This window comes from Nesoenas mayeri (genome assembly GCF_963082525.1).
Source record: "Nesoenas mayeri genome assembly, chromosome: 17".
Lineage (NCBI taxonomy): Eukaryota > Metazoa > Chordata > Aves > Columbiformes > Columbidae > Nesoenas > Nesoenas mayeri.
The window spans coordinates 154457-224417 of record NC_137565.1 but is presented as its reverse complement, the minus strand read 5'-3'; the positions used below and the strand labels follow the sequence as shown (position 1 = coordinate 224417).

Sequence of the window (69961 nt, the reverse complement as noted above, 5' to 3'; positions counted from 1 at the left end):
TCAAATTTTCTTTCATTTGATCTAACTCCTATTTTTATATTGCCGTAGTATTCAGTGAAGGATTCCAGAGAGAGCTCTGCTTTGCCAGAAAACGTGTTTCAAACATCCACGCTACCTCGCAGCATTCCAGAGCTTCTCAGCTCTGAGTGGTAGCGATCACCTTCCCGGGTGAAAAGAGCAATTCAGCGTCCCGTACCTCATGCAGACTTTGTCCTTGCCAAGGGAGTTTCTGTTAGGTTTTTATATTGTTAAAGTCTAAGCCAGAAGACAATTCATTTATGGTAAATCTTTGAGTACCTTTTTTCAACTCCAAAACTGATCTACACTTGAACCGCCAACTTAGAGTGGGATGTGTATTTTTTTACTAGCATAGCAACACTGTCAGAATGTAGCCAAAAAGATAATGAGGCCTATGCAGCATAGTGCAGTCCTCGATGAGCGAAGAGCAAGAGCAACTTAAAAGAATCGCAAAACGAGGGAGCAAGAGATCTACACACAGATCTTCACACACAGAAACTTTACTGTCACATTTAGGATGATAAGCAACAGAAAATGACTAAGTTTCATTCTGCAAAAGAGAGAAGTCTGCGAAATTATGCAGGAAACTGCTGCTGCTTCATTAAGGAGGCAGTTTATTTTCTATAGTGTTGTTGGTCACTACTTAGCTCATTCGGATACTGCCTGATGGGAAATCAAATTGTGCTGATTTCAGAGTTAGAGAACCACAGAAGCTGGCTAGGAAACAGGGGAAAAAAAAATCAAGCAAAAATAATACAGCTTGCTGATGCATTCTGTGTCCCACCATCGCCACTCACACTCAAAGGCACTATGCACAGCTGGTACTTGGTCCACCTCATGACTGCCCAGGCAAAGTCAGAACAAAACTAGTGTGGAAAGGAGGTAATAACTCAGAGCAGCAAGCAACTTGTGTAGTTTGATAAGAGAAGTATGCTGCTGGATGAGGGAGTCATTCAGCTCTAGTGACAAACCCCACACAAAAGGGTAAGCTTGCAGCGCCAATCTGAGTTAAAAGAGAAACAAAAGACAAAACCCCACAATTCAATAGATTTAAGTGTGCATCTTTTAAAAGTTAATACTTAGTACTTCAATGCCACAAATGTGGCTTAATTAAGAAGTTTCCACTGTAGCTATCCTCACTAGAATACCAGAGTGAGATAAAACATCTTTGTTTCAACCACAAAGTCATTGCTGTGTTCGTATGTGCTGTGGCAGGGAGACGGTGTATCAGGCAGAATTACAATGCTGTTTTCCACCTGGGAAAGCAGTCCTCCACCTTTTAATATATATATGTATATATATATATATATATATACATGACAAAAGACATAAATGCATGGAATATTATTTTCTTGTAGTGTAGTGGCTCATATTTTATAGATCTGAGAATCTCTACCTGAAGTGTCAAATCTTGCTTCTGTCAGGCTCCATAGGAAAAGTCACACTCAATTCATCAGGACTAGGACTGCTCACCCTTCCAAAAGCACAAAGTGACTGTTTGTTCAGCAGCTGCTCCTAGTTGTGGGGTACTCTTTGCTTCCTTGTCGGCCTTTCTATCCCTGCAGAGCTCACCCAGCGGTTCCCAGGCTATGCCAAGGTCCCTGCCCTGAGAGGTGTAGCTGTCACTTGCACTATTTACCTCCTTTCGGGACTACAGAGGCAGTCCACAAGACCAAGAGCATGGGGACAGTAATACAGCACAAAGTGGTTTGTTTGGGTTCCTTATGCCAGGCTGCCCCTTGTTAGGGATGCCTTTGGGCAAGTGCTCAGGTTTTTGCTGGAAATGCTGTTGTATTGGTTTCCACGGGCCTTGCACCTGATTTTGGGTCTGGCTGTATCGAAGCAGAGAGGGTGATCCAGAGACAGACTACCACATCATGGTGTCTCCCGGTGCCTTTCGGACTCCCAGGCGAGTCACCAGCCAGCCCCTAAAGAGAAGCCCTCTAACCCCGCCGCCGGGCGGGCAGGGGCCGAGGCGTGCCCGCGTTCCCGGGCAAAGGGGCAGCGAAGCCGTCCCCGCTCCGGCTGCACCGCTGCATCCCTTCTCCCGGGAGCCGCGGCGCATCCTCTGTCCCGGGAGCATCACCGCATCCCTCTTCCCGGGACTCCCGGCAGCTCCACTGCATCCCACGTCCCGGGACTCCCGGTACTTCCTCTCGTCCCGGCGGATCTCCCTCCCCGGTGCACGCCGAGCCTCGGGGCACCCCGTCCCCGTGGGGCTGGCCGCTGCCCGCGCCGCGCCGCCCGTCGCCGGGCGTCCGGTGCCGCCCGTTACCTTGCCTCCCGCCCCGCCGAGGCAGAGAGCCGCAGCTGCCGCCAGGACGAGCCCCACGCCGGGGAAGCTGCGGACCATGGCGCGGTGCGCTGCGCCGTGCCGAGCCGTGCTGCGCCGAGCGGAGCCTCGAGCTGTCGAGCTGAGCCGTGCCGAGCCGTGCCCCAGCGGGCGCCGCTGACAGCGACCCCCCGAGCCCGGCCTCCCCGCCTCTCGCCCCCTCCCCCGGCCGCTCCCGGCCCCTGCCCTCCCCCGGGGGTCACCTGCGGCGCGGAGCTCGGCGGGGAGCGGAAGGGGTCGGGCGAACGCGGGGCGGCCCGGGCTGCAGGGGAGCGGAGGTGCCTGGTCCGAGTTCCCCGCCGTGCGCAAGGTCAGAGCGGGGTGCCCCGGGCTCTCTACGCTGCGGGCTTGGGAACCGCCGGGGCTGGAGGCAGCCAGCGGCTCCGACCAGCCTGCTTGAGCGGGCTTCTGCGGGAAGAATTTCCCCTGCTGTCTGGGGGGGAGATGGAGGGGCTGGTGTCCTGGCACTAGCGTACCCGGCCGGTGCTCCGGTCTCCTGCCAGACCCCGGAGTCCAGTCAGGGGGGTGAATTATCAGTGGGAAACAGGAAAAGAGCTCAGGTCTTCCCAAGGAGGGGAAATCACCCCGGCTTCGTCTGAGCACGGAGCAAAGGACAGGGAAGGAATATTTCCAGTCATCCCGAGGAGCCCGAGGAGAAACAGCTGCCACGTGCTGCAATGAGTGCTGGGCGGCCCCACAGTCCCCAGCGACCAAATTATTCTGTCCTTGCAGGTGGCAGCACGTATACGTTGCTGGCCTCAATTGATTTTTCTCTTCTGTAGGACGAGTTGCAATAATCTATTTTAAAAGTATTTGACAAAATACTGTGGGTTTACCTGCTCTTTTGTAGCCCGATTACCCCTCACAGTAAGCAGCAGCAGGAGCCCTCTAACTTACTGAGAGGGGAACCTGGCAAGCAGCAGATTCTTACAGACTTTCTTACACCTTTCTCCAAAACTGTTGTGCCCGCCACTACTAGAAAAGGGACAATGGACTAGCCAGGCTGTTGGGCTGTTCCTGAATTCCCTTTTCCCGAAGAGATTAGCTTTGTTTTCAGAGGATAATGTAATCAATAGAAAACAATTGGATAATACCTTCAGGTGTTGTCCAAGTGGGTGCATATAATAAGCCTGAGGCTGGAGAACCGGTGTCAAAGCCTTTTCTTTTTTTTTTTCTTTTTTTTTTTTTTTTTTAAATATTCCTGAATGCATGAACCTACTTTGCATTTTACTTTATCTTTATTGTCATGTCATTGTGTAAATTGGAAGGAATGTCTTGAATCTATACTTTGTAATGAAAGCAGAAGAGGCTGGGCACAGGCACCGAGGCAGCAGTCTCACCTTGAATACACACTGACACTGAGCTCACGTGTAGCCCGGGGCTGTTCACCTACTCTGTGGGTTTGATGTCCTGTATATAGAAAAAAATGCTTGACTCCCAAAGAAGTGAAACAGATATCCACGTAATCCTCGCACTGCTTGTGAGAGGAATCTGCCTTTTATCCTTTATTGTACATACTGGGGACACCTAGAAAAAGTAAAGACATTATTAGCCTGAGATTGAGAGGGAATGAGGGGGAGGACTCTGCTTGCTGCCCTCTTGGACCACCTTGCCTCCCTGGGAAATTTGCATTTGCAAATATAGAAATAGCCCTTTGATGGAGGGGCACATAAGGAACATCTTGATAGCTTAATTGGCTTGTTTATCCTTCTTGCACTAAAGGCAGAAGATGCAAATAGTTATTTTTGTGGCCAATTCTTGTTTCACCCTTTTCAAGGCAAATTCTCTGTAAATGGTGTTTCAGTTATTTACTGTGATTGCTCATGTTCAAATTTACATTTTGCTCCTCCTGGGTAATATTTCTTTGTTACCTGTCAACCGGAAAAGCATATCTATTCTGAATAGGCACGTAACCCAGGACACTTGGCATCTCTGGCAGGAGGGGCTTTCGAGCAGGAAGGGATTTTTCCAAGCACAACACTGCTGCCTGAAGGGCAGTCTGGCGTCTGTAGCGCAGCGCTGTGGAGCACTGCTTTTCTTAACACTCATAGCTAAATCTTAGGGCGATGTCACCATAAATGCATGTTAAGCTTTGAAAAATCCCTGAAACAAGAAATCTACTTCTTTTCCACATGTGACAGAAGTAAATACAGAGATTCCATCTGCTGTTTCCTTATGTTAATGCACAGTTGTTCAGGACGCAAGTCAAGGACTAGCAGGCAGAAAGGAGCATTCAAAAAGTGATTTTTATTCACTTGTACAAGGCTGGAATAATAATATAAAAATATCTAAATAAAAAGAGAGGGAACATACCCAAGTCTAGCAATGCAGCTCTCTTTTTATGGATCTTACATCCCTGTTATTTGGATTCCTTTCCAGGGGTCATCTGAGTGCAGGCGTCCATAATCCTGTTGAGGCAGAGAGGCTGCTGTGTGGGCTACACTTCTGTTCCAAGCTGTAGACCTTGAGCATGTAGCACAGACACAAATGTATGCTGATTTCTCATGTTTGTGTTTACTCTGTTCTTGGCCCAGCAAATTCTGCCAATATGTCTTTGTCCCCTTTCCTCAGCAACCCTCTGCTAGCAGGACCTGTCCACACAACACTTCATCGCTGTGGCTTAGCAATGACTTAGCATCTAGAATTAAGGATAAAACTTACAGCAGTCTGCTCATAAGTATTTTCAGCTCAGACTGGTGACCCTTTCAAGCTGTAGTTTTTATGAAGATTATGTTTTATATTTATGAGCTCCCTTTGTGAGCAGGCAGTGGGACTTTGTATGGGCACGGACAACTTCCCACGCCGGAGGCATGGAAGACCAGGTCCAAAAGCTAACTGTCCACTGAACAAGCTTGCAGGTGGTGCACCAAGCCTGCAAGCATGGCTTCTAGTGTCCCTTCCAGGGAACATCTAGCTGGTAAGCTGGCTTCCCAGCCACACAAGGCAGCTGGAGATTGACCAGGGATAGATGTAATGGAAGGATTAAGAAAGGACAGAAGGGCAAAAGGAACTTTGCTTCCTGCCTACTCTTTATTCCCTATATTACAATCTCCACAGCTCCACTTCTCACAGTTGCCGCACAGCCCAGATCAGAGTTGTACCCCATTGCAACTGCACGTCAGGAAGGGGAGATGCAGGTGCAAGTGTGCACATCCCCGAACGGACACGCCAAACCTCTTCCACAGCCACTGAGACACCGTTAGGAAATAAATATTCTGTTCTTTGTGTTGGGCTCGCTGTTGAAAAATTCCAGGTTTCCAAGATCTTTTAGCAAGTCCTTCCAGGGACTGGCTGATGTTACCTACTGTCCTGTACCATTTTGAGGGCTCTTGAAATGCTGAAGAAAGCACCACGTTTCAGTGGAACAGTGACATTTATGAAGTTAGTGGATAGGATTTGTGTGTATAATGGCAGCACTTCCTTAAGCTGTAGCCCCAGGCTGGGAAAGTCATTTATAGGGGCGGGGGGGTGTGGGGGGTGTGTGTGTGGAAGTAGAAACTTGCTGTTTCCAGGCTGGCAGCAAAAATCTTTTATTGTGGGAAATGTAAGCTTAAAACCACTAAAACCCAGTAATTTCCATCCACTCTCACACACTTATGCATGGAAAGATAATTTACTGAATTAATGTCCTTAAATATGTAAGGCATCCTGATACCAAAAGTAACCCTTCCCGCCCAGGGAGACTATAGTGGAATGTCCCACAGAAATGAATGTAGTTCTTAGCAGTTTCTGTTTTCCAAAACAGCTGGTGTGACCAAACTGAATCCAGCTTTAAACAGGAGGAGGGCATTGGCGAGATACTCTCAGTAACAAGGCCTTCAATCTTAGTTTATTCTCTGTACGCAAGAGTTTTCATCTGCCAACCTTGTGGTTACAAAACGTGGCTTTTCATGCTTTCTCAGCCTTCTCTTCTGTGGAGTAGAAGTTGATTAAAACCATTCTGAGCTGTGTTGCTATATCAGACACGCCACAGTTACATTTGAGTGTCTCCCCTGTTTATAGAAATGAGTCAGGAAAGTAGCATTTTAAATAGTTACCCATGCTAGAACAGACACGCTAAAAATTGCTTAGGTAGAATGCTGTATAAATGTTTCACATATCTAAATAAAATGTGTAAGTAATATATATAAATAAAATATTAAGGCAGTCTTCAATTTCTGTCATATTTCTGTCATATTTCTGAAGACCTGAACTCTATATCCATAGCCTGTATTTAATACAATTCTTCTTTCTTCAGTGACTTTGAGAGGAGAGCCGGGTGCCTGGGACAGATTGCCATGTGCCAATAACAGAGCTATTTATATGTGGTTAGCACAAATTTATTTCTTAATGAAGTTTCTGCAGTCTGAGTGACACCAAATAATAGAAATATGTGAGCAGAAATAGATGCAATAAACACAGGGAATGGGAACATAGCGTTGTTGGTGGCTCGGGAAGATCTCTACTAAGGGAATATTTAGAAAAACATGTTTGTACTATGATAGCTATAACTGAAAGCACCATGCATGGGCTTTGTACTGTGCAGAGAGTGCCACCCTCTGCTTCTGCAGAGTATGAAGCCTTTCTCTCTCGCCTAGCTCTTCCTCTGACGCTAGGACAATTCTCTCACACACAGAGGGACTTACAAAAATACCCTGCTTGGTAGGTAAGTCTGCAAATTGTCTGTCATTCTCTGTTAATTTTAATTCCTAGCTCAGGTCTTTAATTTGGCATTATATGCCTCTTTATTTTGGTTAGAGCAATGATGAATAAATTTGCCTTCCTCTTTCAGGGGCAAGGCCCCGTGAGTTCCTGAAAAATACTGTTCCTACCAAGGTCTGAGAAACCTCAGTGGAGAGAAGGCGGCCAGCAGCTCCTGCACCAGCCTGGGGGCGCGGCGGCGGCGGGCCCTGGTTGAAGGACTCATTGCTGAACGTTCTGATGTTTGTATCTGAAGAATAAGAGAGTGCTCTGTGAGAGAGAGGAACCTGGATAGAGTTTAGAATAATCCGTGGGCACTCTCTCTGCTGGAGACAGAGACTGCAGCTTACAGAAACAAGTCTCCTGCGAATGTGCATGTATCCCTGCATTTAAAAGCCTTGTTTGTTAGTGTTAGACAATTTTTCTGGCTTTTTAAACAACCACCACAATATCCCCCTGTTGTGCTAAAACTTACATTACTGATGATATATATCTTTCAGTAAGAAGGATTCTCTTTTCTGTTGAGGCAGCCTGCTCAAGCCTGCTGCAGCTTTGTTCCACGCTGGGGTGGCAGTCTGTAAACAAGTGGTTATTGCTGCAGCTGGGGGGCTTGGTGCTGTGGCAGACTTGAAGGTGAAAAAGAGATACTTTGGAGCTTTACCCAAGTAATAAATTGTCCTAGAGAGTTGGGATCCAAGTCAAGATTTTTGACCATTGGTCTTGAGTTCACTGTGGGAGGCAAAACTCTTAGCTTTTTACATTCTTACATGAAAAGCAAAGCAACAGATTGAACGAAGATTAGGCATTCAAGTCTTCCTCACGGTATTGTCCTTGACAACTTCTGTGAAGAGTATCCAGTGAAAGTCACTACTAAAGAATTTGAAATGCACATTTGTATACGCAAGTTCTCAAGGATTCCTCTCCAATCTCAGAAGAGACTCATTCTGTTAACATCCCTTTTGGCTCAGCTCTCCTTCACCCATACAAACCCCACATATAGTTTACAAGCTCAATGCTGAACATGTGCATCCAGCCAGGAAGGTCAAACTTCAGGTAACTCTGGTATTGAGCCACAGCCTGGGATTGCCCACTAGTGCAGACATCTGGCTCAGGCAGCATAATAGCAGGAGGCTGCTGTTCTCTAAATCCAAATATACTTTTGCCAGGTATTTGTGCAGATCACCCACTGAGACTGTGAATTTGTGAACAGTAAAAGGTGTTTCATTCAGTAGAGTCTCTAAGAAGATTGCACTGAGTCCTTGATCACGCTCATCTAGTCCCTATTTTAGGTCATCTGGCTTGCCAGCCTCTCTCAGCCCCGTGCCTCCCTGCATTTCCACTTGCAAAGAGTCTGCTTCCCGAGTTAGTTTGTGAAGTAATGTTTTCTTCCAAATCACGCCTAGAGCACTACCTCTGCATAATCTGCGCACGAAGACACCCACATACTGTCATTAGCAAGCTGTCAGGAGCTTGATTAACAGGTTTGCAATTTAACCAAGTCAGACTCAGGTTTGGGTTTAACTAGATTCCTGACTTGCTAAACAGCCTCACATCTTCCTAGAGAAACAGCTCGGTGGGTTCATGTTCATATCAGGGATAATTTGGACACGTTGAGAAAAGCAAAGAGGAATAGCTGGAAAAGCTGACTATGTATGTTTACCTGGCAATTATAATTTGGGTGACAAGATGATGTTAGAAGGCATCTTCATTATGAAAATAAAAATGATCAGAGATAAGGGGTGGTGATATGACCTTTCACAGAGACATCTGGTTTTCCAAATCCATTTACTAAGCATTATAGTCCATACAGTTACTCTAGCAAGGTTAGGAGTAAAGTCTACCCAATCAATAAACTCTCCAGCAAGCCCAAAATAATCCCAGTCTAACGAGATGAGCCACTATACTAATGGAAAAAAAAATCTAGAAAAGCAAAACCCACCAGTGTAAGTTTAGGAGGTAACAGTTGTGTGAAATGCGACTTGACAGTTCCCGGTATCCCAGAGGACTTGTGGGGTGCCCAGTGCTGGAAAGATGCTGGAAACTTTTAAGGACTGATTGATGAGGAAATGGCCATCAGGAATGCTGGGAACAAGCCACGTCATTGAACTCCCTGTCATCTGATCCAGTAAATGCTTATGCTAATGTAGGAATGTCAGTGATCTAGATAATGAAGGCTGCGAGGGGCACACCGCATTACACACAGACTTAATTTTTAATTTATGCGCAGGCTTAATTTTAATTTATGCAAGTCCGCTGCTGGCCTTGGGGTCTGGCACGGAGCCCGAGGGGAGCCGGCGCACCCCGCCCGGCCGGCCCGGCCCGCCTCGCCGCGGGCTGCCCGGAAACACGACCCCGCCGCTGCTGCCGGGCCCGGCCCGGGGGGGGGCCCGGCCCGGGTGCCGCCTATAAAAGGCGTTTCCCCTTCCTTCCCCTCCCTCCCGCCGCTCCCGGAAGAGTCCGTCCGGAAAAGCCGCCGCCTCTCCCGCGGGTCTGGCGGCACTGGCCGCCGCCCCGTTGCGCCAGCCCGCCGCAGCTCCCCGCCGAGGGGCGCGGGCCCGGCTGTGCGGGGGCGGCGCGGGAAGCGGAGCGGGCCGTGCCGTGCCGCCCCGCCCCGTGCCGCGCCGCCCCGTGCCGCGCCGCCCCCGGGCCTCAGCGGCGGCGCCCGGCCGGCGGGGGAGGGAGAACTGCGTTGCACCGCCGCGCCCTCCCCTTCCCGGTGGAGGCAGCGCCACGTCTCGGGCAGGAGCCGGGCGCCAGGCGGGCGGCCCCAGGTCTGCAGAGTCTCGCCGGGTAGGGGGGCGGCGGGGCTCGGGGGCGGCTGAGGCGGGGCGGCCGGGCTCTGCTTCAGGCCGGGGAAGCGCGTTCGGGGTTGCCCTCCCTGCCCGCGGCCTGCGCGGAGCCGTCCGGCCCGGCTACGTGGGCTGCGGCCCCCGGGCTCCGGCCGCCTCTTGCCGGCGTCCCGGAGCGCTGTCCCGGCTCCCGCCCAGGGACCCCGCGGGCGCGTCTCGTCGGGCGGCGCCCCCAGTTTGGGACAGGACTCCGTTGCCCTCCTGGTTATTGGTGTTTTAAACAAGATAGGTTGTTTTCGTACAGCTCATTTCTCTGTGAGGCTGCTGCTGGGTTCCCCTGTGTGTGTGTGTGCGCGCGCCTGCCTGTGCTCAGCACGGAGATACAAAAGGGCTTTGAAGCCAAAACACTCTTAACCTTTAACGTTTGCGAGTGGGTTGCACAGGAGAAAGCTGTTCTTCAGGATCCTGATTATTCAAAGATGTTTTATGACAAGAATAACAAACCATCTCATGTTCCCTGGATTTTGCCACAGTGTAAGCAGTATAAATTGTGCTTGCCTTTTGCCTGCAGTTCCTCTTTGAGACCTGTCGTGTAGTATCTTTTTGCCATACAACGACTGTTCTTCCAGAAGTTTATTGTAAGCTTTATTATACAGAAGGGCTTTAAAAATCAATAACAAATCACAGTGAAGGTATTAACCTTTCTGTTTGGTCGAGGTTTCTCTCTTAGAAATATATTCCAGCTTTCTGGCTCCTTCACGGTTCACCCCCATGATGGTCACCTATCTGATAATCTAGTCCTGTGTATCCTGAGTTAATAGGAGCTTCGGTAACGTTTTGGAGATGTCTGGTCGTGTTGCTGGGTGACCAGGGCAGTTTGGTACAGTAGAAGTTAACACAAGTGCTGTCTGGAGATATGGAAGGAGTGTTGCTCAAAATGTTTACGTTCATGTAAAAATGAAATTTCAATATCCCTGACCTGATATTCTCTCCTCATCCCCTCCCTCCTTTTGTTTTTTAACTGGTGATTTCTTAAGTTTCTTTTGCAAAGAGGAACCGTAACACTTTTGTAGTCTAAATTCAGCTGTCAGTAACTATTTTAACAAATTTGAAATACTTGAAATGACTATTTCCAACAGCTTCTATCATATTGTATTAGTTGGCTGGGTCTGTACCCCAAAGTAAGATCTGAATGCCTGGAGAATAATTTGTAAGTTCTATAGACCGTATTTGACAATGCTCCTCTTGACTTGCCATAGAGAAAGGCAGCATTGAACTGCAGCCCAGGCCATGTTCTGACTGCCAGCACAGCCTGTGATTAGTAGTTCAGGCTCAGTACGGTGATACATACCGGTTGCTCTGCAGACAAGTAAACAGTAATGATGTCATTTAATTTAAAAAAAATAAATCTGAATTCCATACTGCATTCTAACTGAAGTTATTGAAACTTAAGTGGCAGGATGTCCTTGAAAGGGAATATATGTTATGAAAATCCAAACTGTAGTTTACAGGTCAAAATGCTGCTTTGAATACTGGCTCACTTACTAAAGTAGAGGCCAAAGAGACATTTCCATTAAAAAGCACAGTGATCTTAAATCAGTTGTCTGGCTGACTATTATCTTGTTGCGTCATTATGCTGGTGTATCAATGCTACTAAGAAAAAAAAGTTCTGAAGCTGTTAAATGGATCACTACTTATTCACAAAAGCTGGATACTTGTTGTATTTCATTGTCTCTGTTATTACCCCATGTCCTGTTTCTGTTTGTTGTAGCTGGGCTGGTGGGTAATCTGTGTGTACTGTTTGTTTTTTAACTCATATTTTCAAAGCTCTAAGAAATGTTTGTAAATTCACTGCATTTGGCTTCTAGAGAATGCAGCTCCTTCGTGATGACAGTTTTGCCTGCGAGCTGTTTCTGTGATCTCCTGGAACTATCGGCTGCCCGCTGCGCGCCAACAGCTGTAAAGCTCACAGCTGTGCTCCTGCGTAACATCTTGATGCCGTTGTTGCTGATGGAGCGAAACAGGACTTGGTAGTTCACTTGGTGGAAAATTATTTGGAAGAAAAACTTTCCAGGGATCTGGATTATTTCTACCATGGACTCCTCATCTGTCCAGCAGGACATTCACTTGGAGAACAGAAGCAGTAATGTGGCCCTTAGGAGCTCTGAAGAACTTCTGGATCATAATGCCAAGTCAGATTTGCCAGTTACAACAGATGAAATTAACAGTAAGTTGCTTCATATACACCGAATTGTTTCCTACTCTTATCCAGGCTTCTCTACAACTACCTATTTTGTTGTTCAGGTGATGCTGAAGGACTTTTTTCCTTGAGGTCAAGAATTTCTTGTACGACAGTTTTAAGCAAGCTTGAATACTATGGCTCTGTCTATGGGAAAATTATCTTTTGTTTTAAAAGTTGTTCTTTCAAAACAAAACCAAACTCTTAAGTACTACTGGCTATCAGTTGAGTACATGCTGCTCAGGGTGTTCATCTGTCTTCTGATAGTGTTTCCAAGAGTACATACCTGAAATTACTAGAACTAATAATTCTGCAGTTATTATTGTGGAGTAAGATCATGACTGGAGTATTTATTCTGGCAAAATAGATTTTCCTAATAAATTGATTAGGTAAAAATCCAAATGTACTCAAAGTTTCTCTAAACTTCCATTTATGGATGTGAAATGCTGGCATGTACTGTCCAAGTTATCTCAAAATAACTTTTATCAGCAATCTCTAAAATAAATTAATTGTGCAGCTGTTCACAAGAAACTTAAGAGAGCGCTGGTCTGAGTAGGTCACGGAATCAGACTTTGGTTGGAAGGGACCTCAGTGGGTCACCTGGTCCAACCTCATGCACAGAGCAGACCTGGTTTTGAAGCTGGATCAGGTTGTTCAGAGCCTTGCCCTGTTGAATTCTGAAAATCTCCAGACAGTGGTTCAACAGCCTCTCTACACATTCCAGTATTTAACTGCTTTCCTTGGGAAAATCCTCTCCTTGTGTTGAATTGAAATCTGTGTTTCCACTACAAGTAACCGAGGATATGTTGGTATATAAGGGTATAGTGGGAAATGGGTGGAGGGGGTGTATATGTAGCAGGTGCGTAGATACACAAAAGTACACGGGTTCCTTACGTAAAAGCAGGTGATTACGTGATGGAGTTATTGGCCTTCCACCCTCCTCTCCTAGCACACATTTGTCCTCTTTCACGTAGACTTTATTTGCAGTTCTTACACCGTGTGTTATCAAACTGGCAGAGTGTAGTTATGTGATGATTCATTCATTTTTGATGAAGTTGGAGGTCACATGTTCCTGTGTTCTTCTGTGTTGGGCCTCATCCAAACAATAGAATTGTGGCTTACAAACAGGTAGTGAGTCTTTTTACTGTTTTCAGTTTAATTGCATCTCCTCCCCCACTGTTCCAAAAAGACCGCAGTTGTAGTGATGCTACTGCAATTAAATTACTTTAGTTCAAGGCAGCGTTTAGATTCTGAGTGTCTTATGGCCTCAGGAAGTTGCCAGGAAACCGTTCCTCCAGAATTTTGCTCCAGCATCTCTTGTCTATATATACCACTCAGAGTTATGAAGATACAAATATAAATAAAGTATAAACCTGATACAGGTTTCCGAAAGACAGGCAGAAGCAATGTTTCTGAATACGTGAGGTGTCTTCTTGGCTTCTAGTGACTGTTCATAGCACTAACCTTTATTTTAAGTTTGGTTTTGACAATGTTTTAAAATGCCTTAAACTCTGATTTTGAGCAGTCATTAAAAAAGAAGTCATGTCCTCTGTCCTTCTTGGCATCCCTGTTGTACCCATCCCTTCCATTGCGCCTCCAAGTGTTTTTGTGACCATATGGTGAACTATATCAGAGAACTGATTTAGGCTGAAACGCCCTGAAAATGTTCTGTGTGTGACAAATAAGATACTCAAAAGTGTTTTAATTAAAATTTTAGAGATATGATGGGTTTTGGCCACCTAAGGCTGAACACTTTTTACCCACATTCAGTTTCCTTATTCAGTTTCCTCTGAGATGGTTTGCTGTACTGACATCTGTGACAGCTTAAGGGAGAATGCACCACAGAAGTGCGAACAAATGGTTAGGGGTGGAAATCTGTATTTTCCTCTTTAAATTACTCTGAAGTGATATTTGACTGCACTTGAAATGTTTTGCTTTCTTTGATAACAAAAGGGAAAACAAGAAGTCCTTTCTTCCTACCTGTAACTTGGTTTATTTAAGTTCAGGATGCACAACAAACTGCTTGTTCAGGTCTGTAGTTCTGAGAGGAGGGGTAAATAGAAAGAGGAAACTTGATTTTTCCCACTTGCAAATACTTTGTGGTCATAAATGTTAAACATTTTCAAACATATTTTTGAAGATTTCTTTTTTCTTTTTTTTTTCCACATTATTCCAGTGTGTTCCAGTTATTCCAATGGTACGTGATTTGGGAATGAACAGAAGGACAGTGGCCCTGCTCATTTGAGATCTATAATCATTTTAAGTTAGAAGCATGGTTTTGTTCCAACAGCAGCTTCATAAATGTAATGCGCCCCCAACTGAGTGAAGTGGAACTGTATGACAAATGCAAAGCATAAACCTATGAAGTGTTGAATTAAGTTCTGAAGATGCGTTTTTCCTGACGGAAAAGAAAAATCAAATCACAGAATCATAGAATGTCCTAATAAGTGGGGATAAAATTTGTGTTAAAGGGGTTCTTGAATTGCCTTTGACTTGGTAGATTTATTATTTTGATACGTGAGCTTTGCTACTGTATTCTTGATGAAGATGTTCTATTTGAAAAATTTAAACTCAGTTTAAAATTGAGAAACTCTGCTTGGCCCAGGCTGGAAGTCAGGATGGTGTCTGTGTTCTCTGGGTGCCCAGCAGCACAGCAAACAGCTGAATTCGGCACAGGCCCACAGTCCCTGAGTCTTATTTGTAGTAGGTTGCCACTCAGTGTGACGCAGATCAGTTGCTTGTACTCAGTGCTTCATGCTTCTAAACCTAACACAATTTAAAAACCCATGTGAGGTTTTGAAGATGTTTTATGATCGCTTTTGAGGTCTTGCTTGAAGGCAATGCAGTAGAACAGATGAAAGGTACTTGTTCTGGTCTTTTTAAATGGAGAATCAACAGTTCTTTATAAATTTCCTCCTGCCAGTTGCTGTCACTTGCAATTTCTATATTCTTACAGTCTGAAGGCAATAGTGGTAGCATTGTATTTGGCTGGAGGTGTGAAGATAAATGTGTTGGCTTAGAGCGTAAGCCAGGGAAACTTTCTTTTCCAGCTACCAGTATTGATGTCAACGAAATGCCAAATGAAGAGGGAAGTCTGGAGATGAACAGCAAAGTGGATGCCTACCAGAATGGCCCAGAGTCGCTCTTCCCCAACTCTCCTGTATCTTTTGACCCCACCAGCAATGTGCAGGGTCAGGAGTCGTCCCCAGGTGTGACTGGTTTCCATGACAGCCTAAGGAAGTCTCAGGGAACTAGTGCTGAGGGCATAGTTCTTAGAAAAGAAGCTTTGCAGTCCCTCAAACTAAGTCTTCCCATGCAAGAAACTGAATTGTGTAAGCATCTGTTTACGGTGGTGCCTCCGCTTTCTCCTGCTGCATAGAGCTTTTCACTCTGAGCCTGGCTCTAGAATTCTATATCATCATTTAAGCTTGGACTAAACTTCATTTTTGCAGTAAGCTTTTACTTTGAACGACAATTCATTTTCTTTCAGTAAACCACCATCTGCTGCAGCTAAGGCACGTGCCTTACCATTTAAAAATTGTTCTTAAGCTGGAGGGCAATTTGTGCTTTCTGGGGCTGAAGCTATTCTAATCTTGATTATTAGGAGTAACAGGTGACATTGAAAAAAGATAGAACAGCAGAACCAGGTGATTTTAAGCTAAGTAGTAAAGGGGAGAAGGGAAGAGCAATAATGGTGAGAGAAGGGAGAAGCCTTTGTATTAAGGTGTCTACTACTGCAGGAGTTCTCTGAACTAATGTTTTCAAAAAGCCTACTACTATGGGAAGGATTTAATGTGAGTTAACGAAAAGAAAGAAAATCTGTCTAGGGAACATCTTTTTCTGACCTCTAGGGAATGAGTGGACTGCGTAAGTCTTGCTTGGTTTTATAATTTCAGTACTGTCAGAAGTGCAGGACAGGTGAGATTAAATGACAGCAGTAGCTTTGTTCTTGCTGTGTAATCTCTTGTCATATACACATGGAGGGACTACAGCATTTGCAAGTGGAGCAATGGAAATGCACAGGCATTTTCAATTCTTAGAGAGGAATATATTAGAGGAGGGTATTCTGAGGTGCATGCTGATGGGCTTTCCTTGCGTTCCTTGCTTAAGCATGAAGCATGTTGCTGATGGTAGATGGGGCTCTTTCCTTTTGCATCGGATTTGCCTGTGCGGGAATTTTCTGTTTGACTGCAAAGTTGCGTTTCACTTACAGGCTCAGTAGAGTCTTCACTCCCATTGGAGAAAGAAGAACAAATAAGACTTCAAGCCAGAAGACGGCTAGAAGAACAGCTCAAACAATACAGAGTGAAGAGACATCAAGAACGAGTGAGTACTGTACTGTGTTGTTGAGAAGCTTAAAAACTTTATCCTTTCTGTGCTCTAAATTACTGTTTTCTCTGGTTTAAACATTCAGTAGCTTTCTCATATGTGAGAAAGTGTTGTTTTTTTTTTCTTCTGGACATGCAAAATTTGGTTCTGTTACCTCATGGGTAATGTACCATTTGGTGCTACTTACAACAGGGCAAGGAAAAAAAAAAACCACAAACAAACCTTAAGTAGCCTGAATGATCAATTTTTCCTATATTTTTCACTTAGCTTTTGAAGTCTACCTTGATCATTTTTGACATGCCTATACTGAGCCTTGATAGGGTTGATTGCTGATGGAATTTACCTCGTTTATGAAATGATGCATATATTTAAATATTAATATAAAACTGTAGAGCGTTACCTATGAAGTTCTACAGCAAAATGAGTCTTTGCTAGTTCAGTCATAGCATTCTGGAATTTATTGTTGACTCTTTACTTCTTTTTGTCTATTCAGTCTACATCCAAAACCCGTCCCTCCAGCACCCTAGATCCTGAGCTGATGTTAAATCCAGAAATCTTGCCAAGAGCTAGCACTGTAGCAATGACGAAAGAATACTCCTTTTTGCGGACCAGCGTCCCTAGGGGCCCGAAACTGGGTAGCTTGGGACTTCCAGTATCCTCAAAAGAGAGAAGAAGTGCAAGATCTAAGCCTGGTAGGATCCGATCTTTGGCTGACTACAGAACTGAAGAATCGGGCTCCGGAGATGCTACTGGAAATTTTGTAGCTACTGATTTATCTGGTGGGACTCTGAAGCAAAGCAGAAGTGGTCCAGCATCAGTTGTTTCTGAGATTAGTCTGCCCGCTGACACAGATGATCGAATAGAGAATTCCTCCCTGGCAGGAGAAGTCATTTCAGAGCTAGATGGGAGTGAAGCAGGAATGAGGCTGGATGGAAACGAGAGTGACAGCTCTACCTACAGCAGCGTATCGGGAAGAGGGCTGTATAACAGCTCACAGAATGCAGAAGGCAGGCAGGGTATTCCATATACAATAAATGGTCAGAAGATACATCCTGATGCAATGGGGCAATTTCCTTCCATCGGTGAGGTGCTACGGGCTGCGGCAGTGGAGCATCAAGCCCAAGACCAAGAAGTTAATGGGGAAGTACAGAGCAGGAGAGACAGTATTTCTAGCAGGTAAGAGAGATCACTGTACAGTGAGGCCATTATTAAGCATTATACTTTATTAGAATAGGCAGCTTATGACTCTTACCTTCTTCTAACTTTTTAAACTTACATTCCTTGTGATCAAATCTGTTGTTAACATACAGATTCTGGAAGAAACCGAAAGGTCATGTCACCTGAGTACCTATTTATGAAGTATATCTTGAGAGAGATGTCTTTAGCACTAATAGTTTGTTTTAAATGTTTGGCTAGCACCTGCTTCTGTCTGCATTTGCTTGGGAAAATCACTGAATCAGTGATGTGGCATTGGTCTTTAAAGTCTGAAAGTGTAGACCTGACTGACTCAGTGATATTTGTTATAGTCCTTTTCCTGATCTGCTCATGTACCTTTCAGACCTCAAATAGTTATGAAAGGCCAAGAGTCTTGTCCTACGTACTCTTATCCTCTTCAGCCCTTTAGAATGAGATTTTTGGTAGGTATTAAACTGTGATCCAGGAAGTGAGTGGATAACTGGTGAAGCCCTAAAAGTGCCGTTGTGTTTCAGTTGTCTGGAGATATGTGTTTTATCTAGCACACATGCTAACTTTGAAATGTCCTTTTTTTTCCCCTTCTTTGGAATGAACCGTAATTCCCCCAGATGGTAAAATAAGTTGTTGACAATTATTCCAGCTTAGACTTAATTCTTACAGGAATGAGAGGGAGGAGAAGATCTTGCCCCTTTTTCTCTAGACTCCTGGCTGTACATCAGGGAAGGAGCATAAGGAATCCCTTATACCAAATACCTGTTCTTCTTTTGCCGCAGCTGTTGGTATTTCTCAGGCAGACAATTAAAACAGACAATTGCAGACAGTAGTTGTGGAAGTTTTGTGCTCTCATTATGTCCATTTGTCTGCCTATAAAGGGATATGCAGATACAGAATACAGTGAAGTCAACCATTGCACTTGTGTAAAATAACAAACATATGACTGCCACACTAGATTATAGTTGCTGCAAGTATAGGAAACTGATGTATAAAACCTTAGCAGGAATAAAATTTCTTTATCTCTTTGGGTAATAACTATGTTCTGGAGCCATTGTCAGGCCAGAAAAAAAAAAGTCCAAATTCTAGGTCACATGTGGAGCCTGAGTATCTCTTAATTTCAGCTTCACTTTTCTTCTGATGAGGTGACTGTTGTATTCTAACCCTTGGACTGTATATGTGCTGTCTCTGTCTCCAGTGTTTCTATGGAAAGCTCTGTCGCAGGAACTCACGATGAAATGTTGCAGGTCCTGAAGGAGAAGATCAGACTTGAAGGGCAACTAGAAGCACTCTCACTAGAAGCTAATGAGGTTAGAAAATGAATTTCAATTTCTGTATTTAACAAATTATAATAGTATGTTAATTTTCAAGAGCCTCCTGCTCATTACGTGGGAATTGTGTTTTATCAAAATATTGCTGGATAAGGTTATATGTTAGGAAGATAATGTATAAAACTTGACAAGTACAAGGATGCTTAAGAGGATAAATATAAAGTTAGTCAAATCTTCAAAGGCTTAATTTTTTTTTTTTAAATAGTCGAATTTAAAGAGTTGATGAATCCAGAGTAATGCTAGCTATGTCTATATAGCTGCACTGTCTCTTTGTGTTGATTGGTGGTGTAACACATATACTAGAAAGTGTTCTTTAGTCAGCCATTAATGTATTATCTCTTAAGACTTCTGTATTTTGATTTTTCTTTTGGGACACGTTCAGGCTCTCAAAGAGAAGACTGAGCTACAAGCCCAGCTCGCAGCTTTGAACATGAAACTCCAGGCTCAGGTGGAGCACAGCCAGAGCAGCCAGCAGAAGCAGGAATCTCTGAGCGCAGAAGTGGCCACGTTAAAGCAGTCTTGCTGGGATCTGGAACGAGCAATGGCTGACCTGCAAAATGCCTTGGAAGCAAAGAATGCTAGTTTGGCTTCTTCAAATAATGATTTGCAGTTAGCAGAGGAGCAGTACCAAAGGCTCCTGCTGAAGGTTGAAGATATGCAAAAAAATGTTCTCACCAGAGACAGCACAGGTGGGATGATACAAATTACAACCTTTAAAATTTTTTATTCCATAAATCATTTTATTTCAACATAATTCTGAAGTCCTGGAAGAAAAATTAATTTTAATTTGTGTTTCACTGATGACATACTAATGAACTGGTCTGAATTTTAAGATGATACTTTTAAATTTTGTGTCACGTAAGTGCTACAGGTGGCAAGCTGCCACTGCCAGCCTGGAGGGGGAGTCATAAATATCTAGTCCGGTAACTGTTTGACAGTGGACTAATGGTTTTTAGAAAATTTTACAGATATTGGTTTTTAATGATGCCTTTACATGGCAGGATACCTGCATCCGGCAGGGGATTGGACTAGATGATCTTTTGAGGTCCCTTCCAATCCCTGACATTCTGCGATTCTGTGAAGTTCTTTATTTTTCTTTTTCTAGTGCATGATCTGCGACAGCAGTTGGCTTCCTTGCAGAACCAGCTTCAGAAGGTTCAGTTGGAACGGACCACGCTGACCAATAAGCTAAAGGCATCTGAAACAGAAATCACGGCGCTCCAGAATGTGCGACAGTGGTACCAGCAGCAGCTTGTACTGGCACAGGAGGCCCGTGTCAGGCTGCAGAGTGAGATGGCCAATATACAGGTATTATGCTTTACTTGCATGTGGGAGGACTGATAATCTGTTCTTTTTACATGTTTGTTTTACTCAGAGGACACTGTTTATGAGCTTGGACAAGGGAGCCAGTCTCACTTATGCATTCTTCAGGTGGAGAGCAGGCAGGGATGGTGTTTTGTTTTTCATCATGAGATTAGTTTACATTAAGGCTGAGGCATAAATTTAACCAAAACACTTTCTGAGGATGAAGGTCTGTAGTGCTGTGACAGTAGTAAATGACATAAGGCACAGATAGGTTAAATGTGATTATATTTTTCTAAAATTCTTAAATTTGTTGGCCAAATTTGACTGTTAGTATTAATAGTTTGGTGGTTTTTTTTTACTTCCTTTAGGCTGGGCAAATGACCCAAGCAGGTATGTTGGAACATCTCAAACTAGAGAATGTGACACTGTCTCAGCAGCTAACTGAAACTCAGCACAGATCCATTAAAGAGAAGGAACGTATTGCAGCACAGCTGCAAAATATTGAGGTATGGTTGCAGGTGGTCTTCATGAATTACATTCTGCTTAGGTTCTGTATTTAGGTTTTGCTGAAGGATATTCTGGCAAAGTAACATAAATTCTTATGAATTGATTCGGCTGCTGCCTTATAAAAACTTATTTCACAGCAAGTAAATATGCATGACATTACAAACAGTAAGAGGGAGCAAGGCCATGTATTTCCCATTGCAAGATGATACTTGCATTTTCAGCTCTGGTATTTGTTTCTATTTGAATTTTAAAAGTGGATGTAAATGTTCTCCTTTGCCCAACTTTTTCGAGAGAAAACTTAATTGGAAGTTAATTTAAGTCAGTAGAGTGCCGCTTAAATGTGTGAAATTGCTCAGTACTCAGGTTTGTCCTTCCTGCCCTCCAGTTAGAGAGGGTGAGTAAAACCTGAAGTGCAGAAACCTTTTGAAGTACAGAACCTTAAATCCCATTGAATTTCGGCGACATTCCTGCTTCTAAGTCTCAAAGGGCAGTAAAGTGGCAGGTTAGTGGAAGCACCCCATCTCCTGCATTACAAATAGTGGTTGTGTAAATGACAGGAATGGCTATTTCACGGAGTAGCTACAGCATCCCAGGAATCTCTTTTGTTTCAGAATTCTTTCCAAACAGCTTAATATTAATAAAGATTCTTTTTCTTTACATCTTGTTTCATCAATTTAAAAAGGACATGGTGTCATTAAAGACTAATTCAGATTGGCACAAGTATACAAGACATTCACTTTTATTTTGTGGTATCTTAAGTATATGAATGTGTGTGACTTCAGTGAACACATAAAATTGTGTAAGACGGACATCAGAATTATTTGTGCTTGTCTTTTCTGTAGAAAATTTATTGATGATTTTCTTTATTTGCCTCTTTTTTTTTTTTTCCTTGACTCTCCCTCTCCATGGAAATTTTCAGAGTTGATTCCTTGCTCTTTCTGTGCAGGCTGACATGTTGGATCAAGAAGCTGCCTTCATGCAGATCCAGGAGGCTAAAACCATGGTGGAAGAGGACTTGCAGAGAAAACTAGAGGAGTTTGAGGATGAGAAAGAACAGCTTCAGAAAATGGCTGATTCTGCAGCAATATTGGGGCAAGAATTGGAACAGGTAGAGTGTTGTTAAGCAGTTTCCCAAGGGTTTCAGGAGAAATGCTTACATGGGTGAAAAAGCAATAGTAAATAGATCCTGAGCTCTAAATATGTCTTAAAACCGGAAAGATTGCTGCAAAAATGAAGTCCGTATCAGTCATTCTGTCCCAGGTGAAAAGGCTCCCTTTTTCCCAGCCATCTCTTTAACAGTAATGTTTTGAAATTTCAGAGCTACTGTCTTGTAGATGTTGATTTGTTTGTTTGTTTTTAGTGAATTCCGTATGTGATTATTCTGTGTGTAGACAAGAAGCATAGATCCGTGTTCCAAGTTGTTAGGCAGTCAGGATATCATTGTACCTTGTAACATTACAAAGGCAGCATGTCACGGGCTGGAAGGAGACAAAGTATGTAATAGCTCAGTGTTATATTCCGTGTAACTATATGGCATTATCATTAGCAATGCTGAATTTACCCCGTATAACTACCGTGTACACATTTTTCAAATAAAAATTTAGAATATTGTGAATCTTACTTAAGAATGTTTTACATTTGTCATTCTGGTCATTGCTTAGCCTGTAAGATTACAGATGCTGAAGGAGGCAATTAATGCAATTAATAGAGTAAATAGAAGTGGCCTAAGAAAGTTAAAAATATTTTCAACTGCTATTTTCTCCTAGAAGCTAAAACAGTGGTTAAAATATTTTATTTTTATTAGAGAGCATTTGCAAAGAAAACATTCATCTTGTATTAATGTAAGCTTAAAATACTTCTCAGGTCAAGTTGACTGTGCATCAGCGAGATCTGCAGCTTGAATCTTTACAGCAAGAACACTTGGACCTAATGAAGCAATTCACTCTGATCCAAGAGACATTGCACACCAAAGAGCAGTCCCTGGATGACCTGCAAACACAGTATGATGAACTGAAGGCCAGATTAGAAGAGTTTCAAAGTGACGCTACTTCTAAAGATGACGTGATCCAGTATTTGCAGAATGAGAAGATTGTCTTGGAAGTAGCTCTGCAGGCAGCAAAAACAAGCAAAGAGCAACTGGACAAAGGAGCAGTGCACCTTGGAGAAGATAGAGAAGTAGCATCCGAAATCTTGGAACAGCTGAGGCAAGAAATGGCAATCACATCAAGCCAGGTAATGAATCCCTAAAAGCGACTTATTAAAATACCTGTTGCAGGGAAGTATTGCCACAGGCATGTAATAGGGTCAGTTACACGAGAGGAGATGGTACATGTGAGTTTCTTCACATCTGTAGTTGTGAGATTCAGATAGTGGGAATATTTTAATCAGTTCTCTCATCTTTTACTGTTGGTAAACTATCTGGCAATTTACGTCCTGTTACATCCTTGATGAGCTTACAGTTTAATATCCCTTAATATCTACATACGTTTATGCGCTTGTGTGGTATGGGGTGGGAAGCTGAGGTTGATCTTATTCTCTTTCCAAGAGCCACCATCTTTCTGAAGTCTACTGGTTTTTAAAAGTTACAATTTTGAGTACAGATCACATTTTTGGAAGTGGATTTTCTGGGTGCTCCTTTTCAGTGGCACTGTGAACCAAACATCTTTCCTTATGCAGTACTTTGGTGCTGTTTAATTGTGCCTTTTCTCTTGAAACAGTATACCAGGGTTTGCTTTTGCATATTGCTGTATAGCAGCTGAGGCTTGTTTCTACTCACTGAACTATTTTACAAGATCAAGCCTCATGCATATCCTTATTTTTTTGTCTGCTTTAAATTCTGGTGACTCTTCCTTTCACACCTTGGTTTTATAGTCATGTATGCTCTGTATCTTTTAGAGCATCCAAGCTGCATAACAAAAGCTTTCTTTTTGAATCCTGGTAATGGCGACTGCCAGGTAATCTTCAGAGGTTTCTTCTGAAGGTAGTAATAGGACTTGATAGTATTATCAATAAAGTACTGAAAAACTATGGAAATATGCTTAACATAAAGATTGTGGTGTTTTTTTTCCTTCAAAGAACCAGCTGGTTTCTTCATTTGATCATCGTGTATATGTGAATGGGTACCCTCTGGATACAAGATATGTGCGCTAGTGTTGCGTACTAAAACTTTAATGGCAGGATGTTAAGGGGACTTCATGCAGTCCTGAGGGTTGACAAGGCTCACTCTGTGGCGACCTGAGTGGATGTATTTCTGTATGAAACCTTGTAGCGTTATCTGCCAGTACCATTGAGATGCTTAGTCAGAAACGGGATCCTCATTAGATTAGGGAATTGGTACAGGAGTAACAAAAGATACTGCCACTGCTTGAAATAACATAGAATATGATGTTTGGCATATAAAACAAAGTGTTTGTATGTTGTTTGTTTTTTTTTCTTCTGGCAGGTGGAAAATCTGCAACAAGAAAATTCCAGCCTTAAAAAACAGGTTCAAAAAGTGAAGGAACAGTTCCTGCAGCAGAAGGTGAGCAAAAGCATACTATGGCAAAGAAATAAACCCAAGGAGTATACTTGTTTTTTCACAGTGAAGGCATGTTCTTCTGAGGGCTTTGTGGAAACTTGCATCAATTATCTGTGCCAAAGAACTTTGTGACATAATTATACAGTTTCTGCATTTTACACAGTTGAATTTTTACCTGTAACTAACACAAAAGCAGATCCACCAACCAGTTCATGCTTTCATTGGACTTTCAGGTTTCCTTTTGCAAAAAGCACTCAAAAATCTTCAAGTGTTGTCATTTTCCTTCAGCTTTGAAAAACGGTAGTTGCTTCAGTAATTTGAAATTAAGGGCTTTATTGCAAATTTTATTCTGAATTTACACACTTTTGAAACAGTAATGTAAAATTGATCTCTCATTAGTGTTGCCATGTGTCTTATGTAGAGGGTGGCACCATTAATTTACTGCTTGATTGCTGATTAACCCAATGCCAGATGTTGTTTTAGCTCATCAAGTTTAGGTTTGGGAAGGCTGTTTAAATTGTCAGTCACAGGTAAGCCCTCTTGTCACAGCAGAAGTTATTAATTGTGTGCATGGGAGGGTTAATTTTTTGCAATTAGTTTAGTTTAAAAAAATGGAATGTGATTAGTGCACTTCAATAGGAATGTGAAGAATATCCCATACTGTTATAAACGTTTTTACTCTGAGGTTGAGAACTGCTGATACATAGCGGTGTTTTATATATGAGCTTACCTAAAAATCTTTGAAACGGAGTAAATATGTTACAGAAGGTGATGCTGGTTTGTATTCTTTGACACCCTCAACTAAAAGAATATCAGTAAACACTTTATAGTAAGTTATTTTTAAACTTGTAAAGCTTTAAGAGAGGTGATACTGTCCTCCTGAAACTCTTCTCTCTAAGGTAATGGTGGAAGCGTATCGAAGAGATGCAAGTTCTAAGGACCAGCTGATTAGCGAACTGAAAGCTACAAAGAAACGGCTGGACTCAGAAGTGAAAGAATTAAGACAAGAGCTACTGAAAATTCAAATAGAAAAACAGTCACTAGAATCTGAACATTCAAAACTACAGAAGGAAGCATCTCAGGTTCACCAGCAGATGGTGGAAATAGAAAATAATCTTCAGTCAGTGCAGAAGGAACGAGACGATATGGAAACATGTCTACAGGTATGGAAGGTGTTAAGCTTTGGACTTTGAGAGTGTTACAGCCAGGATACGTTGCTACATCTGTTAACTTTGGAAATAAACAGATGGACAACTTGCAAGTTAAGGTTCGTGGTTACATATTTAATATTGTCTAGACATTTGAGTATATGCCTACCAAAATTCTGTAAATATGTGGTTGCTTATTAACATGTCATGTAAGTAAGTGGGGAGAAGCATGCTACAGGAATGGTAGAGGTGTGATGTGGAAGCACTTTCCTTGGGCTCAAAGTGAACTCCATCTGAGAACAAAGGCCATACGTGTTCATACGTGTTGTCATAGAATCATAGAATGTCCCGACTTGGAAGGGACCCACAAGGAACACTGAGTCCAAGTGTTACTCCACCGTGTTATGGTGGTGGCCACAAAGGGAAGAATTAAAGAAGAAAAAGAAGGGAAAGGGAAAGGAGAGCAAGAGCGCCTTGGAGCAGTTTACATTTAGAGGTGTCAGTATTTTTGAAACTTTATGCTTATTCTTTTATAAGAAAACATAGAGCAAACATGCTTTTGTTCTTACTCTCATGGCTACTTTTTTCCTTCTTATTAAGTCTTTGCAGTTTGATAAGGAACAAATGGCATCTCTTGCTGAGGCAAATCAGGCATTAAAACAACAAGTAGAACAAATGCAAGAAGAAGCAAAAAAGTAAGTCTGTTCCTTTAGCACAGACAAAAGATCTACAACATCTGTTTTACGTATTTACCATTTTAGTAGTCACTCTATTCCTATTCCCCAGTCTTGTCTTTGGGAAATTGAGTCGGAGAGTCATAGTGTCATATCCATGGCGAAGTGTTGATTGTGTGCTACACATGTTGCAGCTTCGCCTCTGATTCACTTATGCTTTTAAACAACAGTATATGTCATACAACATACATATTGGAGCTAATCCTGATTGCCATTCAGTAGCTTGAATATTGGCATTAATGAGAACCATTTTTATCTTCCACTGGTGATCACAGGGTTTTTGTGATACTTGACATATCCACCAAGGGTCTCGGATCAGATTAGATTATTACTTTAATTGTGTGTTGTTTTTAGAGAGGGTAGTATATATTCCTTCATAATGGAGTTTTTGTAATTCTGGTAAAGACCCCTTAATTACTGTAAATATTTTCTTAGAATGTTACCAAGAGTCTTCAAGGTACTGTCTTGCAAACAGCCAAATTGTACTGTACCAGCCAAAGGCTTTCTCCAATGAGATGGGTGACTCTGGGACAACGTGAGAGAACTGGATGTCAGGTTCTGTTGGACCACGTTAAAAATTAGTCTTATAGTAGTTTTCAGGCAGTTTTTGTTTTTACCTGATGTTTTGTTTTTCCTTTCGCTCCAGGGCCATTACGGAGCAGAAACAGAAAATGAAGCGTCTAGGGTCAGATCTGACCAGTGCTCAGAAAGAGATGAAAGCAAAACATAAAGCCTATGAGAATGCAGTTGGCATTCTTAGTCGTCGGCTACAGGAATCTCTCGCTGCAAAGGAATCTGCTGAAGCAGAGCTGAGCAAACTAAAAGCACAAATCACTGACAATGGAAACAACCGTATTTCTCAAGTATGCAGATATCTTTTAACATTGTTAGTACAAAGACAGAGCTATCTTGTTGTTAAATATAAGTCTTGAAATATTACTTTACACTGAAGTGATGGAAATATTTGGAATATAAAGCTAGATAAGAACATGTTGTCAGTGTTCTAAGCACTGAGAATTTTCTTAACCACATTTGAAAGAGGTGATTTGGCAAGCTTTGCTGTGCTTGTTTTTCTTTTAATTTTACTTGTATCTTTCAGTTTACTGATTGTAATCCAAGATCACGAGGATGATCAGCCTTAATGCTAAATTTCCTGGTTGATTTTTATTGTTGGTTTGGTTTTTGGTTGTGTGGGTTTTTTTTTTTTTTCTTTTTAAAAGGCTCAGCATCTTAAGATTTTTTCAATATTCTAGATCTTACTGCTTTTTTTTTCCTCATTGAGAGTTAAAAGTTCTTCAGCCTGGTCATAATTTACTCATATATGTTATGCCTGTGATAAGAAAATCAGTTTATTGGGGGAAGCTCCAATTCCTTGGATCAATGGAGCAAGATATCAAATACACTAATAGCAGTAGTGAGGGTGGAAAGCTCTGAGCAAGACCTTTGCATTAAGCACTAGCACCTCACTTCATATTTGCTAGAGAAGTGGATGTTTTAACAGCAAAAAAATTGCTCCTGTAGATGGGTGATATATTAATTGTACTTGTGGTCTGTTTGTCTTTAGGAAAGGATTCAAGCTCTGGAGACAGAATTGCAAGCTGTTCGCAGCAGTAAGTTGATGCTGGAAAAAGAGCTGCAAGAAGTGATTTCACTTACCAGCCAGGAGCTTGAAGAATACAGAGAGAAAGTGCTGGAACTTGAGGATGAGGTGATTGCTTGAATTTGCACAGTCGATGGGAATATGACAGTCAATAGTGCCTGAGAGGCAGGGAGAAATTTTAGTACCATAATTTCATTACAGCAGTGCAGGAAATTAGAATCTTACATAGGAAGTGGCAGTGCCATGATGTTTCCTAATTTTAGTGCCCTGTGGTTTCATGAATCGTTGTCATATAGAGGAAAAGAAGACGTGAGAGAAAAGTAGTTCCTGTATTAGATCCCAGCAGTGTCTGGTCATGAGACAGTGGGCCTGCACGAATCACTGTCTTTTGAAACTATTTGGAGTCACGGATGCTCAGTGACTTCGAGCACAGGGTGGTGGTGTTCAGCTGCAGAGTTTCAGAAAAAATATAAATATATATCAGCTGCTCTTGACCTGCACCTGAACAGTACTCGTGGATTCTGCTTTCTGGGAATCATTTTAGTCTTCCAAAATGAAAAAAACCCACGCCTAACTGAACTTATTTTGAAGTGTTCATTTTGGGAAAAAAAAAAAAAATTCTACTCTAGGAAAGCAAGATACTTAATGAGTTTAGCTTCCAATTTTCTGTGGTAGTAATCTGGAATGGCTTGGTTCTGTTTGTTTTTGTTTTTTTCTTTGGCTATAGCTTCAGGAATCTAGAGGCTTCAGGAAGAAGATAAAACGCTTAGAAGAAATTAATAAGAAGTTGGCCCTTGAACTAGAGCACGAACGTGGAAAACTTATGGGTCTTAGTCAGTCCAACGCTGCTTTGAGGGAGCACAACAATATCCTAGAAACAGCGTTAGCAAAAAGAGAGGCAGACTTGGTACAGCTGAATCTACAGGTATCTGACCTTTTGATATAATACCTTAAGAAAGGGATTAGCTCATATTTATGATAGCAGGACATAGACATCTTCAGTTGTGTGATACAAAGTTGGTGCACTTTCTCCAGATCTGGGTCTCCCGTGTGTTGCATAACGGCAGTATTAAAGGGGGCCAAACGTGAGATCAGAAATGAGACTTTTCACCAAACAGTGCTATTTCTTTGGAGGGAAAAAAATCACAGTAAAATATTTGCAACAGTGAAAGTGTGACTCTGTTAAGTTAGCTGGAACATACAAACCGTGCTACATACGCATTCATTGAGATGAGGCACGTAAAAGGCGTAGATGAGGTTCTTAGGGACGTGGTTTAGTGCCAGTGCTAGGTTAACGGTTCGACTCTGATCTTGAGAGTCTCTTCCAACCCAAATGATTCTATGATGCTATCAATGATTTTTATGCCAGTAGTAGTAAGGCATTGCCATTTGCTTGTACCTCACGAATCTAAGCAATGAGCTCCCCTTTAACCATAACTACTTCTAAGGTTGAAAGGGTGCTATGAGGAAAGCGGTATCAGTGAACAGCAGAGAGAATTATTGCAATCCCTGCATTGGCTTGTGTTTATTTTTCCTTTATTGGCATTTCTGGTCTTCCAGTGAGCCCACGCAAAACGTGTGTTTGTTTTTGCGATGTGATGCAGGTTCAGGCAGTCCTAAAGCGGAAAGAGGAAGAGGACCAGCAAACGCAACAACTTATTCAAGCTTTACAGGCTTCCTTAGAGAAAGAAAAGGCCAAAGTTAGAGACCTTAAGAAACAGGTAATCGTTCATCTTTTGTTTTATTTACTTAAAAGGTGATTTAAATGTAAAATATTTTAAAAGTAGCTTGAAACAAAATCTATGCTTCATAATAGACTGCTCTGTCGTGATGGCCAGCAGCTGAAAGAGGAGTTGATGTCTTTTCTGTTGTGTCCTGTGTTAAACATACTGATTGACTACCAGGAAAGTTCCATTCTGACTTGTAATGCATGGGACATAGCCCGAAGTGATGCTGCTTTATCCAGAAATTCATGATGAAAAAGCAATATAGCAAACATGCTTCTTCCATTATAGTTATCAACTGCCATTAGCATGAATAGGGGTAACAACACTAATAATATGTTTTTTTGGCAAGAAGAGAAGTGTCGACAGCTGCACAACTTTTCTTGATTTGTTTCATACCCCTTTAGTCAAGCTCCCTTTGATGTACCTACAGTGAGTGATAAAACAAAGAAAAATTGCTGCTTTTTTTTTCTGGTAGGAAGCAGCTGCCAAAGCAGATGCCGCACATAACCGCCGTCATCACAGAGCTGCCATGCTTGAGCTCAGTGAAATCAAGAAGGAGCTACATGCCAAAGAAACGCTTGTTCAGGCCCTTCAGGCTGAAGTGGACAAACTGCGGTAAGTGTATGTCCAAGTTCGTAGAGAACAGTAAATAAAACAAATCCTCTGAAAAAGACACACGTTAGTGAATTTTTGGTTTTGCTACTCTGTGGCGGATTATGTTGAAATGTATCCCAGCTGACCCTGACCATAAGATGTATGTTGGGACTCTAGAATACTTGCAATTTTCTGTTCCTTCGTAATTAAGGTAGACCTGAAGTGTACACTGTATTTAGGGTTCAGCATCTGCTTTTTTTACTGTTTCAACACAGATTTTTACTATTTCACGTTACCAGTATGAATTAACACTTCATATATATTCTATTATTCTTCTCTCTACCACATCTCTGAGGAACTACACAGAGGATGAATTTTATTTTTTTAATATATTCCACAATATATTAAAATTTAATTTTTTCCTTGTATAGAAGGTGTGTTCTTGAATTATAAGAAATTGTCAGACCTCCATGAGAATGGATATAGTGTTAACCGTATTCCTCTTAAAACAAAAGCAAAATTGTTGACAGATTTTTGGTTTGATTTTTGCTTTGTAATCTTTTGTTTGTAACTGGACTATTACTACTGCTCAAGGAATTTTCTTCGATATGTAATGATCTATTCATGCGTCTGTCTCACATAAAAGCTTTTTGTGACTTGACTCTTGCTGTGAATGTGTTGGTAAAGCTATAACTAACCAGGTCCCATGCACTGTCACATCACTTACGGCTACACAGCTAACCCAGCGTAGTATTTGTGTTAAAGGACAGATTGAATAACTGCTGTATCTGTTAATTCTGCTGTGCAGGGTGGAGGACGAAAAACATTCCCAGGAGGTATCACAGTTTCAGCAGGAGCTTGCAGAAGCCAGGTCTCAGCTCCAGTTTTTGCACAAGACACTGGATGACAAGCTTAGTGAACAGCCTGTAGTGAGCCAAGAGGTAAAAATTGCACTCTTACTGTGTTTATCCTTATTTATGGTGTACTATATTACTTAATTTGTCTATAATTCAATATTTTTAATGAAGTTTTGCTAGAACCAGGAAGGGTTCATGTGACATTTTCTAGTTGACTGCACCTATAGATAATTCTAAATATACTTTCTCCCCCCACCACGGCAGGTGGAAGACCTCAAGTGGGAAGTAGAACGGAAAGAAAGAGAAATTGAAACACTTAAGCAGCAGCTGGATATGAGTGAACAGCGCAGCCACAAGGAATTAGAAGGGATACAGGTTGTCTTGCAGGTATTTAATCTAGCTGGTGGAGATCTAATGAATAACTGGTACCACTGGGGAGGTTGGAGGGGAGGGGCAATTAAAACAGTATTCTTTTGTTTAAAAGCACATTTACTGATTTTTCTGATGCACTTTTAATATAAATTTTTATTCAGAAAAGCTTAGTCACTGTGTGTTTGCAGTGTCTTCACTTAGTTTCAATTTGTGCTGATAGCTTCTTATTTCTTTGACCTTACGCTTTTAAAAGAGACTACTGACCTTTTTATCTATTTCTGGTTACTGAAAAAAATGACCAAAAACATTAGTTGGGTGGAATTTTTATACTGTTTCTCTGAATCACCTTGATTATTTTCTTTTCCCATTTAGAATATTAAGACTGAGTTGGAAATGGTGAGGGAAGACTTGTCAGTGACTCAGAAGGATAAGTTTATGCTGCAGGCTAAAGTGAGTGAGCTGAAGAACAGCATGAAGTCGCTGCTGCAGCAGAACCAGCAACTGAAGTTGGACCTGAAGCATGACAAGATGAAGAAGGTATTTAAATAGGAAGAATACACATAGTGCGATACCAGAAAATACTCTGCTGCAGGAAACCTGGTGAAAACTCTGAACTGAAATGCCTGCCTGTGATGCAGACTTACTGATGTTCTGGTATTTAAATGATAAATGTAGGAAGATGTGCAGGCAAAAGTAATTGTACTGATCTTGACTTCCCACCTGTGTCTTTTTGTTTAGCTTATGATCTTACATTTACGTTTTGACTTAAAATAATACAGTTTAAAAAGTAGCACTTAAATAACGCATCATGGGCAAACATGGAATTAATACCTTCTTGTAGTTAATACCTTCTTAATGTTCATGTGTCTGTCCTCTCCTTCTGAAGGTAACTTAGTGCTTTCCTTGAGTTTTCTGATTTGCTACTAGTACACAGAAAATGCAGTAATACTACACCTCTTGCTATTTCCCTCTCTGAAGTAATTATCTCACTTAGTGAGATGGAATTTGTATGGAAGCTTCCATTTCATTGTTTTAGACGTCGGTACTGATGCCCCATTCTGCAGGCTCCAGAATTTCCAAAAGGATTTATTTGCTTGTACTTAACTGATTTTTTTTTTTTTTCTGAATTGTTCTCTTAACTATACTTAGAGTGTTATTAAAATTTGTTTTGAAGATCCAAGTAATTTGCTTTAAATTCATCCTGTCTTATTTCTTTTATAGTGTGAGTTCTTGAGTAGGTCCTTCTAGATGCTGTTTGTTTACTTCTGAGCATGGCTAGCAGATGACATTAGGTTAGGAACTTTTGCTTGTGACACATGAGACTTAACATGAATGTACTTCTGATTCTTGCTCTGTAATGCAGCTGTGCACCAGTAGTGTGATGTGAGACTTTCTACGTGGTAAAAATGGTATTGATTAAATAACTTAATTGTATTTCTGTCTCTTTTAACCAGAGGAAGGAACTGAAAGGAGAGAACAACTCTTCAAATCCTGTGACTCCAGTCAAGATTCCTGATTGTCCAGTGCCTGCTGCCTTGCTGGAAGAACTCTTGAAACCACCGATGGCTGTGAGCAAGGAGCCTTTAAAAAATCTGAACAGCTGTCTCCAGCAGTTGAAGTATGACCTGTTATTTTCAACCATATTAAATAATCTTAAACATGTTTCCAAGAAACCAGCTGCCAGCCTAGGGAAAAAAGGATTTGTGAAGTCTTTTCTTCTTACTGGGACTACATTTAGGATAGTAGGATGTTCTGTCATTGTAAGTCCTTGCTTATGTAATAGGGGAAGAAGCCTTTACAATGAACTGGACGAAATGTCCATCCTAAATTGTAAACAGTAGAACAAACCAGAAACAGCTATTTCTAGTTGTTCTTGCTGGTGGAAACACTGGTGTTTCTCTCTCTTCACAGTATCAAAAAGGCTGCTCTTGATAGGAGCCCAGGCAGTGTGTTAATAAGAAATCTCAGCAGAGGAAGTTAATTCTGCCAGAAATAAGTTTTCAGATCTTCTCTGACGAGGTTGCTCGGCCTCCTTAGAATTAAACCTGGCAAGAGGGGTCAAGGACAACTGGAAGAGCTGAAGGGAGTGGAGCATCTCCTGTGTGAGGAAAGGCTGAGGAGCTGGGGCTCTGGAGCTGGAGGAGATGGAGGGGTGACTCATTAATGTTTACAGATACATGAAGGGTGAGTGTCAGGAGGATGGAGCCAGGCTCTTCTCGGTGACAACCAGTGACAGGACAAGGGGTAATGGGTTCAAACTGGAACACAGGAGGTTCCACTTAAATTTGAGAAGAAAATTCTTCATGGTGAGGGTGCAGAGCCTGGCCCAGGCTGCCCAGGGGGGTTGTGGAGTCTCCTTCTCTGCAGCCATTCCAACCCACCTGGACACCTTCCTGTGTAACCTCATCCGGGTGTTCCTGCTCCATGGGGGGATTGCACTGGATGAGCTTTTGAGGTCCCTTCCAATCCCAAATGTTCTGGGATTCTGTGAGATTCTGAGCAGGAAAGTTACAACTTCAGGAAGACATGGAGTTCAAGTTATTAGAACTGAGCTGCTCTTGTCACCTCAGTTGATGTTTAAGGGGAGCGACCTGTGATTATGTTCTGTGATCCTGTATTACCAGACTAGTCCCTTTGCTAAGTTGGTGTCTAAATTCATAAAGTGTTTATCTGATTACTTTTCGCTGCTACTTTCCTCACCTCTACCTCCCATGTTGTCTTTTATATCTGGAGTACTATGTTCATCAGGTTGCAGTCATTAAATGCCTTTTCTGATGGAACGGTGCTGCATCATCCCTGGCAAGGAGTATGTGCAGCCAAGTTGCTGCTGCACTATTGGCCCTTATTTTTGAATTAAGCATATTGTATTTGTTTCGCCCTTAAATTTGAGAAAGACAAAGCTTCCTGTAGACTTCTTTCTTTTGTATACAGCTGTAGCTTAGATAGACTCAGAGTAGGTGTCAAGAATAAGAATTGTAATTTTCTGATCTTGCAGTTAGCTTTCTGCTTGTTAATTTTTGCTTTTTTGTTCTCAATACTTTCAAAAGGCAAGAAATGGACAGCCTGCAGCGTCAGATGGAGGAACACACCATTACAGTACATGAATCAATGTCTTCGTGGACTCAGATTGAGGGACAGCTGATGGACCTTACCTCTACCAGTCCTGCAACTGCATCAGACCAGGAGATTCCTACTGTAGAAGAAAAGAAACAGAATTGTAGTGTTAGTGACAAGGAAGCTTGTACACTATAACCTCCTTATTAGTTGTCTTTCTTCCTATTGATTTAAGTATGTTAACAAATCTTTATCAAAATTATTTATTTATTTCATTTCTAATATGGTGTTCAGACTTGTGCTTTTGCCTGTAGAAGCAAAGGGCATGGTTTTGAGAAAATGGTGTAATAATAAATGCATAACATGCTATTCCAAGGGTTTGTTTGAAACCTTACCACGATGATTCTGTTATGTTGGGGACTGCCAGGTGGTAAACCGAGCTCACTTTGGGATTCAGTAAGAGATTCAGATGAAGGTTTAAGATGAGGCCAAGAGGAGCATCTGTTTCCGGGTCTGGTTTTGTTTGATCTGTGTGAGTTTGGTAAGGAATGACTCTTAATTATGTCACATCTGGGTTTTGGTGGTGTGTGTGTTTTTTGGTGTGTGTGTGTGTGTTTGTTTTTAATTTGGTGGTGGTGTTTTCCCCTGTCTTGGGTTGTATCCAAATCACAGGTAAAAATAGGTTCTGCTCATGTTCAGCCATTAGCAGTGGTTGAGAACTGGGTATTTTGATCATCCTCTCTCTTCCCTCGTATCATCTCTTATTCTTGAAATTCAGATTATAGATACCTGTATTTAAAGAAAAGAAATTAATTTGAAGCCATTTCTAGTTATGAAGGTGACCTGTGACCTATGGCAAAAGAAATAAGACTGTAAAGACAAGCAATGCAGACCAGTTCCTATCTTTGACAGATTTGCCTGGGATGTTTTCTTAAGTGTCAGTTTTCCTCTTACAGTTGCCGGCCAGTAGGGAACTTTGCTTCACTGCACAAACACTTCTTGCACCTTTTTAGATCAACTTTTGAAGTAGACACCCTTGAAAAAGGTATGTGTGTAATATATATATAAGAAAAATAGTAATTTTCTCACTTGAAAATCTTTTATTATGCTTATGTACTGTAAGTTAAGGCTGACATGAGGGGTTTTTGTTACTGTCATTGTTTTAATGTTACATTTGTTTGCTGTTTTTTTGACATGCTGTACCAAATGGCTTAGGGAAATTAGCCCCTAAAGTCAGAGCTTTTAGAAATATAATTATTTTATTTTAAAAGAAAAAATTATAATGCCTGTACAATTATTTTAATAAGCTTTATCTTCTCCTACACACATCCCCTACTTTTTGTACCCTGTATTACAAGGTGTCCACCGTGAACAGAAGTGCTGGTCCTATGGCAGCTCCTCTGCAGGGCACCTTGGCTAGTTTACTGCTAGAGCAGTCCGCAATAGATTCCTGCACCTTTGATCGCGTTGCTCTGTGTGGCCCATAGCACAGCGATAAGCCCGCCCTCTCCTCATTCAAAAGCTCAGCGTGGAGGGACTGCTTCACCCTTGTGCTAAGTGCTGAAGCACAAATCAAAGCATATGTGACAGATTATTTGGAAGATTTAGTGGCAACTCATGTACTAGCGTGTTTTTTGTCTTTAAAGCATAAATAAAATAGCTCAATTATATCCACTATAGGTTTGTGTTTAAAAAAACAAACAAACAAAAACCAACAAAAAACAAACACAACAAAAAACCAACAAGAACAAGTAGATTAAGTGGCTGCGGGGAGCGGGGGGAGAAGTCCATGTGTTTTTCCAAAGAGACTTTTGCTGCTTTTGGATGGGTTTGGTTGGTTGGGGAGGAAATTATTGCAGTTAGCTTAGCAGTAGGGCAAAAAATAAGCAAGCAAACAAAAAACCCAAGACCCCCCCATATTTATCTGAAGACTGATTTCTCATAATTACCAATTCAAGCTCTAGTTCAGTTGAACACTTTGCACCTAAAGTGTCTATACTGGCTGATTTAATGCCCCTCAGCTACTGGATTTTACCTTACATTTTATTGGGATCAAAGTCAAGTGATGCTAAAAGGTTTTGAAATTGGTGAAGGAAGAAATGCATTAGTGTGGCATTAGGTGCCCATCATACAAAATTACCAAACAATTCAAAGAAAAGTCAAAAGCCTTACAGACTAGCTTAGACATGTTCATGTCTGCATACTGCTGTAGTCTACTTTGCAGAGTAAATGGTCCTGAGTATCTTGCTGCTGTCATGTTCCTGAAGTTGCTTGTGTATTAAGCTTGAAGAAAAAAAAATATGCAGTATTGTGAAAGAACAAAATTAAAACTACATAATGAATAATAGATTCAGTACAAAACAGTTATCAAACATTCAGAATTTTAAATAACACTTGTGCAGTGTTCATGTTGCTGTTCATTTTGGTAAATACATTGCCTACAGTTAAGAATCCATTATGTTTTAATCTCTTGAATTAGGCAACAGTTGTATGGATACAGGTTTCTTTAAGGTATAAATGAAGCCATAATTGTTAGAAACCTTCATAGTTCTTCAGAATGTCTGCTCTCCTTTTCATATCAATAATCATGCTGCATTCTGTGTTCAGTGCAGTGCTGCATTTTCTCATTACCTGCTTGTAAAGACACCTGAGCTTATACAATCAAGTAGCCTTGTCTGCATGTTTTTCCTTTTAAAGCTGAGGGAGCTGTTGTGAAGTGCTCAGATTAGATTCCTGCATTGACCCAGCTGTTGCTGAGAGCACCTGGACACTAGGGATTTTCATTTTATATTTACCAGGTGTTTCTTCTAGAAACAGAAGCACCATGTCATTTTAAGTACAGGAAGGACAGGTGGTGAGACTTGAGGGTCTAAATCCAGTGGGGTACTAAGCTAAGTTATAGAAGTCACTGGGAAGCCTTCTAGAAGGAGCGTGCAGCATGTGATAAAAGCAAGGCCTTTTCTTTGAAGTGTATCGGCTGTGTTTCTGAATCACCCAGAGAAATAGTTGCTGTTTTATTAAAAAGCCTCACCCTGAGGCTGAGCATACTTGCACTACAAAGCTTCAGTTCGCTGCTCTCTAGGGAATAAAATAAACGGGGTAGGAATGAAAACTGCTTCCCCCCGCCAAATATATCAGAGGAAAACCAGTGCCTCGTTAACACTGGTGTGGTTTTAGAAACTGAAAAATACTATTTTGAATTTTTCTTTTTTTTTCAAGCACTGCAATAGAATGTATTTTCTGTGTCTGTTTCTTCAGTGGTTGCTACCTACTAAAACAAGTCTTGTTGATGAAGGAGAAATGTCACTGTAATGTGAGAATGTTTCCCAAGTGATGAAAGTTGGTAAATGCTGCAGGATTACTTTTTGAGATGCTGTTGGGTTTTTGAGGACTTTTGAAAAATTGTTTATTTAAAAAACCAATCAAAAGACACAACAAAAAAAAACCAGCAAACCCTACAGTGGAAAAAAAAAATGTTAGTTACTGAGTCTCTGGTATTGCTGAACATTGCTTAATACTCCATTCTATGGTCTTCCAGATTTCTTGGAAATATTTGTGCACTGTATTGGGATCAGCTGAGTCTTTTATCCACTCATGCAAAGAGAGATCTGATCCCATACTGTTTGTTCAGGCAATATCCTAGCTGAAATCTATGAGAATTTCACATATGTGAAGAGTAGAGTAATATTCAGAATGAAAGTTCTAGTGCTCCTATTGCCATGGATTACTTAGTCCTCCTTAGGGGAGTGAACTGCAGTGGCATGGGTGGTGTGATGCTGGTTATGACAACATTGAAGGTGCACTCGGGACAGTTAGTATTATCATTATAAATTTAAATTAAAGATGACATTCACTACTGGTGAAGCAAAAGCTTGTGATGTGTGCTTTATTAACTGTGCTGGGGAAGTGTGAATAGTTGCATGAAACTTACTGTGACCAGAGCCTTTAAATATTTTCATGTGAAAGCAATTACAGTCCAAAGTAATTACTAATGCTCACCAGCTGTCATCTGCTCACTCTTCTCTTCTACTAACCTGTATTGCTTCAGTCTTGGGCAGTAGGGTAGCCTGATCTCCAATACAGATGCACGCCTTTCTAAGGGAGAGAAATATCTTCTGGATATCGTGAAGAAAATATTGTATGTTTTATACATGACATTCAGTAGGTCTGCTTAGGCCATATTTGTAACGATAGGAGTTTGTAATTTCATGTTCTTGAGTGGATAACCCAGGGGATGGAGGAGTTACACTATGTATAATCAGTGTTTATGATCATACAAAGCATATTGATTATAAAAATAATGTGCATAGGAATTCCTTGGAAAGTTTTGTGCAATAAACTATTTTTGGTAAAGGGCTCCATGTTGGTTTTGCTTTTAAAGAGAAATTGATAGCATCTTTTTTTTTGGTTTTGGACAGTGATTTTTATGTTTAGGATTCTCAACATGCTGAACCTTAAGGGAAAAAAAAACACCTTTGTTTTGAAAGGCTACATTATTGCATGTTGGATTTTCACTGATTTTTATACATCTGAAATTTGATTGTGCTTCTATTTCCATTACATTTGCTTTTTCTCAGTTTGCTGAACATGTTCAAAATAATGAGTGTGTTTGCCTTGGCCTGAATTTACCAACATCTTAAGTCTGCATGTTCAAAATGCCACGATGGAGACATGTCACCTTGGTTATAAATTAGCCACGTGCCATGACGAAGAGAGAAATTATTGTACCTTGCTCGTAGTATTAAACAGCGTGAGCTAAAGGGATGTCGTCAGCTTCTTGCAGGACTGCCATTTTTTTGTCAGTTTAACCACCGACTGACCAGTTGGTTTGTAGTGCAAGTTACACCTCCTGGCATGAGCAGTTTTGGTCTGCGAGTGGAGTTGTATTAATCTCATGCACTCTTAATGCCATCTAAATAGAAATTCTGAATCCAAGTAAGTGAGGTTGTAAGATACATGTATCTAGTGTGGTGGAGGAGGGAGGTACTGGGAAACTGTCGAGTGCTGCGTTCTTTACAGCATCTCTTTGTGCGGTGCCAGTGCCAGTCGAGACTCCAGCTCTACAGCTCTTCCGGGCCCAATTAAACGCTTTCGTCACCCAAACGCGCCGTTCTGACTTGAGCCCGGAGCTGCGCTCCCCGCAGGCACCGGCCCGGCTGCTGGGGTTTTCTGTCAGGCGGCGGCTCGGGCAGACCTGGCGTCTCGCGGGGCCGGGGCCTGTCGGGGTGGGGCGGTGGGAGGAGCAGAGGCGGAAGCCGCGAGGCCGCTGAGGTACCGTCCCCGACAGGCCCGCCGGGAGCTGCGGGGCGGCGGGCGGGAGCGGGCCGGGGCATGGAGCGCTGGGTCGGGGCCGCCGGGGGCTGGGGCTCCCTTTGGGGAGCCGACTGGGTCTGCTGGCCGGGCTGGGAGTTCTTGGCTGCCTGCGCGGTCATCGGCGCCGTGGGCTGGCTACTGCGGCTGCTGGAGAGGAGGCCGTGCGGCCGCGGGGCGCCAGCCGCCATCTCCTCTGCGGCGGCCCGCTCCGCCCCGGAGCCGCTCTCCGCGGGGAGCCGGCGCTGCAGCGGGAGCCGCCCAGGTGAGAGACTCGGGGAAGGTTGGCGGGGGCTGGCGCTGCCTCTCGCCCGGCGGGAGAGCCAGCTGGGCAGCGGACACCGCCCGGGGAGGCCCGTGGCCGCTCGGCCTCTGGCCCTTCCTGCCTGCGCGGCCCCGGGGTTCCTCTGCTGGCCCTTCCTGCCTGCGCGGCCCCGGGGTTCCTCTGCCCCGGGCGGAGCTCCCCTGGCACCGGGCCCGGCCCCGGCTCCTCTTGGTCACGGGCGGCCCCGCGGTGCTCTGCTGCGGGCCGCTCCCTTCTCACGCGTGCCGGCGCCGGCTCTGCTGCCTAAACCCGCTCCCGCGCCGAGCCGGCCCTCCCTTACGCGGTCTGGAGGTACATGTGCATTTCTCGTTCTTGAGAAGTCGTCTTTCTTTCTTTCCTTCTTTTTTTTTTTTTTTTTTTTTTTTTTTTTTTTTTTAAATGTTGTCTTTCCCGTAGCCTATTCCGAGTCTGTTTTGTAGTTCTATTTCTGCTACATAGTTCATAACTGTTGGCTAATTTGGCAACAGGCAGTATAGACAAAATACCCAATTGCACAGCCACAATTATTCTGCCATGTGTAAATCCTGGCAGTCGAAATATAGCCAGAGACAGGATATGTGTCACTTAATTCCTGCCTGGAAAAGATAAAAGAAGAGGTCTATTTTTTTAGGTTACTCACTTACTGAAGGATTTAATGAGTAGCGGAATAAAATACTGGCATCCTTAAAAGTCAATTGTTCATTCTCTGTTGGTACTATTCTTGATGGTTTTTGGAAACAGATGCTACTGTTTCATACTGATGCAGTAAGACAAGGGAAAATGAAACTCCTATTTGTTCTCCCAGATTTTGGTTGATTTTAAAGAAACCTCAAACATGTGGTTGTTATTACAGTAGTTATTCATATTTGTAAAGCCACTAAAGGTAGCTTGCAAGACCTTGTGTGCTAAACTAGAAAAAGTAGCTGCATTGGTGCTGGCTGTACTCTGGATCATTTGAAGTTACATAAAATGCATTTTAATGTTCAAATAATTGACTCTTGCACCTGCTTGTAGCACTTGATGAAATTATTATCTTAAACCAGGCAATTGCTATTTCTTGGGTTTGCAAGTAACACCTTTTGTTTTGGACGGATCTAAACAGATGATGTGGTTAAAAATTAATAAGTGCTTGAAAGCGGGAAGCTTAATGTCAGAACACAGACATGTTTAATGCAAGTTCTATGTTGTCATTCCAACAAAGTGTCTTTCCTGTTTCTGCAGTAAGCTTAAACTGTTCTGCTTTGTTGTTTCGCTCTCTCATTTAGTTGTGCTGGAGTTGTAGTGGACACATGAAAGAATTACTTTTTCTCACATAGTTGAGGAAGAAAGTTTTAGGTGCCAAGTTCTGTTGAAAATGAGATACCAGAGAAATTGCTTCTTGCTGATATTTTTTACTTAACCACAAGCCAAGAAGAAAGATTATTTTATATGCCTGCTTTGTCTCTAATGGAGGAAGATTAGGAGTTGCGTTATTCTAAATATAACATTATTAAAGAAATAGATATAAATTAATGTGGAAATAATAGTCTTAAGTTTCATAAACTGAGGATGAAACCTAGAATTGAAAAGAAAGCATTAACACCATACATACCTGTCCAAACCAGTACAAGACATAAAATGACTGGATGGTGAAGGAAGGATCAATATAAATTGAGAGAGAAAGCAGCTGAAGGAGTTCAACAGCCTGAAGAAATGACACCTTTAGAACAGAATTCTAACTGGTGTCCAGAAGGAAAAAGTCACAGCCTTTGTGGAGATACATTGATGCAGTATCTCATAAAATAAAGCTTTTTATGTCCTTGGGCTGCCCAAATCCTGTATTTTTCAGTTATGTTTTTAAAAGCAAGAAATTTGTGTTGACATCATGTTGGTTTTAGTATCTTCTTGCTGACTGTGCAGGAGCTGTGTGTGGATTACCTGGAGGGAAGCAAGTTGGGGGACTTGTAGTATCCTATCAGGGAGAAGGATTTTCCTTTGGAAATTCTTCCAGCTCCCTCTCTGTCAGAGGAGGAAGTCTGAAAAGATCAGCTGTTCTTGTCTTCTGGCTGTTTGCTGTCCAAACGGGCTGGGAGACAACATGTTGTCTAAATAGTTCCAGCCTTGCCAGAGATAGACTCCCCTGGTTATTGTGTCATACTTATGCCTTATACTTTTTTTCAGCTAGAAATTCCTATAGAAATAGTGATGTGATTTGAGCTGTAGGTGCTGCCTAACCAGAGTCTCTTACTGGGGCTAACTAGTCGTCACATCCTTGTATTCCGTTACGTGCACAGATTGTTCCTCTCTTGGCAGGAATAAAATATTTCTCAGCCAGCCTGTCATAAATTTTCATGCATAAATACTCTGGACTGAATTTTTACTCCACAAGTCTTCACGAAATATGAAAAGGGCAAATGAAAATAAAAACTAAGCTGTAAATAATCTTTCAAGTAGTTGTGTGAGGAGGTTGAGTTGTCTTCTCTGCAACTCTAATAATCTCTTCAGAATCCAAAAAATTGCTAGGAGACACTTTATTCCTTGGGTTTAATACAGCATTTAAATAGCAGGAAAAACCTGTGTTGTTCTTTAGTTTATTTCCGTTCTTTTTTTCTTTCCTTTAGGTGAAATCACGATGGATGCAATATTGTCCCGATTGAAGCAGCTCACCCCTGATGAGCTTAGAGAAGAAATTATAAGAGCAGGACTGAAATGTGGGCCCATTACTTTGACTACAAGGTTTATTTTTGAAAAAAAATTGGCTCAGGCATTGTTAGAGCAGCAGCAGCAAGGAGCGTTGGAGGAAGAAGGATCTGCCCTGTCCGAGGAGACTGCTGGAAATGTCCCATCTAATGGCAGCCAGGCAGAAGTACAAAAGGCTTTGAAAACTGTGGCACCGAATCGCAATGGCCATGGAGGTGTTTCCGAAGAGGTGGACTTTGGGTACTGTGTAGGTCTGAACCCTCCAGAAGAAGATGCTGTGATGCACGTGAACTGTTCAGCTCCAGTCTGTGGAGCAGGCTGTGTTGATTCACAGAGCAGTACTCAGGCGCTCTCCAGAGACCCTCCGCTATTCTATGGTGTTTGTCCAGTTTACGATGACATACTGGCAAGGAATGGTAAATATTCATTTCCTTTATTTCCAATGATTTTCTAAGCATTTTGCAATCATACCTAAACAGATCTTCTATAAAGCAGGGGATATGAACACCACTGTATTAGTGTTTTAAGCATTGCTTGAAGTATTTGTTTGTTTCTATAAATAGTATTTATTGGATCTAATGAGGCACAGAAACACAATTATAAGACATGCTGTGTGTTATGCCATAATACTTGATACACATGAGGATCCTCTACTCGAAGAAGATAATTTCCTACCGCTACTCTCATACCTATCCTGTGCTTTTAATCCCTCTCAGGAATAAAAAGTAATCCTACAAATAAATAATCAAAAAGCTATTTATACTATCATCAGTTGAAGATTAAATAGTCTCTTCTAACAGATTTCATATTTTCATTTCTGTCTTAATGACAAATGGTATCTGGAAGCATCAGTCATTCTTCACATTTTATTGACTAATACTGTAATAAGGAATTATCGAATTACCTAATGGCAGGATTACAGTAGTCCAGAAATGATCATTTTCTCTGAGACAATAAGTGTTCTTTCTCATAGAAAGGATATTCAGATATCTTAATTTGAACAAATTAACATGAACGCAACAGGAGAGAAAGGAGAAGGATTTGATTGATGTCTGAGGTACTGTGGAGAGATCTTAAAGTTGTGACAGTGAATTGCTGACATAGTTGTTCTTTCTGAACAGGAGAACATGGAAGGTAATGCAGGGTGAATGAGCTCTGAGTTTGCTTTCCAATCTGGATGTGAAGTGCCTGTTGAAGCTGGCCCGTCTGTTTAAAAAGATATTCAGATATTGATTGGTATGAATGGCCAGACATGGTACACATAACACCTGATGTTAGCTGGAGTGTGTAAAATTCTTCTACTCAGTTTCCAGGAGAGAAAATTTAAAAGGACTTTTTATCCTTACACTGTGTTTGTAGAGAAACAGTTTGAGACCAAGCTGGTAGAACAGTCCAAGAATTTTATAGTCTGTTTCTAGGAACAAATCTGAGGTTATTGAAATAATTTAACTTTGATTGTACTTTTTTGCAGAGAGAGTACACGTTTATGAAGATAAAAAAGAAGCTCTCCAAGCTGTTAAGATGATTAAGGGGTCCCGTTTTAAAGCTTTTTCAAACAGAGAGGATGCTGAGAAATTTGCTAAAGGAATCTGTGATTATTTCCCATCTCCAAGCAAGTCCTCTGTATGTTTGTCCCCAGTGAAAATGGGATCATTTAACAGAGGTAAGTGAGGGTATTCATCTATGTGCAGTAGACGGTCTGTTAATTTTTTATGAGAGAAGAAGCAACAACTTAATAACCAGTATGCTAATAGCAGGAAAAATTTCAAAGGGTGAAGCATCTTAATAAATCGAAGTGTCTTTAGGGTGATGGTGTTTAAGATAAACTGTAAACAAGTGTTAGATCACAGCTCCAGAACTTACTCAACAAATAATATCTAAATAGATATGATAGCCAGTATTTAATTATGTTTTTTTTTTCCTGTGAAATAAATTAGAAACAGACAATAAAAACCATATTTTAATTTTTTATTTCAAATCTGGTTTTCCTTATATATAAAATGATACTGTCAGTTGAGAAGTCATCCCTAAAGTTAACTGATGCTTTTCCAAGAAAGGAGTGCTGAAGTTTATGTACAGGAGTAAAAACATTGGAATCCAGCCATTTCTTTTGTAAAGAACTACCACAGGAGTAAATTAGAGCCTCAGGAATCTATAGGAAGTCTGCTCTTTGTGTTTTAAAGCGTAACGTTTGGCCTTCAATGTGTGGTTTCTGTAGTCTATGTGATGATAAAGTAAACTGCTTACTTTTAAAAGCAATTGTTGTTGTGGTTCGCATGAATTTTGTGTTAAAGACTGCTGCTGTTCTTCCAAAGCTGAAATGACCGATATGACTCTATGATTCTGTGAAATGTTGGTAATGGCCTGCATAGGTATGTTGCTTAGTAGCTCATGGTTATATTTGGTAGGATTTTATTTTAGTCATGAGCTTCAGCATTTTCAAGTATAATAAGACGCTGATAAAATTGCACAGTATGTTAAAACTGTACTTAATTGTTAAGTAAGTTCACAGAATCGACTGGGTTGGAAAAGCCCTCAGAGATCATCAAGTCCAACCCTTGGTCCAACTCCAGTCCATTGACTAGATCACGGCACTAAGCGCTATGTCCAATCTCAGTTTAACAACCTCCAGGGCCGGTGAGTCCAGCACCTCCCTGGGCAGCCATTCCAATGCCCGACCACTCTCTCTGCACAGAATTTCTTTCTAATCTCCAGCCTCAATTTCCCCTGGCAGAGTTGAAGTCCATGGCCCCTTGTCCTATTGCTGACTGCCTGGGAGAAGACACCAGTCCCCACCTGGCTAGAACTGCCCTTCAGGTAGTTCTAGAGAGTGCTGAGCTCACCTCTGAGCCTCCTCTTCTCCAGACTAAACAAGCCCAGCTCCCTCAGCCTCTCCCCATAGCGCTTGTGTTCCAGTCCCTTCCCCAGTCTTGTTGCTCTTCTCTGGACCTGCTCCAGCACTTCAGTCTCTTTCCTGAGCTGAGGGGCCCAGACCTGAACACAGTACTCCAGGGGTGGCCCCCTCAATGCAGAGCACAGGGGAAGGATCACTGCCCTTGTCCTGCTGACCACGCTGTTTTTGATACAGGACAGGACACCCTTGGCCTTCTTGGCCACCTGTGCACACCGTTGGCCCATGCTGAGCCTATCCTATCCATTAGTCCCCCCAGGTCCCTTTCTGCCTGACTGCTCTGCAGCCACTCTGTGCCCAGCCTGGAGCACTGCAGGGGGTTGTTGTGGCCAAAGTGCAGGACCCGGCACTTGGCCTTGTTGAACTTCAGCCCATTGGAATCAGCCCATTTTTCCAGTCTCTCCAGATCCCTCTGCAGAGCCCTCCCTGCCTTCCAGCAGGTCCACACTCCCTCCCAACTTGGTGTCATCAGTAAATTTGCTGATGATGGATGGTCTCAGTCCCCTCATCTAAATCATCAATAAAGATGTTAAACAGGACTGACCCCAACACTGACCCCTGGGGACACCACTAGTGACTGGCCACCAGCTGGATGCGGCCCCATTCACCAGCACTCTCTGGGCCCGGCCCTCCAGCCAGTTCTTAACCCAGCAGAGAGTGCACTTGTCCAAGCCACGGGCCATCAGCTTTTGCATGAGTATGTTATGGGAGACAGTGTCAAAGGCTTTGCTGAAGTCCAGATAGACCACATCTACAGCTTTCCCCTCATCTACCAGGTGGGTCACCTGATCATAAAAGGAGATCAGGCTGGTCAGACAGGACCTGCCCCTCCTAAGCCCATGCTGGCTGGGGCTGATCCCTTGTCTGTCCTGAAGGTGCTGTGTGACTGCATTCAGGATGATCTGCTCCACAACCCTGCCAGGCACCGAGGTCAGGCTGACAGGCCTGTAGTTGCCAGGGTCAGCTTTGCCGCCCTTTTTGTGGATTGGGGTAACATTCACCAATTTGCAATCGTATGGCACCTCCCAGTGAGGCAGGACTGTTGGAAGATGATGGCGAGCTCTTCCACTAGCTCCCTCATCACCCTAGGATGGATCCCGTCTGGTCCCATAGACTTGGGAGAATCCAAATGGCTCAGTAAGTCACCAGCTATTTCCTCCTGGAATGCAAGGGGCCTATTTGGCTTCCTATCTCTGTCAGCCACCTCCAGAGGCCAGCTGTCCTGAGGGCCACCTGTCTTACTGGTAAAAACTGAGGCAAAGTAGGTATTAAGTACCTCAGCTTTCTCCTCGTCTTTGTTAACTATATTTCCCTCGAAGTCCAACAGAGAATGGAGGTTTTCCTTGCCCCACCTTTTGTTATTAACGTATTTAAAGAAGGACCTTTTATTATCCCTAACAGAATTGGCCAAATTAACTTCAAATTGCACTTTTGTTTCCTCAATTTTTTTTTTCTGCGTGATCTAGCCATTTTCATAAATTCTTCATAAGTAGCCAGCCCTTTTTTCTGCAGTCGGTCAACTCTCTTTTTATTTCTGATTTCCTTCAGAATCTCCCTGTTTAGCCGAGCCAGTTGTCTTCCCCGCCGGCCAGCCTTTCGGCGCACTGGTATAGCCTGGTCCTGTGCACTCAAACCTCCTGCTTGAAGCGTGTCCGACCCTCCTGGGCCCCTTGTTTTTAAGCATTGTTTCCCAGGGTATGCTCTGAACTAGACTTCTGAATAGGCAAAAATCTGCCCTGCGGAAGTGCAGTGTAGAGGTTTTACTAATGGCTCTCCTTGCTTCTCTGAGTATTGAAAATTCTAATATTTCATGGTCGCTATGCCCCAGGCGGCCTCCAACCACTACATCTCCCGCCAGCCCTTCTCTGTTTGTGAACAGTACGTCTAGCGGGGCCTTACCCCTGGTGGGCTCATTTACCAGCTGATGAAGAAAATTGTCCTCTATACACTCTAGGAAATTCCTAGACTGCCTCTTCTGTGCAGTATTGAGCTCCCAGCAGATATCCGGCAGGTTAAAGTCACCCACAAGAACAAGGGCCGTCGATTTTGAGACATCTGCCAGCTGCTTGTAGAATAATTCATCTCCATCATCCTGGTTGGGTGGTCTATAACAGACATCCATGAGGATGTCAGCCTTGTTGGACCTCCCTCTGATTCTGGTCCACAGGCGCTCAACCTTGTCACTGCTGACCTCAAGTTTAACAGAGTCAAGAGACTCTCTAACATATAAAGCCGCCCCTGCACCTCTCCTACCCTGCCTGTCTTTTCTGAAGAGCTTGTAGCCACACATAGCAGCCCTCCAGTCATGAGAGTCATCCCACCATGTTTCTGTGATGGCAGCTGTGTCATAGCTGTCCTGCTGCACGATGGCTTCTGGCTCCTCTTGTTTGTTGCCCATACTGCGTGCATTAGTGTACATGCACTTCAAGTGGGCTGCTGATTTCACTCTTAATTCACGCTTTTCATCCTTAGGCTGATCTTTGGAGAGCCCAGTTTCAATCCCTTCCCCTTTCAAGCCTAGTTTAAAGTCCTCCTGATCAGCCCCGACAACTTACGGGCTATAGTCCGTTTGCTCTTCCTCGGAGGATGAAGCCCATCTGATTTGAGGAGACCAGGTACCATGGAGTTTGCCCCATGGTGAAAAAAACCAAAATCCTGATGGTGACACTACTCCTTTAGCCACCTGTTAATGAGTCATAAGTTCCAAAATAAAATGGTAAACACTGATCGTATTTCACAGTGTTGCCAGTTGCTAGATTAAAGGGCCTCAGTAGTCACATACTGCAAAGGCAATTTTCAGAAAATTCTTATTTGTCATTGGATTTTGCTTTTCAGTTTGAGTGGAAGAAGATTGGTAATTATAAAATTTACCAGTCCCTATTAAAGTCTGAAACAGTTTTACAAGATGATTAAGTCATATTTTCCTCCCTCCCTATTACTACTAGTAATTTCAGATGTCTTGTCATTGATCTCAGTTTTTTAGTCCTGTAGCTTAAACGTACAAAGTTAATACATATTTTAGATTAAAAGCTTCTTTTTATGGTCTGGGTGTGAAATTGGTGATGACTAGAAATAATGCATCTAGAAACATGTTACTTGTGTTTTGATAGATGGCTTATGCTCCCCTGAGACTGAAACTGCTAATAAGGAGAGAGCCAACAGTTATAAAAGTCCACGTACTCAAGATCTTACTGCTAAACTTCGGAAAGCTGTGGAGAAAGGAGATACAGCAACGTTTTCAGAACTTATTTGGAGTAACCCTCGCTATCTGATTGGGTCAGGAGACAATCCAACAATTGTACAGGTGAAAAAAACCAAACCAAACCAGAAAATTCCAAGTTCTAGTTTAGTGATTTAGCTTTGAGACCTGATAAGCAGAACTGGAAATGTTGTTTCCTACTCTTCCTTCAAGGTATCTTGTTTCCACCAGTGCAGAGTTTCTCAGTGTTTGTTTTTGCCAGCTGAAAGTGAAGAGAAGCATGGCACTTGTCTGTCTTGCATAAGTCACCCATCGTAACTGAGAGTTCACTTTGCTCCAGGAAAGCTAGAGTAAAGAAACTGAGTATGCAGTTCTTCAGGGAAAGAATAGTCCCGTCTTCGTGTAGTATTGGTCTCCAAATAATTCCACTCTTTTAAAAACAGAATGATTTTAAGGAGCGGGGTGGTGACTAGGCTGTAACTACGTGTTCCTACAGCCCTGCTTACCTAGACAGCACCGTTACATTTCAAAACATGCTCTGCATTGAATATCCCTGTGTAAGGTACCGTTCAGCAGACACCAACAATCTTTCTTGAACACATGATTTCCATCAGACCAACTTTGTGAAGTTGTTGAAATTTTGTATGTAATATATTACAGGAAACCGAGTTTTATACACACCCATTTTCCTGTTCTTTTTACACACTGAACGTCCTATCTCCTTTTATTATTGATATCTTAGTGTACCACCTTTGCCACATTTTTCCTCTAGATATCAAAAGGGGCTATAGCTGAGTATGAGAAAAGTGTAGTTAATTGTGAGAATAATGTGGGTACAAAGATGCATAAGTCTTTACAACATCATATAATTTACTGCAGTTCTGAATGTTTATTTACTATTTTGTAAGCGTATTTTTGTAATAAGATATTAAGAAACAAAAATCAAAATGTAAGACTCAGCATGGGAACGTTTGTATTTTCACAGTCAAATCAGTTAAGTGCATGGGCATAAGAAAAGTGTTTAGATTTGAGTTCATTCTAATGCTTGTCTTATTTTTTTCAGGAAGGGTGCAGGTACAATGTCATGCATGTTGCTGCCAAGGAGAATCAGCCTGATATCTGCCAGTTATTACTGGACACTTTAGAAAATCCTGAATTTATGCGGCTTATGTATCCAGATGATAATGCCATAATGTTGAAGAATCGCATCCAATATATTGTTGACCTTTACCTTAATACACCAGATAAAATGGTAAGATTTGAATGTTTGCCAGGTTCTTATTATTATGGAAACAACTGGAAGGTGTTATGGATGTGTAAGGAAGAAGGAAAGAGAACAGAGGGGAACACTTCTAGCAAAATGAGCTATTAATGAGTTTTGGGGGGCTTAACAATCATTATTCTACAATATGGTGGGAGAAGATGAATTAAGGGCCCTGGTTATTAGACAGGACATTTATTTACTTTTCCCAGTCTCAAAAGAAAATACGTGGATTTGACTTTATCGTGTTTCCAAATACATGTGAATTTTCCATTTTTCTCACTGCAGGGATTTGATACTCCATTGCATTTTGCCTGCAAGTTTGGGAATTTGGACGTTGTTAATGTGCTTACCTCACACCCAACTATTGTAAAAAATCCAAGAAACAAATACGATCAAACTCCAGCAGAAGTAAGTCCCTCCATGTCCACAACAAAACTGAAAATATTATGCCTAATCAATACTTTTAAAGTTCAAACACTTACTACCTACTGTAGATAGAAGGCTTGTAGTGAGATATTAGTGTCATGGTTAGAGTGTAAATCTTTGGTAACACTAAAGATATTTTATGTTGATTGTATCTGGGGAAAAGTTCTAGATTTTATTCACTGCCTTTTCTTTACAGTATACATTTATGGATGCTGATATATTTTAGTGGTTTGTCCTACTATGAATTAAAAGTGCTGGATAAGAGGGTAGAAGCCAATGATGGGAATGTTCGAAAAGAACACACATTGCAGTTCATTTGACATTGATGTCTTATACTTTACTAACAAACAACTAAAATTATGTTAACAGGTAGTTTGTGAAAGAAGCAAGAATAAATCTGCAGAATTGAAAGAAAAAATAAGAGAGTACTTGAAAGGTCTGTATTCAGATTTTTATACTGTAACAGGCATGTAGTTTGGCTCTTTACCATCTTCTGTTTGCTTTCTGTAACATTCTTGTTCGTAAATGGTGCTACTGTACAGTGCTGTGCAAACCAAAGAGAAATTCTAGAACTGGCAAGGAACAGAAAACATTCTGTCTTTTAAATGACACGGTCAGAACTCTTATTCTATGGATTGCAAGGTTATCCTCATAGCTCTGTAATGTATGCATGGCCCTTATTTTATTCAGCGAGCCTGAAGCAGGAAGTTTAATCTAAAAGCAAATAGAAGATCTTTACAGAGCAAGAGATTTATTTGTCACACTAGGGAGTCGTGTAATTCCTTTGACATAGATCTTTTCCCTGTTTTGTCATCTGTGGGTTTAGACATTTGCAAAAGGAGGTTTTGGAATTTGTTGAAGATCCTTGGGGAAAGAATATATGTATCAATGCAGGTGTCCTTGTATTTGAGAGAGAAGGGAACCTATTCTAAAATACGATCTGTAAGCAGGCAGTAAGCATGGAAACAATGAGTTTGAATTACAAGTACTAATGAAATAAAGTTCACTGATTAAGTATATGGTTGTGTTGATACTCTAGGAAGAAGCAGCAGGCTAATGTAACAGACTTCTTAAGAAAACTTTGTATTATTTATTTTAGGTCGATACTATGTACCGCTCTTGAGAGCAGAAGACAATTCCTCAGCTCCTGTAATTGGTGCACCCTGGTCACCCGATCAGACAGATGATAGCCCCCAAAGAACTTTATCTAAATACACTGGCAGCCCCAAAGATCCAGTGTTGTCGATAAGAGCTTTCGCAGGCCCCATGAGCCCCTCAAAGGTAAGGAGAGAACTTTGTTTAACTCTAATGCCTATTTTTTTCTTTTTCAGTAAAGAACCATTAGGAGATCGACCCACAGTTGGTTGTATGTTGTAGCTTGCTCTTATTACAGATTGTGACATTCTTTTTTTTTGAAGAGGTGAGTCTTCCATAGAGAAGGGGAAGCGCAAAAACTTGTGAATATTTATTGGTGAAAACAGAGAAATGTGTGGTGTAAATAAGAAGAGTTGGAAGTTCAGTCAAAAGAAAGTTATTCTTGTTCCTATTGCATTCTATTCAAAGAGCACTTTTTGACAAACGTTTAATTGTCCTACAGATAGTTGCTCTCTGTAATTTTAAACAAAGCCTTTCAACATAGCTATGGATTGATTTAAAAAAAATCTTAATTTTCTCTCATTTCTAGAAATTGACATTGGATGTTAGAAGCAGTTTATCACCTCTGTTGAATTAACATTAATGTTTTTCTCTAAATGGAAGAAAAGATGACCAAGTAGTAGGTGTTAGGATAGTTTTGAAGGTATTGATTGCATAGCAGGAAAGTGAAGTCATCAGTTCTCAGGGGGAATGCTTAGACACCATTTAAATAGATTATAAATTTGTAGACGTTTCTTCGACTGATTTGTTTAATATGAATATGCTGGAAGTCTGACAGCTTTAGAAATAGTGAATAAATACAGCTGAGGACTTTTTTTTCATCTAATGCTTGAATTCTTCCAGGATGCAGTATTAACAAAATGCTTAGTGATTTTTGTTCTAAATAGGCTCGTTGGTCAATTTTCTGTTCACCCAGCAGAAATGTAAATATATTTTATACTCTGAAAAAATGTACCTAGGATGTAAGCAGTGTGTTATTTTGGTTGCTGACAAAAACTTTTAATGTCTGAGTGTAGTTCTTAGGCGTTGGTGCTGATTTTTGTCACGTAAAAGCATAAAATTTGGGATTTTACAAAATCCCATGAGTTCAAATTCAAAATAATCAGCAAGAATATATTCTAATAATTGTGACAAGTCTGTGGAATTGAATTTATACATATAAAAATATCACCTTTGCATCCTAGAAACTAGTGAGCAAGAGAGCATTTGACATTAAATAAAATTCTAATGACATGGCAAAATTCTAAGACATACCTGTTTCCTGCCGCACACAAATTCAAACCAGGCAGACTTAGCATCTGTTCTGTTTACCTTATGGTGGTTATACATTTTGGTCCTTATTCTTTTAATAAGCAGTTATGAGATCAAAGTGAAGTTATAAACCAGTATTACTGGGAGGAGTAACTTAAGATCCAAAATAAGGTTCTCCATGGATAGAGTTGAGCAATACTTGGAGCAGAATTTGAGTTGTTTACATGTAGACCACAAACACCTAAATGTCTTCTAGATCTACAGGTAGACACTTAGCCAGCACTGAGTTAACTTCATACTGCGGGGGGTAGGTTTTAAAACTATTTCTGTTTTTTAAAGGCTGAAGAATTTCGTAGGCTGTGGAAGACTCCACCTCGAGAGAGAGCTGGCTTCTTTCACAATGTCAGGAAATCTGATCTGGAGAGAGGTGTTGAAAGAGTTGGAAGGTATCTTAAAGAGTGTCGGTATAAAAAATTAGCAGTAGACAGAGCAATTGAAAGTGAGAGACTTGTGCTAATAGTACAGTTGCTTGCCGAACAGTATCTTTTGGCAAAAGTTACTGGCAGAAATAGTTATGACATATATTGTAGTTGGATTTTTACTGTATTTTTTTGTAAATAAAATAGCTGCAAATGTGAGACCTAGCTTTCTTAGCTTTGGAAACAAATAAAACTACATTTTAACTTTATTGATGGTATATGTAGAATGCTTTTCTCAAACATTGACTTGCCTAATTTGTCAGAAGATCTGAAATTATGTATAGCCTACTTTTTCTGTAAAATGGAGGGATTGTTAAAGGACAGCAGGATGAAAAGATCCTAATACATGTTTGGCTTCATAAAAGCTATATGTTTTGATGTATGTGTCCTTGCTGTCAAAATACCTTGTATCAGCAGTGTATGGCAATAACATGCTTTGTTAAAAGATGATTAGATTTCTTTCCTTGAAATAACTCCTTGCTTCTTCCTACCTTCTCCCATTCCCAAATAGAAAAAGCTGTTGAATGGAGTGTCAGTCAAATTATGCCCATGTCAGTGGGGATTAATCTCTATCTGATGTCTGGATACAGTCAGCCTAAAAATAGCAATGTTTATGGTCCGAACTGTAAGAATAGTAGATTAAATTTGAAAAATATTCTAGAAAAAATTAGGTGATACTGTGTTTGCTAAGGATGTGTATATTGCTTTTGCAGACTGTTGATTGTTGCAAATTGTGTTGCCTAGTTGCACCTTTATACTCCTATTAATAGCTGATAAAATGTGTTCAGAAAAATTGTCAAACTAATATTTATGTCTTCACAAATGATTCGTTTTATTTTATTTATTGCAGGGAGTTAGCTCATGAACTGGGGTTCCCGTGGGTTGAATACTGGGAATTTCTGGGCTGTTTTGTTGATCTGTCTTCCCAGGAGGGGTTGCGAAAATTAGAAGAGTACCTGAGTCATCGGGAAATGAGCAAAAAGGCTCAGCAAGAAACAGGGGAAAATGAAACCTGCAATAGATATAAAACTCTACATCCTTCTGGTAAGAAAGGGGCAAATGCTACAAACAACAGAGGTTGTACCTGGGGAGAAGAGGGAGAGAAAAGCTTGGTGCCCAGGGGAAGTCATTCACCTGTTGCGGTTGTTACTATTAATCTGTTATCCAAACAGTCTGATCATAGTCTTGAAGAAGTAGCTAACAGCACTGTGAACGTAGGAGAGTTATCACAGACCTCATTAGTGGCTTCGTATCTCTCATATGAAGTACTTTATTTGATTGTAGCCCCCAAATGAAATTCCTCTGAGAAAACCTCTGTCTTTAGTATGTTTTCACTCAGAGCATTTGGGAATTCATCTTAAGAGTACAGAATTTTCTAATCCAAAGATACAGAGTAAATAACTTCTTCAAATAAAATAATAATTCTTTACAGATGAGGGTGAAAGACATACCGAGCAAAACCCAGGAAAGCTTTTGTACCTTAGGCTGCTGCTTGCCACATGCTAGTCCCAGATCTTTGTGCTGCTTCCTCCTCCTCCCGTGCATGGTTATGGATCCGAAGGGGCTCTGATAGCACAGTCACTGCACTGGTCGTGAGCCCTTGTGCTTTGGAAGACATGAACACTTAAGCTGTTCTATAATAGTAACATTTTCCTGCTCTATTCTGCTTTATCCTGACTTTGTCCTTTGTTGCTGGTTAATTATCGAAGTGAGCAGTGTAGGAAATACAGTTCTCAAATGACAAGGATATAAAAGGTTATCTGCGAAAGAGATGCAGCCATAATGTTGTCATCTTGCATTTGTAGCTTTACTTAGGTTAGTTCATACTATTGCATAAATAAGAGGGGACTTCAATAAATAGAATAAGACATAAAGATAGCACATTTTTTCCTACTTTACTTGATTGGTGTTGTGTTGAAAGTCTTTTTATGTGTTACTCTTATTAAAATTGTTTACAGGCAAAGGTAAAAAGTGCTGCAATTCTATTTCTGTTGGAGCGTTTTTGGATGAGGATGATGATGACATGAGCTTAGAAGAAATTAAAAACAGACAAAATGCAGCACGGAATATCAGCCAACCTCTTGTGTCCAAGGAACCTAGCATTGCTGCTATCGGAGATGCCGAGTGTGATATCTTGTCAATGGAGCACACAGGAAACATTATAGAAACATCAGATCACCCCAGGCACTATGAAAAGGCATCTTCTTCCACCAAAAATGGATTTTGTAATTCTGTGCCCAGTGAAAGGATAATTAGTGAGAGAAAGCATTTGCATCATGGAGAAGAATGCTTTGTATCACCTGTTTCGAATTTAATGTCAGAATTTGAAAGCCTGTCATTCCAAGAGCAAGAGGTTGCAGGAGAATCAAATAAAATCACTGCAAAAAATGAGAATGAGAGAATTGTGGCGGAAGGAACAAGTCAGGTGAGAATATCCAAGGACCATCTGGATAAGACCTGCTATGCAGTTTCACTGGCAAGTTCTTCTGAGCCAAATGTTGCAGGTAAACCTGGAGAGACCAAGTTAAGGACAGAACACAAAATACCATCAGAAAAGGAGAGACTGTCTGCGGAATCTGGAATTCAGACTAATGGGGCACAACGACATCAAGAACTTTCTTCCCAGAAATTTATTTCAAAGGCTTCACCCACAAATGACAATTCTAAGAAGTTATTCCTGCTTGGGTAAGAATTGTCTTTCTTTTTTTTTTTTTTTTTTAACACTTATTTGTCCTTTAGTTTATATATGCAAAACAAGATGCTTTTTATAATATCGCTGACAGCAAGGTTGAGATGATGTGACATGAAGCAACACTAGTTGCAGTCAGCCTTGAATGATCATCTTAAAGTGTCTCAATGTTTGTGCAGTAGCCATACAGTTCTGTGGCAACTAATTACCTGGAGACTATCTCTACAGCACGAGTTTCCAAATCAGTTTGCTGGTTACGACACTCTTGGGATGTCTTCAGATAAAATTTTCAAAACTTTTCTTTTATGAAGCTACTGTGTAGTAATGGACAGTCATTTATATGTGCGCCTGCTGGGAGAACTTCATAGAGGAACTATGTGTATAGGAAAGCATGGCCATTTTCCTTGATTCCATAAGAAATAAATGTTTGGAATTGGTATTGGCTGAACAAAGACATAGTTCTCTTTTCATCTACTTCTGTTTATATTCTAGGGAGCAGCCCTCGAAGCTGGATAGTGATGTCTTAGCAGCTATAGAAGCAGCAGAGATTGATCCACAGAAATATCCGATTATTTACAAATGGAGACATGCTGTGCAGTCATACTCCTCATCTGACAGGCAAAGGTATTTCTGCAAATTCAATCAAATGCATTGAAATAATGTTTTTAGCGGGTCAGCTGCAGAACAGCTTGAATAGCTAGAATTTCAGGCCTTGCTCACAAACATCTTGTTTTAAATATTCAGTATTTGTATAATACATTGCCTGTCAGTGTGTTTCTGCAGTTAATCACCAAGCCTTTTTTGGCAGCTGTTTTTTAGTAAGGAAAGTTTACCGGTGCTGCAGTCAAATTCTTTCCATTACACTGTGATTCCACATAACTTAAGCATATCTGTACAGACAAATCAGGTGGAAAATGAAGGTCTCAAGAGCAGAAGTGTTTGTCAGGTGGCAAATGTCTTAGTTTGGTGGTTTAATGCTTAGAACTTGCACCCTTCACTAGTCTCAATGGTAATTGTAATGTCGGTTGATAATTCATCCCTGTTGTGGATGCAGTGCCAGAATGTTGTTTTGCTTTGAGGTACTTGGGTTGTGCAGAGTGATGTTAAACTCAATTTAGTATCTTCGGGCGTCTTTTTACTACTGTTTTTATTTTTACCCTCTATTACCCCAGTCCAAAGGAATTGTTCATGTGAACGATGGTGTTAAGTTTTTAGAGAGAATGTCATGCTTTGCTACACAAATAATGGAAGCAGACTGCATTATGCCATTTCTACATTTTATTTTGAACGCTGTTGCAAAAAGGAACGTTTTTTACAGAAAAGATGGTTTAATTTAGCAAAGGAAATATTTTACTGTACTTTGAAGGACATTTTAGACACTGGTGCTCATTGATTTAAGCAACACTAAGATCAGGTCAACTTCCAACTTGATGCCCTTTTCTAATGGGGGTGTTGAACTAAAATTTCCCAGGGGCTTCACAAGCTCCTGATTCTTTTTTCATGGGCATTTTGGAGCAAATGACATCTTAGTGATGAGGCAACATGTCTACGTCTAATACATAGTGCTGTCACTGTTTCTTCTTAGACCTGTCTCTTACCAGTTCTGATTTTTCTCTGCTGGTCCATTTTTTCTAAGATCTGCAAGTGACACTGAGTACAAGTACTGCTCTCCTTATTGCAGTCTTCCTAACAATGTGCAAAATGACTTTGTTTCTTTCAGTTGGCCTAGTCCAGCACTGAAGGCAAGATTCAAGTCCCGAACAACCGCTGCTGGACTTCCATATGCTTCGGTGAATTCTAATTTGGGAAGAAGTAGTCCCATAACAGGAAGTCCAGGAAAATCTGGCAGTGCCACCTCGTTCTCTCCGGACCCTGGGAGTCCTGGGCGCTACAGTCCCGCGTGTGTCAACCATACTCTGTTAAAACTGCGTTATTTTCCAGAGCCTTCTGCCCACTAAAATATGATTCATCTTCCTGGGACTTCAATTATATTTTCATTGTTAGAGTGGGGGGAAAAAATTACAATGTTACTGAAGTGACATGAGGTTTGTACTTTGCTATTTATTTTTCCTCAATTGAGGACACCTGGATGTTAAAAAAAAAAAAAAAAAAAGAATATATGTCTTTATGCCATATATGGGGTAGATTACTGGTGATAGCAAGAAGTTAGTGACAGTGCAGTTGTCTAGTAGCTATGAATTAACCCTTGTTGCGAGTAAAGCAGTAAGCCGAACCTTTACTTAGAAATGATGGTATGTTACTGTCACCAGTTGTCGCTACTGTAATGAACCTGTTAGCCCTCAACTGCATTTCTTTGCTTGGATAGTCTGGAGGAGGCAGATCATCAGTAAACAGAAATTTTGTGAGAGGAAAGTGATGGCAAGGAGTAGAATGTTCTTCCGCTTGCAGGGGGAACGCTCAAAGTGAAAAGCCTAAACCAAGGCGTGGGTAAGGACAGGATGCTTCTCAGTGCTGAGTATGAATAGGAATCCTGTGCATAAACAGAAGGTGTTTAAAACCAGCAGTTTGGTCGAAACAGTTGAGTACTCACACACACTTAGATATGGGTGTGTATGTGTGCACGTGTTCACCCTGAAACCTCAAGTCTTTGCTTGTTCTGAGGTTGTTAAAAACACCGTGATACATAGAGTGTTTTAGTAAAGGGGCACTGTAGACATTACTGGTATTCCTTTCAATGTTAGCTTGAAGATTGAAAAAATATTAGTGTTTTTCTTTTCCCCACAGAAGCTTTTAACGTTAGCAGATTTTAATAGCTATTACACAAAAGCACATCAGCAATAATTTCAGCAAATTTACCAGCAAGATACCATAGTGGACTAGTTTGTAATAGTGTGGTGGCCAGTGACCCATGATGTGGCTCCTTATTTCCCAACTGTAAAGACAGGAATAAGGACTAAAAATATTTTTTTTTGAAATCTAACCTTTTACTATGTCTCTGGTCTTGATGTGGTAATGAGTTTTTGTTACAGCAGTCATTAATTTTATTCTTTAGCCCTCTGTGAGAATGGCTTGTTTTGACAGTGCAGTGCTGAGGATGAAGAATGCTTTTCAAAACTCAAGACAGTTTTCTGTATTGAGCTTAATGGTTGTCATGTTTCTTGAAAGGCAGCTTCCAGAAGCAGTTCTCTAGTGTTGATAGTGCTTCGGTTCCTTACAATGGAAATACGGTCAGAAAACTGAAATCTACCGAGGCCGTGCTGGTAGGAAGGGGTGGATTTGGATTCACTGATGCCACCCTGTAGGTGAGAACTGAGGAAGCTCCTTGGGCACCGCAGCCGCGCTCGCTGCGGGCGGGACGGTGCAGGGCAGCGGGCGGTGGGGCCGTTTCCACCTGTTCTCACCACTGTGGGGCTGGATTTAAAAATCCGGATCATGACGGGTTCTGTGGCTGTTGCACGTTGCAGTGACTGTTTGTACGCAAACCGTACACCCTGCAATAGCTTCGTGATTTGGTACAAACCTAAAAAAAAAACCCCACACTTAATGCTTTTGCAAGCTTGATAGTGCCTTTTGTAACATTTTTTTAAACTAAATTTTTGGTTTTTTAGAAGTTAAAAAAAAAAGTGGCATCCACTTACTATGGGCACATAGAGATTTTCTTCTGGGCTTTCTGAACAGAATGTATTTTAATGCCTCTCTCTTTTTCTAAGTTTGATTATTTGGTGCAGTAGCTCTCTGCTGGGGGAGAGCATTCCTCTTTAGAAATTATTTTTTAAAAAAGGCTTATTTAGCTCTTTCTTTATAATTAAGCTTATTTCTAATGACCTGGACATTAGAAAGCACTGCTTTACACAAATGCCTGTTATTCAGTGATATTCCAGACAACTGGGTGGGGGGCGGTGGTGTCATTTTTTAAGAGGCATTTAAAAATCCACAAAACTTGCCATGTTACCGAGTATGTTAACTGACTTTTTCCTACTTTTTGGGGGTTTTTTTAGTCTGTTTTTTGACGCAGCAGTCTCTGTGGTCTCAAACAACTTTTTTGGATCCCAAAATCCTACAGTTAAAAGGGTTTGGATTTTTTGTTTGACTTTTTTTTTTTTTTTTTTTTTAGTTTTGTGGGCTTTTAATAGTTTAATGTAATGATGCCTTTATCATTCTGGATAAATTGTTCAGATGTTTAATTGCCTAATACCATGTTAAAGTCAAATTCACGTGTAAGTTGCTGGGTGTGCAGCTGCTGTCTTCCACCCTGGTCCTTCAGCTGCTGTGTTCAGGTGCCCCTTTGGTAGGAGTTTGTTAGAGAGCCAGGAGACCAACATTAACACTCTAGTTCTTTTTCTTTTTTGTCCTTTTTACCTTTGTTATGCTTTGCTTTCTTTCCTTAATATTTAAATGTATATTACTGGCATGTACATGTAGTCAGATGGCACACGCTATCCCCTACGCTTTCCCCCCACCCACTACTACCCCCCACCTTTGCCTTTCACTTGGTAATTTGGTTTTGGTTCGGTCAAGAGAACGTTTTCTTAACTGTGTTACATAATGTGCGGTAGTCCAGTTTTACGGCATCTTAAGATGTCATTTTTCTAACAGTATGCTCACTTTAGCTATTAAAAAAATAGCAATTTATTTAGCAATTTGATCATTCATGATTGTGAAGAAAGCTCTTCCACACACAGCCTGTGGTGGAGACACCTTACATCAGATTGATATTGCTCAAATGGTGTTTTCTTAGACAAAAGTTCACTTTTAAAGGTGCAAAGATTAATTGTGTGTTTTGTTGGGTTTTTTTTGTTTGTTTAATTAGCCAAGTGTCATGTTAAAAATACAGAACTACCTTGCTTTCTATTCATAAATAAAGAAGTAGCTGAAAGTGTCACACTGTTTAGCGTATGTGGCACAGTGGTACGTAGCTGAGTCGATACCGTGACATCTGTCCAGGACTTACTAACACAACTATGTGCATCTAGGGGCTGTGCACAGCCACCCTGAATTATGCCACTGGAGGCTTGAAAAACAGTCTCAGAATGTTTAGGAGAAAGTAAGTCTGAATATTTTGTAGTAGTTAATTTTAAACTCCCCATAACTTAAGTGCCACTGAAAATGTTAATTTCTGTACATGTGCAAAGAATTGTTAAGATCCTATTTATTGGTATGGGAGGGGTGTAGAAGAGTATGGATTTGAGAGGGTATGTGTACACACCCACACAAATAAAAATGCACAAAATTTTCACCTTCCAGCTTTGATGCTTCTGTTACACGTGGGGTCAGTGACACAGCCCTGCAACACAAAGGGTTGTGAACAGAGCCCAGCTGTCCCCTCTTGCAAACTACGCTGCTCGCACACATTTCTGTGCATGAGAGAGCTTAGTTTGTATTTAACTAAGAATTCACAGATGTGTGGTCAGCGAGAAACTAAAGGGTTATAAGTAACCTCATGAAATGAAGTAAAGAACGCGGCTTAGCCTTGGTTTTTGACTATGCACTGGAACGGCAATAACTACAGCAGAAGCTGCCGCGGCTTTAACGCGCAAGGGGCGTGAGCGTTGCGAAGCCGCCTGCGTTGCAGAGTGTCCTGATTGCGGTGCTGAGTGTTGGATAGATTGGAGCTGCGTAGCGGAATTGTTTTGTTTTGGAGCGGGTGGGATCAAGTTGGAGCACAGCTTGTGAGGGCGGTATGTCGTGGGTAGGCTTTAGTATTATGCGTGGAGCGGTGCTGTAAGCGTTGCTAGTTATTGCCTGTCTATGTTCCAAGATGAGCCGCGTCGTTCTGCGTGACGCGTAACGGGAGGACGGCGTAGGAGCGTCATTGTGAAAAAGAGCCCGTTGGGGGGTATTTTAGCTGGCAGGAAAGAGACTGGGGAACCGCCCGCTGATAATGCGAGTAGAGCAGCCTCGATGAGATGTGATGAGCAGAGGCCGTTGTATAAAGTGGACAAGGAAGGAAAGGCTGCGGGCAAAGCGCGGCGCTGCAGCCGGCCGCCCCAGGGCGGTGCCGCGGCGCGCCTCAGTGCTGCCGCCCTGTGGCGCAACTCGGGTACTGCAGCGCACGGCCAGTGGGAAGAGCCGCTGTTGGACCCGCAGGGTTCGCAGTCAGGTCTCTGCGTGTCAGTGTCCGTCCCCGCGACGGGGGCCAGGTCCCCATTTGTGTGAAAACGACATCCCTCCCTCGATGGCTCCTTAGAAGGGTTAATCTCAATCCTGGTTTTTTTTTTGGCAGCGGCGGATCTGTGACCTCGCGGGAAGCCCAGGCTGCTGCGCAGAGCTCGTGGGGAGCGGGAGCTGCGGAGGCGGGGCCTCGACGAGCCAGAGCTGCGGCAGACGGACGGGGCGCGCTGCCCGGGGGCCGCGTCAGGCGGAGCCGAAGTGACCCGCGGCGGCAACGAGCGGGAGCCGCTCGGAGCTGGAGCGGCCGTTGGCCGGGCTGTCCGCGGGGAGGTGAGCGCGGGGAGCCCGGCCTCTCTCTCCCTCGGGGGATCAAACCTGCGCCCGTCTGTGCCCTTCCTGGGGGCAGCGGCGAGGCAGGGTCCCCCGGCTCTCCCGGGGCGGCCCCGCTGCGAGGGGGCAGGGGCGAGGCGGCAGCGCCTCCTCGGTGCCGGGGGGCAGAGGGGAGAGAGACCTGCCGGCCGGAGCTGCGGGGTGCGCGGCCCCTCGGGCAGGGTGCTCCCGGTCTCTTGGCCGCAGGCTGGGGGCGGCAGACGGGTTCAGGCGCTTTGGCCTGCTTTTTTGCCGGCGTCGCCTTCTGGGTGCCGTGAAGAAAATCCCGCGCGGTTGATTCCGCTCGCTGCTCAGGAGATTCCGCGTCTGGGGCCGTGGACCGGGGAAGAACGTTTACGAGTTGGAGGACGCTACAAGATATTCCCCGTGGAAGCCGGAGAAGAGGCAAATTGGCTGCCAGTGGAGTTGTGTTCCGTGCAGTCTCCAGTTTAGGGCGTTCAGTTTGTCCTTCCAGAAAAGGAGCAGTCATTGGTAGGACTGGGAGAGGCTTTTAAGTGCGTGATCAGAATTGAAGCCAGATTGCACTCGACGTTGCTGCTGTGGGTCTTGGCTTTCACTGGTTTCCCCAGGGCTGCCTAGTGTGTGGGAGCGCGGAGTGGGCGTTTTCTCTTCCCCAGGGAGAGGCTGTGCTTCAAGAAGAATTTGTTTCCTCAGGGAAGTGCAAGTCCGTGTGCGTAAGACAGCCAAAAACCCCAGCCTGGTCAGGTTCTGCGTGTGCGTCTGTCAGACGGCTGCTTGACGTTGCCGAGTTCCCAGCTGTGCAGTTGTACCGGCGAAGGGCAATGCAAGACGGAAGGGTTTTTTGTGGTGCGGAAAGCCAGGGGAGCGCGGTTTCTTGTTCCCCTTGAGACGCGGCTGCTGGAAGCCGCACGGCGAGCAGGGGGGGTGAGGATGCAGAGCGGGCCAATCAGATGGCTCGGGAGGGCTGGAGGGGCGGGGCGCTGATAGGCGGGGAGAATGGCAGTTGATGGTCGTAGGCAGCCAATCAGGATGGCGGGGGGGCGGGCGTTGAGGTGTCCGTCGTGCGCATGCCCAAATTGCGCAGTCCTCAGTCAGGTCCGACGCTGAGGCGGGCACCTGGGCGCGGCCCGCGGGAAGACGCATCCAATAGGAGGGCGGCGCGGTGGGGTGGAAAGCAGCCAATCAGAGCGCGCCGATTCAATCCGGTTTGAACAGCTGCCTGCCTGGCTAACGCGTCCGCGGTGTCTCGGGGCGGGTAGCGGGAGTTAACGGGGAAACGGGGGTCGGGGCGAGGGAGGGGAGGCTGTGGAGCGCTCATTTTGGCCTCTCCGTCCCTTTTGCCTCTCTCCCCCTCTCTCTGGGTCACCTTGTCTTGCTCCCTGTCACTGTCTTTCTCTGATAAGCTGGCCTGCTCTTTGCCCTCCTTTTTTTGTGGAATCACAGGCTCATTCTGCTTGGAGAAGACACGTGCAATTTTAAATTTGGGTTTGACCTCTAGGGTTTTTTCCCCCCATGAGTGTAAATCGATGGCACGTTGTCCTGTGGCTCAATCCCCGTTCTGTTCCGTGGAGTCTTCAATTTAGGATGTTCAGGTAAGAAAGGTTGTCCTTCCAAAAAAGGAGCAATCATCGGTAGGCCTGAGAGAGGCTTTTAAGTGCACGATCAGAATTGAAGCCAGATTGCACTCGACGTTGCTGCTGTGTGGGTCGTGGCCGTTTTTCGCTTTGAGAGGCGGCTGCTGGCGCGGGAGGGCTGGAGGGCTGGGAGGGCGGAGCGCTGGTTGGCTGCTAGGCACGTCAGTCGCCACTCTGTCCGCCTATCAGGTGGCCAGAGGGGCGGGCGTTGAAGTGTCCGTACTGCGCATGCGCCAAAGAGCGAGCGCTGATAGGCGGCGAGAGAGGTGATTGACGTGTCCTAGGCAGCCAACCGGGACGCGGCAGGGGGCGGGTGCTGCGGGCTCCCTCCTGCGCATGCTCAAAGCGCGAGCGCTGATAGGCGGCGAGAGAGGTGATTGACGTGTCCTAGGCAGCCAACCGGGACGCGGCAAGGGGCGGGTGCTGCGGGCTCCCTCCTGCGCATGCTCAAGGTGCGAGCGCTGATAGGCGGCGAGAGAGGTGATTGACGTGTCCTAGGCAGCCAACCGGGACGCCGCAAGGGGCGGGTGCTGCGGTCTCTCTCTTGCGCATGCTCAAGCCGCGGGCGCCTCGCGGCGTTGGCGGGGGTAACCGGGAGCGAACGGGACCGAGGCGGCTGCGGAGTGCTCGCTGCGGCCGGCGGCCGGGCATCTGGAGGCAGGCGGCTCCGGGCCGCCCTTCGTGAGGCTCCCCGGAGGCGGCAGAAGGGCAGAGGGGAAGGAGGCGACAGCCGGGGACCTCCCGCCGCGGGGGTCTCCGGGGCGCGGCGGGTGTCGGTGCCCGCGGAGCCCGGCGGGACGGCGGGAGAGCGCGAGGGGAGCGGAGCGGAGCGGCGAAAGAGGCGGCAGGTGAGTGCGGCCGCGGCGGGGGTGACCGGGGTGCCGTTCCGCTTCCCCCCCCCGCCGAGCTGGCGAAGCTGGTGGGAGGCGCGTGTGGGACCCTGCGGGCAGGTGCGCTGAAGGCTGGCGGTCTGGAGCCGCGTCTCCCTCCGGCGCAGCGCCCGTGCCCGGTCCGGCGGTCCCTCCGGGAGCGGCGCAGCCCCCGTTAGCCGGGGGGACGTTGAAAAGCAGAGCTAAGGCGCGGTTGCAGGCTCGGTGGCGTGGCGAGCGGGGCGCCGCTTCGGCGGGAGCTCGGGGCGAGGCGCGGCGCGGCGGGTTTTGTGTCCCGGTGGCGCGGCTGTCGCGCCGCGGCTGTCTGTGCGCTTTTTTGTTTGGTGGCGTTTGTTTTTTGGGGATTCCCGCGCCACGCGGCACGAGCGCTCGGCCGGGGCTGCCGCGGCGGGTCTCAGTGTCGCCGTCCTGTGGGCAAAGCGCGGTACTGCAGCCGGCCGCCCCAATGCGGTGCCGCGGCGCGCCTCAGTGCTGCCGCCCTGTGGCGAAACCCGGGTACTGCAGCGCACGGCCAGGGGGCAGAGACGCCGTTTGACCCGAAGCGCTCAGAAGTGCCAGGTAAGTGCCAGGTAAGAAACACAAGCAGTCCGAGGTGCCCGATAAGAAACAAACGTCAGAACCGGTAGGAGCTGCGGCTTCACAGCTCTTTCAGCGTTGATCGTATGACGCTGATTTTGATGCTAGTCATTCTTACTTGCATTATGCTACAGTGTTCTGTTTGGTGCTGCTCTTGCGTAACAAATTAGTTTATATCTATAGTAAAAAATAATGTGTGCTACTTAATCCGCCTGGTAGTAATGTAAGGATAAAACTGTTAAAGTGGAAAGAAATGAAATTATTTAGGCGTGAGCAATAACTAAATTTAATTTCAGCTATTACTTGGTGAGCTAGGCAGCGGTTATTCCCAATCTGAATCGTAGTTTAAAAAGCACATTGTTTGGAATTCCTTTTAAATGATAAAGGCGGAAAACTAATGTGGAGTCATTGGTAGCTACATTTGAACAACCTGTACACCCACAGTACTGCCCCACAGCACCATATAGCTCCTGTACTCTGCCCCATACATCCACAGCAGTGCCCCACAGCACCCCATAGTGACTCTGTTCTTCCCCATAGACACACAGTGCTGTCCCACAGCACCCCGTATCTTGTTCACTCTGCCCTATAGACCCACAGTGTAACCCCACAGCACCCCACAGTTCCTCTGCCCTACAGATCAACCGCACAGGGCTTCACGAAAACCAACAGTGTCTGGCAGAGCCCGACAGGAGTGCAGGTGCTGTCACTTCAAGTGAGATTCCAGGTGATTTGATCGAGGTGGTGGGTGGGCCTGGGGTGATTGATCCCTCCCCTTCCCAGGGGATTGTAGGAAGGGGTGGGCGGGGCTCAGGGTATTTGAGCCCCAGTCCCCGGGGAGGGAGCTCATTCAGCTCCAGGACCGCTTGGGTGCCGGTTCTCTGCTGCTTTTTGGGCAGTCGGCAGCTTTTGAGCTGTTTCAGCTACGTGGGCAGACGTCTTAGGAGAAGCGGAGGTGTCCGTTTGAGGCAAGAGCTTCGGGCGCGGCAAAGGTTCAGTAGCAGCTGTAGTAGAAAGGTTGTTTGTCGTTATGTTTCATTGGCTGATTCAGTTCTGGGTGCTTTGCATTTTCCAGTAATTCCTGACTATGATGAAGATGGAGTGTTGTGTTTTGGTTTGCATTGCTGTATTAATAGCTGTTAATATAATGTCCTCTCCTAGAGGAGTGTTTTGTTTCCAGGACCTTTGCAGCGTGCAGCGGCCCCCGGTAGATCATTCAAACGTACCTCCCGGAGCTCAGCCAAGGCGAGCAATGACTCGTAGACTGCTACCGATAAATATTATTCGGGTGCCTAATCGTAGGCATGTCCTTGCTTTCCTTATTGTAGGTGATGATGGAGAAAGTGAGAGCTGCAGGAAGATCCCCGTTAGCCCACGTCGCGTTTTCCTCTGTTGAAGATGGATCTGGTCCCTTGTCCCTCTAAAAGTTAAGTGGAGGCACGAGGGCTGGGAAGGGGCTGGGAACTGCAGGGAGGGTTTAAAGTTCTCAGGCAGAAAAGGGCAGTCCAGGAGCAGTCCCCTTTGGGCAGATAAACGGGGTCAGGGAACTTTACAGCGCCACGCCAGCGTGCGCCGGGCAGGGCAGCTCCAGCCCGCGTCTGTTGTCGCGTAGTTCGGGAAGCGCGCCTCGCGCCTGTCAGACGATCCTGGGCTATCGTTGCGCTCCAGGGGCACGAAAGCCATTTCAAGCGCCATCCCGGGGTCTGGCAAGCCGGTGCCGATCGGGGTAGCACCAATCGGGTGCTGGTTTTCTTGTATCGACAGCCGAAAGGGTGCACGGTTCTTGCATCTTGAACGTTTCCGGTCAGTTGTGTTTTATGGTGTAGTTCTGGGCTGCGACAGCAGCTCTGCTCTCTACCCATCCAGTCTAAGGGACTGGCACTTCTTCCCAGCATCTTGAAGGTTTTAAGTCTTGCAGCAGCTTCTCTGTGCGTTTGCGCCAGAGCTGCCGTCTCATAAGGGACCCTCACCAAGGAGGAGCAGTAGACCTGGGGGCCCCGCCCTGCGAGGTAGACCTGGGGGCCCCGCCCTGCGAGGTAGACCTGGGGGCCCCGCCCTGCGAGGTAGACCTGGGGGCCCCCCCGGGAGAGTTAATCCTCAGAAGGGTTAATCCCAATCCTCGTTTTTTTTGGCAAGCCGGCCCTCGGCACCTCTCCGGTGGCCCCTGCGCAAGGAGCAGGCTCAGGCAGGGGTGAGCTACGGTGCTAACGGCCGCTGCTTCTTCTTTCCCGCTCCCAGAGGCCACGCTGAGGTTGTGGCCGTTCGCTGCCCCCCCGGGGATGCCGTGGGCTGCGCCCGCCTCGGGCTGGCGAGGCTCGTCTCGCAGCGCAGAGGGCAAAGGGACGGGGGAGCGCGTCCCGTCCGTGGACGGGTGCTGGCGCGGCTGGAACCGGAGAGGTTGGGGAGAGGTAAAGAGGAAGAAACGCGGGGCCGTGGGCCCGACGTCTGCTTCCTGCGGCGGGCAAGAGAGAGAGCCCCTCTCTGCGGAGGGCGAAGGGTCCCTCTGCGTGGCGTGCGGCGGGCCAGGCCGGCAACGCGCGCGGCAGGGTCCGTGCGCGTATCCTGGAGCGGGACGGCTGCGTGGCGAGCGAGCCGGCGAGGCTGCGTGTCCCCGAAGCCTCGTCTCGTGGGAGCCCTGACACCCCACCGTGTTCTCCTAGGCTGAGGACGGCCGAGCGCCCCGAGGGAGGAGAGGAGGAGACAGGAGCGTCTGAGCTGTTAGAAGCCTCCTGGCAGCCAGGGAAAGCGAGAGCCGCTGTGAGTCCCTGGCCCTCGGGGCCTCGTCCCCGGCTTGTGTGTCCTGGTGCCTCCCTGCCCCTCCGTCTCCTTTTTCCCCACGCTTTCTCTGGCCCGTTGTCGCCCCCGCCGCTCTGCCGCCCCCGCTGCTCTCTTCCTCTCTGCGTCTGTACGTGCTGCTCTGTCCCCCGACCTTCCTGTCTTTCTCTTTCCTTCCTCCCTCCCTCCGCCTTGCCTCTCTGTGCCTTTCTCGTGCTCCGCGTTGCTGGCTTTCTTCATTCTGTACGGCGCTGTTCCCGTCCTCATTCCTGTTCTGAGCCTTCGTGCTGCCCCCCGCCCCGTTTTTCTCTTGTTTTGTTGTTTTTTCCCTGCCCTCCGTCTCTCCGCGGGGCTCCTCGTTCCTCTCTTTCCTCCTCCAGCCCCCTGTGCTCCCCGCCGTCTCTCTGGCTCTGCCATCGGTTTTGCCTGTTGCTCTCCCTCTTGCTTCCCGTTGATAGGAGGAGCAAAAGTCTTTTAGAAAGCCCTCGGCATGAGGTAGCAAGACTAGGCCTAACGTAACAGAAACCTAACGGAGCAAAACTAGCTCTGTAGGGACTGGAGGTGGGGCAAAGCGCGATGTCCTTGGCTCGCAGGCTGGGAAGAGGGAACGTTCCACTGACTGGAGAAGGAGCTACTGGAGTAGCAGCACCAAATGGCAGTGGGCGTGCTCAAGAGATGAGGTCGAGAAGCCGACACCGGGGCGGGGGGGCACCGGGGACCACTGGAGACCCTTGAGGGACACTCTGGCGTACCAACGACGGACTGCCAGCGGAGGGTGGCGTTATGGAAAGCGCTTCTGTTTAAGGCATTAACTAAGCGCTAGCAGCAAATGAACGTGCAATAGGTGTATGTCATAAATACCAAGGAGCGTGAGTCACATGCACGCTCGATGACAGGGGCGATCCTCTGAGCGTGCGGCGCGCTGTATTGAAATTGCCTGCCGTTTAACGCTTTCAGAGCAGCGTTAAAGAGTCTTTTTTGCTGACTTTTTGGTATCTCCCCGCGTCCCGTGGCTTCTCGCTGCGTCCCCGTGTCCCGCTCCCCGCCCGTGGCCGCGTTCCTCTCTGTCCCGTTGGCCGTGCCGGGCTTTTTTGCCCCGTCTCCGCCCCGCTGCGCCGATTTGTTTCTTCCTCTGCCCTGTTCCTCGGTGCTCTTCCGGCCTCTTTTCCGCTGTCCCCCCCGCTGCTCTGTTCTCTGCCTTGTTTTTTCAGATGCCTGTCCCTGCTTTCTCTTCTCGCCTTTGCGGAGAAGCTGCCGGGGGGCAGAGCCGCTGTTTGACCCGCGGGGTTCGCAGTCGGGTCTCTGCGTGTCAGTGTCCGTCCCCCCGACGGGGGTCAGGTCCCCGTTTGTGTGCAAACAACATCCCTCCCTCGGTGCCTCCTTAGAACGTTTAATGGTGTAAATATTGCTACTGCTAACGTTGTCGGTGCGGCTTCTTTCCTCAGCGGATCCGTCTTGCGGTCGGTGGCCCACGAGTGCTTGGCAACAGCAGAAGCGGCTTGAAGGGACCGGCCGCTGGAGGATGCCGAAGGCTCCTGGGTCGCTGACGGGAGCGGCTTTGCGTAAAGCCAGGGGTACGCGAAGCCGGGCGTGCGGTGACGGCTGCCCAGCGGGTAATGGAAGCGAAACCTTTACCTGCAGGGACTTCTGCCCAGAAAGCTGAAGAAATTGCTCTCAC

General features: G+C 43.9%; 2 protein-coding genes and 1 long non-coding RNA gene across 14 annotated transcripts in view; all 3 read left to right on the top strand.

Moving 5' to 3' along the window:
- The first annotated feature begins 9662 nt into the window (after positions 1-9662).
- On the top strand, positions 9663-38547 carry GOLGA3 (golgin A3). Of its 7 annotated transcripts, XM_080355349.1 has the most exons (25): positions 9663-9801; positions 11688-12046; positions 15109-15390; positions 16272-16384; positions 16881-17563; positions 18771-18882; positions 19286-19592; positions 20009-20211; positions 20577-20714; positions 21662-21823; positions 22579-22947; positions 24158-24235; positions 25132-25395; positions 25981-26075; positions 26761-26977; positions 27679-27822; positions 28442-28639; positions 29319-29435; positions 29917-30056; positions 30844-30976; positions 31157-31279; positions 31637-31801; positions 32719-32882; positions 34312-34552; positions 35275-38547. In XM_080355349.1, the coding sequence occupies exons 2-24, from the start codon at positions 11914-11916 to the stop codon at positions 34514-34516; spliced, it is 4545 nt and encodes a 1514-aa protein (XP_080211475.1). In that variant the 5' UTR covers positions 9663-9801; positions 11688-11913; the 3' UTR covers positions 34517-34552; positions 35275-38547. The 7 variants fall into 7 exon arrangements, with proteins under 7 accessions (XP_080211475.1, XP_080211476.1, XP_080211473.1 ...); XM_080355350.1 differs by lacking the exon at positions 35275-38547 and having other exon boundaries at positions 15109-15267; positions 34312-34536; XM_080355347.1 differs by lacking the exon at positions 35275-38547 and having other exon boundaries at positions 9663-9820; positions 34312-34536.
- Positions 35293-60828, top strand: ANKLE2 (ankyrin repeat and LEM domain containing 2). Of its 3 annotated transcripts, none has more exons than XM_080355353.1 (13): positions 35293-35363; positions 42533-43027; positions 44083-44274; positions 48633-48826; positions 49785-49973; positions 50271-50393; positions 50781-50847; positions 51511-51692; positions 53157-53263; positions 54147-54340; positions 55255-55981; positions 56478-56609; positions 57706-60828. In XM_080355353.1, the coding sequence occupies exons 2-13, from the start codon at positions 42544-42546 to the stop codon at positions 57941-57943; spliced, it is 2829 nt and encodes a 942-aa protein (XP_080211479.1). In that variant the 5' UTR covers positions 35293-35363; positions 42533-42543; the 3' UTR covers positions 57944-60828. The 3 variants fall into 3 exon arrangements, with proteins under 3 accessions (XP_080211479.1, XP_080211480.1, XP_080211481.1); XM_080355354.1 differs by lacking the exon at positions 35293-35363 and adding an exon at positions 39450-39589; XM_080355355.1 differs by lacking the exon at positions 35293-35363 and adding an exon at positions 39612-39893.
- A 6053-nt stretch (positions 60829-66881) lies between these two features.
- LOC308046982 overlaps positions 66882-69961 on the top strand; it is a 6268-nt gene continuing 3188 nt past the window's right edge. For 3 of the 4 annotated variants that reach the window (XR_013922963.1, XR_013922964.1, XR_013922965.1), the window contains exons 1-2: positions 67856-68265; positions 69729-69961. The exon at positions 69729-69961 is cut by the window's right edge and continues 374 nt beyond it. This is a non-coding gene — a long non-coding RNA (uncharacterized lncRNA). Of the gene's footprint in view, positions 66935-67855; positions 68266-69728 lie in introns of those variants that run through there. The other variant, XR_013922962.1, reaches the window with a different exon arrangement.

Bases quoted from the DNA above. Each gene is read 5' to 3' on its own strand.
- ANKLE2 (XM_080355355.1), top strand. From the start codon at position 39,650: ATGGAGCGCTGGGTCGGGGCCGCCGGGGGCTGGGGCTCCCTTTGGGGA. The intron at 49,974-50,270 runs GTAAGATTTGAA...TTCTCACTGCAG, and splicing joins TTAATACACCAGATAAAATG to GGATTTGATACTCCATTGCA. The intron at 51,693-53,156 runs GTAAGGAGAGAA...TGTTTTTTAAAG, and splicing joins GCCCCATGAGCCCCTCAAAG to GCTGAAGAATTTCGTAGGCT.
- GOLGA3 (XM_080355349.1), top strand. From the start codon at position 11,914: ATGGACTCCTCATCTGTCCAGCAGGACATTCACTTGGAGAACAGAAGC. The intron at 22,948-24,157 runs GTAATGAATCCC...TTCTTCTGGCAG, and splicing joins TGGCAATCACATCAAGCCAG to GTGGAAAATCTGCAACAAGA. The intron at 26,076-26,760 runs GTAAGTCTGTTC...CTTTCGCTCCAG, and splicing joins ATGCAAGAAGAAGCAAAAAA to GGCCATTACGGAGCAGAAAC.